General features: G+C 36.0%; 3 protein-coding genes and 1 pseudogene across 6 annotated transcripts; all 4 read left to right on the forward strand.

Moving 5' to 3' along the window:
• The first annotated feature begins 3,301 nt into the window (after positions 1–3,301).
• LOC112510404 (glucose-6-phosphate isomerase, cytosolic) lies at positions 3,302–18,523 on the forward strand. 2 transcript variants are annotated; one of them, XR_003068927.1, is made up of 24 exons: positions 3,302–3,463; positions 3,800–3,844; positions 3,975–4,051; positions 4,920–5,001; positions 5,139–5,186; positions 5,416–5,571; positions 5,658–5,754; positions 5,866–5,908; positions 11,584–11,651; positions 11,752–11,836; positions 12,450–12,498; positions 15,110–15,182; positions 15,304–15,364; positions 15,470–15,536; positions 15,652–15,708; positions 15,804–15,857; positions 15,935–16,063; positions 16,817–16,880; positions 16,971–17,044; positions 17,245–17,298; positions 17,373–17,441; positions 17,508–17,643; positions 17,837–17,944; positions 18,179–18,523. XR_003068927.1 is itself a non-coding variant. In XM_025115808.1 (24 exons), exons 2-24 carry the CDS (start codon positions 3,800–3,802, stop codon positions 18,227–18,229), a joined length of 1,701 nt encoding a protein of 566 aa, XP_024971576.1. In that variant the 5' UTR covers positions 3,302–3,463; the 3' UTR covers positions 18,230–18,523. The 2 variants fall into 2 exon arrangements, 1 of the variants encoding a protein (XP_024971576.1); XM_025115808.1 differs by having other exon boundaries at positions 17,554–17,643.
• Positions 18,524–33,783: 15,260 nt separating this feature from the next.
• On the forward strand, positions 33,784–44,486 carry LOC112509262. Of its 3 annotated transcripts, XM_025114120.1 has the most exons (11): positions 33,784–33,933; positions 36,130–36,218; positions 36,402–37,310; positions 37,382–37,499; positions 37,583–37,774; positions 38,104–38,892; positions 38,995–41,584; positions 43,113–43,288; positions 43,390–43,449; positions 43,599–43,997; positions 44,312–44,486. In XM_025114120.1, exons 1-10 carry the CDS (start codon positions 33,879–33,881, stop codon positions 43,967–43,969), a joined length of 5,349 nt encoding a protein of 1,782 aa, XP_024969888.1. In that variant the 5' UTR covers positions 33,784–33,878; the 3' UTR covers positions 43,970–43,997; positions 44,312–44,486. The 3 variants fall into 3 exon arrangements, with proteins under 3 accessions (XP_024969888.1, XP_024969887.1, XP_024969889.1); XM_025114119.1 differs by lacking the exon at positions 44,312–44,486 and having other exon boundaries at positions 43,599–44,268; XM_025114121.1 differs by lacking the exon at positions 44,312–44,486 and having other exon boundaries at positions 37,583–37,648; positions 43,599–44,268.
• A 3,239-nt stretch (positions 44,487–47,725) lies between these two features.
• On the forward strand, positions 47,726–49,538 carry LOC112509114 (annotated as a pseudogene).
• Positions 49,539–57,404: 7,866 nt separating this feature from the next.
• LOC112509115 lies at positions 57,405–57,971 on the forward strand. Its single transcript, XM_025113981.1, has one exon. It carries the CDS (start codon positions 57,405–57,407, stop codon positions 57,969–57,971), a length of 567 nt encoding a protein of 188 aa, XP_024969749.1.
• The last annotated feature ends 6,350 nt before the right edge of the window (positions 57,972–64,321 follow it).

Genomic DNA, 64,321 nt, shown 5'->3' on the forward strand with positions numbered 1-64,321 from the left:
TACAAACTGTTTAGTATTCTTGTAGACCCTTTGGGACCAACACTAGATGACACATACTAAAAGATATGCATGTCAATTATGCTTACGAGACACAAGTAAATATTATGCTAGCGTTGATGGCAATTCACAATTATATTAGAATGAATAGTAGTTTTGACGAAACATTTGACATGGCGCAAGAATCATACAACCCTCATATTGATGTTGATGTTGATGTTGAAGGATGTGGTAGCAATAATGAAGCACATGAAAACACAAGTTCACGTCGTAGGAGCGACGATCTATATATGAGTGCAGTAAAAGATATGATTGCAGGATATCTAATAGGTTGATCCAGATGAAAATTTATCATAAATGACGATCTATTTTTGTTATTGATATTTTGGTTATAAAAATATTACATTATAAATGATGATCTAATATTTTTTTGTTGCATAGATCTAATATTTTTGTTATAAATTATTAACGGTATTGGTATAAATTTATGTTATTCAAGTTAGTTTTTTTGTTGTAAACTATTTATGTTATTGATATAAATTTTTGTCAAAGATATTATTATAAATGATAAAAAATAAATTTTTACATGTTAAAAAATCAAATAAGTTAATAAGCAATCTCAAACACTCCCTATAAGTCAATAATATGGAAGAATACCCTTGGTCATTTTACATGTATAAGCAAAATTTGTCAAACACTAAAAACACTTATCAACTTATTGCGTTTTGATACCGCCATAAGCTAATCCAAACAGTTTTTACAACAACTTCGTTTGATACCACATAAGTTAATAAACACTTTTACAAAAAAAAACATAAATTGTTTTAAATAAGTAATCTTAAACACCCACTTAATCAATCACCCTTCCCATGACACAATCTCAAATTTAAAAATCTAATTGATACGTGTTGTAACGATCATTGCAAAAGTGTTTATCTGTAATGATTGTTTACGTTCTAAACCCATATGTTCTTATTTTGGGATGTTATACTATGACTACAAATTTGTCTTGATAAATTGAATCAGTAATCATCCTTAATGTCGTTAAATCCAAAACAGTTATCATGCAATAGAGACTTGTACTCCATATACAGTGTTTTACATTGATTTTGATTCACCCGTTTTAAGCTCCATTAAAGGCCTACTCTTGGGAACCTTGCGTCATTTTAAGATTCGTTCATTAGCTTGTCTATTTTTCTTTAATTCTTTCCTTCGTACACATTATGTTTATATTGATTGTTCTATGTATATATGCATCTGTATTTGTATGAGCGACTAACAAATCTGAAAGTGTGACCATATATTCTTCTTCACACTTTAAGAAATTACATGTGAAATATCTTAATGATGCGTCGAGCACTTTTACATTTACTTTATTGAAATACCAACCAATATTGACTTTGAATGAAGATTTTATTTATCAGAGCATAAAAAATCACTTTGTTGGTATTTGATACATCTTTGGTGTAATTTGATCATTCAGTACACTTTACTATGTCCTTGTATATTTGGTTTCATGTTCATGATTCATCATATATTGACATTCATGATATGTGTCGGCATAGAATTAGCGGCAACACAAAATGGAGATAATGGGGTCGTATCTGATGTTTTTTAGAGGACTAACAATCACAAAATTCGAATTACCTAACTTTAATTATATTTGTATAATTGTTGTCTAATACCATTTTTAGCTCCCGAGCGACAATGTTGGTGTCATGCACAACCCTGACCCTGAATATAGGCCATGGGGGCGACAACCCAAGGCAACTGAAATTACAAAGGCATAATGTACTCAAGCCCTTATGTACATGGGTAGGCTTAGTTTTGGGTCAAGTTATTGTTTTCAATTACTGCCCTAGACCAACTCATCTCTCTCTCAGCCTCATTTCACGCTACAAAGTGCGAACTCTCTCAATGGCTTACTACCTCTCTTCGTCTCTGGTGGAGTGGTGGTTCCACCTTATTTCACGCTCAGTCGCTGCTCTCTCAAGTCCCATTCTCAAAGTCTTGTATGCTACACTGCTATCTCGATTGGTAAATTTTTAAATTGTAAATCAATAATGGTTATGTTTTTGTAGATTAAGGATGTTTCCAAATTAGATTAGGTTTATTTGTGTATTGTCTAAATTAGGTTTGTTTATTTATTTCTTTAAGAATACTTAACAATGGACTGAAGATGGTCAAGATTTGAGATTAGAAATCGGCTCTGTAAGATTACTGGTAGAGTTAATTCTTCAACTTGTAAGTCCTACAATATTTCTGCTAATATTTATTTTAGTGGGTCCATATCAGAGTGATGATTGAACCTGTGACCAAATGGTCACCACAGATCCAAGGGCGATCCTGAGGTTTCTAATGCCCAGGGCGGAAGGGCCAAAAAGTGCTCTGACGCGGACTCTTTAAACAAACTATAAATGTTGTATGTGAGAGAGGGAGTCCTCTTTTTCTCACAAACTCCAACAACCTCTTTATCTTTATACTCTCTAACTTGAACTCTCTATATATCAAACTCTCGACCATTTCAGACATCGACAAACACAAAAAGAACACAGGTACAAGAATATTCACTGGAGTTCATAATCATCTGTTGTTTCAGCCTTCATTCATCTTCTCCTTTGATCTCATCATGGTTACGACGCACCATAAAGACTAACGAGTTTGAGGTTTGCTTAACAAGTGCTAGGTTAATAATCACTAGAGTTCATAATCACCATTGTAGTCTAAGAAATCTTCTTTTGTCTGATGACTAACATTGATAGCTCAAGGACCAACGCAATGGTTCATATCGTTTCGCCTTGATTCATTTGATTCCAATAAAGCCCCACCGTCGCCCCGTCCCGCCCCTTTTCCAGTCGTCTCCCTTCTCGTCAACCCACCATCACTATCTTCTATCTATTTTGTGGTTGTCTATCAACAACCACCTCCCCAACAACGATAACCGAACCAAACCATCCTAAACTGTTTTTCAACTTCATTTTTTACAGAAGTTTTAGATTTTATACTTCGACTGTTAATCTGTTATTAGTTTGTAATTTTACATCTTAAATGAAAAAATAATATTTCAATTATTTTATCCATATTTAATATAAATGATGTATGTAAAAATGAATTTACATGATTAAAAGGGTGTTTGAGATTGTTTATAAAAACTGTTTTTTTACTTATTTCAGTATGACACTGATAAACTATTTTTTTATAACTTTTACCGAAACACAATTTCCATGAAAAAAAGCAGAGGAAGAAAAGAGAAGATGATTAAAGGATGGTGGTGGTATTATTTTGACGCCGTCCATAGAAATAGAATGGTCTGATCCACGGCATATTCTTTCAATTCTTACCACCGCCACCTGTTTCTAATTTCTCATCGTACTTAGATACACTCTCTGCACAAACTCATCAGATTGCAAACATATTTTCCCCTTTTCACCATTGTTCTTCGCAACCCTTCTTCAATCATCTCCAGGTAATGCAATTCTTTCACTCATTTTCAGTTCTTGGATCTTTCCCTGGCTTTTCTTTTCAATTGTTTCCGAGTTAATCAAAGAAAAAGAAAAAGGCCCTTTCTCGTTCTTGGATAAATTTTTACATGGTTTGTTTACTAATCTGTTCTTTGATCGTCGAGAAATAAAATGGAAACCAAGCTTACATCAAACCAGTTTCGCAATCGTAATCTTAATCCTAATCGTTCTTGTATTTGTTTTTCATAAATCAGGACATTTTTAATTTTATCGGTTTGATAATCTTGGTCTCGGTTGCTTTGTGGTATTGATTTATTTATTTTGCTTGAAAATCGTTGCAGATGGCTACTCTAATCTCTGACACTGCACCATGGAAGGATTTGAAGGTGATTACCATTTACCTATTTACCTGACCATCATTTTGGTTCCTGCTTTTTATTTGAATAACTGCAGGTCTGTATCTCTATTCTCTAAGTCTAGTTGTAACTTGATGATATGAACCGTTGTTACTTGCAGGCTCATGTTGCGGAAATTGACAAGACTCATTTGCGTGATTTGATGACTGACACTGACCGATGCAAGTCGATGATGCTGTATGAGACTTTCAGCCTCTTATGAACTATAGTAACAAAAGTTCATTTCTCTTAGTTTTGTTGTTCCCTTCTCTTCCCTTTTATGGTTTCTCCTAAATATTGTGAAGGGCTTTCATCATCTTTAGTTTTAAATAACTCTACCTCCTTCTATATAGATAAGGCCTATGTGGTTTTCCTTAATTATTAATGTTCTTTATATCAAGAGGCCACATATAGAGATGTAGATAACTTTTCTTTGAATGTCTTTAAATAGTCCACCAGAACTTAGAGAAATGATACTCTCTCCATTCCAAAGTTTGAGTAGGGTTTGCCAAAAAAAGTTCGAAAAGAATTCAAATTTGATGTACAATGTTTGCTGAATACCCTGGAGTCTATAACTCAAAAGCATATGTATCATTAGCATCTATAAGTTTTGGGACATGGACTCTAAATTCGGAACTGCTTGATTATATAACTATTCTTTTTAAATGGCAAGGCAACCAACGCTCACGTCTCCCATGAGACATGAACCCACAACCAACTCCAAGGAGACTTGAGTCTATAACTAATTTGGGAACTTGTTTTTTTTAAACTCACTTTTTATTATCTTAAGATAAGGGTTTATAAGTTGAAAATTTTCTTTTCCCCACCAATTATGTGTTTGTTATTAGAGATGCACAAAAAGATTGGGCCTTATATGGAAGGGTTTTAATTCCTTTATCTTAAATTAAAGGGTTTTCATCTATTTTGAAGCAAAATGAAAGGTGAGCGTTCTTCTAATTTTGGTGGGAGGAGTATTTTCGCTTTCTTTATCTAGGTGGAAGGATGTATTTTCTTGTAGTGTTATGTTTGAGCTAAGACTGCTTCTTTGCCTTCGGGTTTTATGCAGTGAGTTTGATGGAATATTCCTGGATTACTCAAGACAGCGTACCACTGTTGATACGGTGTCTAAGCTCTTTACACTTGCTGAGGTGGGTTGGTCTTCTCTCTCTTTGGTTGAAATGATAAAAATATCGATATCATTGCACAAACTGAGTTATGATATGTGCCCACCAAAAAAGCAAAAAAGTACAGTATTTTCTGACCATCTTCTTATTTCCTAATGCAGGCAGCATGTCTCAAAGAAAAGATTAATAGTATGTTCAATGGGGAGCATGTAAGTGAAGTTATAAATTTTATTCAATAGTAACTCACTTGGAGTAACTTACTTTTTCTTTTGAAAAAAGAATTTCAAATAATAGTTGAATCAGGTCTCAATATTTTGCACAAGGTGCCAAGTTTTTCTTTAGTTAGTTTTGGGTTCATCTTTAAGCTAGCCTCTTTATGAAATCACAGAGCTGTAAACTCATATTGTAAACTTTTGCATTTTCTGGTCTGTACTTCAGATAAACAGCACGGAGAACAGGTCTGTGCTTCATGTTGCTCTCCGTGCTTCAAAAGATACAGTTATAAACAGTGATGGGAAGAATGTGGTACCTGATGTGTGGCAAGTTCTGGACAAAATTCGAGAATTCTCGGATAAAGTTCGCAACGGTTCCTGGGTAATCATTCATCTTAAATGCTGATCATTGTTCAATTTATTACTTGTGTAATGCTGTACTATTGAGTAACAAATAATCCTTGTTAGGTTGGAGCCACAGGGAAGGCATTGACAAATGTGATTGCTATTGGCATTGGTGGAAGCTTCCTTGGTCCATTGTTTGTGCACACCGCTCTTCAAACAGGTGAGTTTTCTTAACTCCATGTATTCAACCAGATATTTATCAATGTTCTTTCTGTATTGGCTTGTCTAGAATAAGAATGCTTATCATCTTATTCGTGTTGTGAACTTACAGATCCAGAGGCTAGTAAATCTGCAGGAGGTCGCCAGCTCCGCTTGTAAGTGTATATATTGTGTGCTTGACTGCTTGATCATGATGTAGTTATGTTCTAATCTTTATATGCTTGTTTCCTTCATTTTTGTCGTGTAGCCTTTCTAAATGCTTAATTAGTTGATGGCATTGTGTATTGGCAACAGCTTCAAAGCTTGTTAATCTTATGCATACCAAAATGGATTCCGTCTTCTTGTGAATTTTGTGTCATCACCATTTCACATATTTAGGACAGAGTCAACATAATATATTCATTGATATAAACACCTGCATGTCCTCTAATTTCAATTTGTTGAGAAGGAGGGGAGTCTGACGACTAGATATAATAATTAATAAAGTTTTTTAAAAGATGGGGAGCATATCAATTTCACCAAGATTTTGAATATACTTCGAATGTATTTTATACATCAATTTTCTTATGTATTATTACTCTTTATGTTCTGTTACAAGTGTCTTGATTTTGCTTCCTAGAGTTAAACAAATTCGTCCATTTTAACAACCAGTACAAACCAAACCAAACCCACCCAGTATGTCCCACTCAGAAGTAGGGTCTTGGTGGATGTATGCAGACCTGTCATGTACCAGAAAGACTATAGCAGTTAGTTTTCCGTGAAGACCCCAACTTGCTAAAAAGTGCTTGTAAAAAGATTTTGGTGAAATGGTGAAAAAGCGAGTGCTTCAAAAAGTTCATCAAAAAATAATTTAGAAGTTGAAAGGTAAGGAGGAGCTTGGGACCAAAAAGTAAAAAAAAAAATAGAGAATTTGGAAAGAAGAACCTAGACTAGTAAACCATCAACAGTAAAAAAAGGTTAAACAAGTAAGTAGGAACATATTGGAATAGTGTTACACACTAACATCCCTCTACCTGTGTTAAAGCTCTGATAACCTATTTATCGGCTCTCCAACCCCCTTCCATCTCACCTTCTACCCTTCCAATCTCTCCTCCCAACTAGTTTAGCTACATGCCCCTACATATAGTCTGCTATCCTAGTCCTGCCCTCCAAGAACTCTTATCAGAGGTCATGTCATTGGGCCATGTCTAAGGTCACCATATCCAACCTCAGCTGCTCATTTTACATTCTCCTTGACCTTGCCCTCCTCCTCAACCCTTCGACTGTCATGCTTTCTACTCTTCTCACTGGTGCTGACATTTGTCTCTTAAGAACCTGTCCAGACCCTCACAATCTCCTCTCTCCTCAATTTCTACGTGATAGGTGCAACTCCCAACTCTACCCAGAAGACCTTGTTTGGTATCCTGTCCAACATGGTTCGACCACAAGTCCACATGAACATCTTCATTTTAGCAACTTCCAACTTCTTCTCATGGTTTTCTGCTCCAGTGTTGCCCAACACTCCAAACTGTACAACATAGCTGGCAACTGATATATATATATATAGGGGTCATTCAAGGGAGAACCCAATATTTCGTGAGATCCCTGAGATCCAATCTAAATCACAAATCATATTTAGTCAATGGTTAATATAATAAATATGAGAATTATGACAAAATAATTAAAATTAAGGGCATTATGGGTATACTTCAAATCTCTCGCTCCTCTCCTCGCTCTGCTCTCTCCTTACTCCCACGAACCTTTCTCAATGTGACGCCATGATGAATATGTGAAGTGGGGATAACACATTGTGATCACTGGATCATTCAAGATACGGGTTTCAGAACATGGGATAACACATTGTGGTCACTCCACCGTAAACCCACTCGTTCAACATATGGAGTTTCAAGATATGGGATAACAGTAACACACCATGATCACTGTAACTCCACCGTAAACCCACTGTAAAACCACTAGACCAACACATGGGATAACACATTGTGATCACTGTAACTCCACCGTTGAACCACTTGATCAACACATGGGTTTCAAGATATGGGATAACACATTATGATCACTGTAAAAGCACTCGATCTACATACAGGTTTCAAGATATGGGACAACACATTGTGATAACACACTGTGATCAGGGTAACTCCACCATAAACCCACTCGATCAACATTTGGATTTCAAGATATGGGGAACATGCTGTGATAGCACACTCAATCAATCATGAAAACATCACACACTCGATCAATCAAGAAACCTTCACACACTATCATATACTCATATCCACTCTTCTTTCACCATTGCCTTCACCCACTTTTGAAGATCTAACCCACTTTGGTTGGCAAAATCTAAACCCATTGCAAAAAAGAACAAGAAGAAATAAGGAGATGTGTGTTTTGTCGGAAAACGAGATGGGTCCGGCGTGGGGGAGACGGGTGGAGAAGGTTGTTGGATTCGGTAAAAAAACCCATCTTCCTCCCAAAAAAAACCGTCCATTGAAGGACTTAATTGGGTGTATCAGCACTTACTGGATGTATGTATGAAAACGCTTTTTCTGCTCAACACTTTTGTTGATTAGCTAAGTAGCTAAGTGGGTGTGCTTTATGTCAGGTTTATGCTTATCACTCAAGCTTAAATTTTGATGTTCATGCTTATAATTACTGGTTTGAATGTGTTATGTAGCCAATATATGGGTAAACCCACTTTTGCTTAGCTCCACTTAGCACTTAACTTCTTGTCTCTATTATGTTTTCACTTTGAGCATGGATTCTTGAAAGTTTGGAGACAGTATTAGGTCTCACAAATATTCTTTAACTTGTTGATTTAATATGAATATGTATTAACAAATGTTGGTGCTGATGTTAGTCCTAAAATGGCAATAAATTGTTGTCCTTAAAAAGTTTATATGCCTGAAGTAAGGACACCTGTGAAATAATATGCAGCAAATGTAAGCTTGCAAATAAATGAGAATCTGAAGATGTATTTGTCTACAATTAAGATGGATTTTGTTGAGGGAAAAGAACCATAAAATCTTAACAATAATAAATAAATAAATGATTCACTAAATGAAAAGAAGTAAATAGGGTGGTAATGTTGCTTGAAAGACATGTAATATTCAGGCCTTGCATATAAAGCCTGTCGGATGCAGATAAGTATTTGTTTGCTATTAAAACAAGGAAAATGATATTGCAAATAACAACACGATTTTTTTTTCCAAGTGGTCTCTTACAAATCCCTGATAAGCATGGTAGCGTACAAGTGTCTAAATTTGAGCCTAATTTGCATGTTTACAACATCACTAGCTATTCATAATTAAATTTTAAGGCGATCATTGTATGCTTAAAGTATATTGTCCCATATGGTGTGATTCTGTCCGCCAATGTCTACTTGGTAAGAAAAATATTTACCCAAGTGCTTTCACAAAGAAATCAAGTGCAGATGATTTGGCTGCTGTTCTATATGTTGATCATTTCAATATGATTTTCGCTACCCATGAGAATTGAGAGTATCACATGTTGGTTATATGGAATAAATCTGAGATGAAAGATTTTGAGAAAACAAATTTCTGGTTTTGCATATAGATTAAGCACTACCTACCAACTTCAATTTATCATTCATATTAAATGGCATTTTAGAAACAATTACCTTGTAGGTGGGTAGTCATTGTCTTTTCCTCAATTTTATTGAATTAACTCACAGATTGAGACCACATGGACAAAACAGGTTTCAAACAGCACAACTTTGGATCATGATCACTTTCAAATAGTTAGTAAGATTTGGTATTAAATCAATATGCGTTGTACTTTAAATAGTAATTGTAAATGATAAATAAAGTTGAAGCTGACTGACATCATCATACCCACTGAATTAGCTATCTAGAAGTTAAGGTTAATTGGCAATGTTGTACTCCACTATCTCCACTATTCATAGACCAAAGGTGTTGGGGCCGAAAAACTCGTTTATCAGAAGATGCACCAAAGTCCAAACCAAATCAAACCGATTCCAGAACTCCCTCCCCATGCCCCACCCTCAACCTTACTAACTCCCTTCTTCCTCTCCCCACTAGGTCTACGTTCCTACAGTCACTCTATTACTCTAGTCTTACATCTCCAAGATGCACCAAAGTCCCATATACAAAATGATGCTATAAACCCACAACAACCAACAGTGGAATACAAATAGGATCCCAATGTGCTCAATATCCACAAACGAAGATAATAACAACACGTATGCAATGTAAAACAAATAAATGGGGCAATGATTTACGTTATGCTCTCGAATTTGGGGAGAAAAGAAAAGAAATGGAGGATAAGAAAGGGAAGGAAAAGAAATTTTATACTTGTTTTCTCGAGAGGGAAGGAAAAGAAAATTATTTTTCATGTTCTTGTACAGGAGAGCAAGAAAAGGAAATATATCATTTTTAAGAATATACTCTTTAAAAATATATCCTTTAAAATAAAAGGTTGGGTGGTTTTGTAATTTTAATAATCTTTTTAAAGGGGTTTTAATTTTATTTTCTTTCCTTCCTTTCCTCCCACATTTGGGAGGAAAGTTTTGGGAGAAAACTTATTATTATTTTCCTTCTGTTTCCATTCCTTTACCTTCTAAAAGAGTTTCGAGAACACGAGTTCTTTTTACTTCTTCCCCTTTCCTTTCCTTTCCTTTCCTTTCCTTTGTAATAAAGGTTTCGGAACACATCGTTAACGTGGTTACACTATAGTGTGCATCCACAGGTAGAGAAGGAGGTTTGTACTTTGATGACAAATCAAGATAACTACCAGAGCTCTTACCTTACAAAGATTAACTTGAAATAGAAAGCAAGATCACTGAATCTTCTAAAGTATTGTCTAAGCTTTTATCAAGAAGAGAAGGTTATGAAATAAACAAAATTTGACCTAGAAATCACATTAAATCTGCCATATGCCTGTATGCAACTTGAAGTTGCACATGCAGCCTGGTTTAAATCACGATATGTGTGTAGCATGCTACCTCAACTTGTACACTCCAAACTACGTGACTTCCCAAGTCGTGTGCAAGTCACTTTCAATGTACAGCAAGTTTCCCAATTTATGCACACGACTTCGCTTAGAAGTCGCCCAGGCTTGGCTATCACCATGAAATAACAGAAGGAATTGTGCATAGTTCTTGTAGTGATGATTCAATGAAGGTAATACCTTCCTCGGATCTATACCTTTTTTTTTATGATGTAACATGAAATGAGATGTTTTTATATGTTTTTCATGTTTTAGCGTAAACTACCTAATTAGTTGCAGAGGGAGAGAGATACAAGATAGTAGAGATAAAAGAAGTTACATTTCTCTTTAAAATTAGGTTCTCATTGAGCAAAATTGTACAGGTAAAGAACCAACGTAAACTTTTGCTGGTTAATTGTGAAAATCCAATGTAAACAAAAAATGTTCACACTGCATACTCACACGAGCATGCATATACCAATATTATTTTCTGATTTTGTATCTCGGCTCCCAAAAAGGCATGTTCCCCCTGCCATGAGGTTTATGCTGCAGCAATATTTTAGACTTGTGCCATGAAGTGTGTCTGCCTCTTAACTATCTTGCTGCAGTGCTGCCTCTAGTATCTATGTTGCCCTTCATTTGTCATGGAGCACACTCTACATGTTTTGGTCATGTTGTTTTATTAAAAATTACAATACAAGTGAAGAAATGATAGGATCTGTCTGATGAACTTGTCTTCATTTAGGAGTCATGTGGTTGGTAAGAAGCATGTCATATTATTGTCATCTAATGCATGTAATCATGATGCTTGTATTTAGACAATGATCTTGCTATGTCTTACTTCTTCCTCATATCTTGGTATTGGCAGTCTAGCAAATGTTGATCCAGTAGATGTTGCCAGAAATATTTCAGGCTTCGATCCTGAGACCACCTTAGGTGATATTATTATATTTGGCGTTGTTTTGTGTTTTATTTGATAGAATGAAACACTATATTTTGTTATATAATTAATTATATTTTCTTGTATTCAATACAGTTGTTGTAGTTTCGAAGACTTTTACTACAGCTGAGACCATGCTGAATGCACGGACGTTGAGGGAATGGATCTCATCTGCTTTGGGGTAAGTGCATCAGCCAATCAGTCATTTTTAGTTCTGAAGATGTTATACTGCTGCATATGCCAAATTCAAGTGACTGGGTGGTGTCACTTGTCAGCTTAAATGGCAACTGCAAAGTGCGATGTATGGCATGCAAGTCATATCTAGACATCGGTTTCTGATTATCAATAGATCTACCACTGCAACTCCCTTCCTTGGGCAGATGTGTAGATATTGAACCAAATGTTGGATGCCGCAAATAATTGTTGGAATCAGTTTGAGGTTGAGCAAACCCTCTGCTTGAAAAGACACAGCTTAATTGTGACAACTAATGAGATTTTACGTAGCATATGTGGGTATTGACTTCAGTAAGATATGAATATTTTTAATCTGATTAGTACACTATGCTTGTACTAATATTTGGGTCCAATATCAATGTGTCATTTTATAAATAAATTCTTTTATATGTTCTTCATGCTAAACAAAGTGGAGATTCATGTACCTGTAGGCAATCCATTCTGACTGATGTGATGTTAAAGTGTGATTGATTGAACTGTGTGTCTCTTGTCTTATCTCCTTTATGCATGTACTCTATTTTTTCTCATATAACTTAGTTGCATATGATTTGCTATTTCAGACCACAGGCTGTTTCAAAGCATATGGTTGCGGTTAGCACAAATCTCAAGGTTTGTTCCTTTCTATCTATTGGAACTGGATGAGTATTATACATCGTTGTGAAACTATTTTCTATGGTGTGTATCTATTTTCTATGGTAGCAACTGGTTTCCTTTCATTCTTCAAAACCAGCTTGAACTTGTACACTCTTATGGTTTGTATTGATCTCTTCGCAATTCTAGTTGTGTTTCCTGACCCCCTATATTCTAGTGTTAAGTAGCATCAGATCTTAGCAACTCCTTAATAGATGTGGAGCTTGTTCTCGGTTTTAGTAATATACTCAATACTGTCATATTAGGAACCAAACAACTATTGTTGGCATAAGTTTTTAGGGTGAGTTTTCTTTTCTTCCAGAAAGTAAGGTAAGGTGCAGAGTGGCAATCAAGATGGCAAGGGAAGGAACTATTTCTTTTGATTGTGAGGTAAGGTTCAAGTTGTATTCTCCTAGTATCACATGACAAATGGTTGTCATTTGGAGAGTCCTGTGATGGGGCAAATGATTAGGCACCGCTGGGACAAGTATATGATCATTTGAAACACAGTCTTCTCTGCTGGCCCCTGTATCCTAGTATCCATTAGCATCAAATTTGTAGCAAATCCTCAACGGATTGTGGAGCTTGCTCACATTTGTATTGTCTGCATTGCTTAAATATGTGGAATTAGACAATGTGTAGGTTTTCAGGAAGTAAGTTCTTTCAATCATGTGTTAGATTTCAAGTTGTATGCTCCTGGTAGTATTGTGTAATAGTGCTTCCCAATGGGAAGCTCCTGCATTAAGCTTGATGATTGAGTGGCTCGGAGTAGACACATAATCTCTGCTTGAGAATAGTTTAAAATTTGAAAGTTGTTTCTAGTTCAGTAGTAGATATATATATATTTTTTTTGTCTAAATCTGGTTTAAATGCAACTGATACTGCATTTAGTCAGCTTACACACATATGATTGTGTCATTATACTCATCACTTTGCTGTTGCAGATTATCAGTAAATAAAGAGTTAATATCTCCCCCCCCCCCCACGCGCGGCTAGCTTCAGTCACCGAGTGAATAAAAAATTGCTCCCTCACATTGGTGCCCTTGGAGTTGGAGGCGGGTTCCGTGTGGGGTCGGTTTGGGTTGCCATTTTACCCAAATATAAATAGGTCTTGACAAGCATTTCTTTGACGATGCGGCCTTTTCATGTCTATGAATCATGCTACTCCAGTTTTATTGACTAAAGAAATCATCTTACATGATTATTAGCTCTTTCGAAAGTACAGATACATCAGGCTAAGGTGATGTGAATTCATACCTGTGAAATCTTTTACATAGATAAAGGGGAAAATGCAACTCTCAAGCTAAGTTTGCCACTTGAAAAAGCTCCGGACCAGAGATATATGTGATACATATGCTCTGCGTATTCTGTCTAACACATACTTGCATGTATCCAGCCAAAGAGTGGCGTTGCCTGCAACCATTATTAGGATATACGAGTCTTCTTACATATGCTGCAAGAATAACTTGAATCGTAGACGTAATATTCACTTTAGCCAGTTTGAGGGAGAAGTGCAGTAATGTTGCTTTTGGGACTATATTAGAAAAATAAAGATCGACATATGCTCTTTGTGATATAGGGAGGGTATGATAGATGGTTTTGTGGTAGATTTTTTGAATAGTAGAGGTTTCTAAGAGTATGTGGATGGAGTAAATGTAGTTATGCATGTATGATCAAGTGATAAATGGTGTCAAATTGATGACTGTACGACGTGATTTTGCAAATGCAGTAGGTCTATATTAATGATAGGCTTTGTTGTGGATACATTCAGAAGAACATACAGGAGTTATGCTGTTTGAAGATTTTATCATCATGCAAATTGATGAGCTTGGATTTTTCTATCAAGTTAAAATCTATTGTAGCTATAGGTGGAGGGACTATTTGGCACTGTGAAGAAGCAGTTTGGAGTCTATAGGATTTAGATCAAGACTATGAGTTGCAGCATACTTTAATCAATGCAAAAAAATGTTAAATATATGTGAAGGTTATCCATTTGGAAGGTTCCTTTGTGTGAAGGTTTCTTCAGTGGGATTGTTAAGACCTGTGATGACAATTATTATTGGCGTTTTCTTTTTTACCTTTCCATCTATTTTTCCATATTTTACAGCAGTTAGCGAGCTGTAACTAAATCATTTACATGTGGAATCTAGCTAGTAATACTGCAAGAGGTTGTCCTTCATCCCCACCTTTAATCTTAAGATCCGTCATCCTTTTGTTTCATTGCTGAACACAAAAAATCCCACATCAGGTAATTAATATAAATACCAGGGAGGGAGATTTATGTCCCATTTTTTAAACTGACCTTCCATCTTCCTGATATGAAGCTGAAGATGAGTGGAGTATGTTAGTGGGTTTTGAGACATCAGAAACTCTTTTATTTCCCAATTAAATGAACAGATCATCTTTGTATTCAAGTTCCTGTCATGCTTATTAGTCATAAATTCTTCATTGATATTAATGTGTGGGCATTTATGTAATTGATGTTTAAGGTGCAATGAATTATTAGATAAGCTTTTAAAGATAGAATTATCATCATGCTGGTGAATCATCTGACTTCGCCATAGTTTTTACCCTTCATTGTTTGATGCAGCTTGTGGAGAAGTTTGGGATTGATCCTAATAATGCTTTTGCATTCTGGGACTGGGTAGGAGGTCGATACAGTGGTAAGATAGTCTGTTTGTTACTTCAATTTGTAAAGAAACAAAGAAGAGAGGGACCAAAAAACCCTATTTTTTGAACCTTTTATCTATATGATATGTGATTGGTCATTTTGATCCATTGCAGTTTGCAGTGCTGTTGGAGTGTTACCTTTATCTCTCCAATACGGTTTCTCAGTCATTGAGAAGTACATAACTATTATTTTTTGGGATCATTCAATTCTTTAATCCCACTTGATCAACTTCTTCTGTTCACTTTATTTTCAGTGACATGACTTTTCTCTTATTTGTAGGTTCCTGAAAGGTGCTAGGAGTATTGATCAGCATTTCCAGTCCACTCCTTTTGAGAATAATATACCTGTATGTGTGCATGATATGATGCCTTGGATGTGTTTTAGTTGTAGTCTTACATTCTTTTGTGCTTGTTTAACTTGCTAAATGTTCCCTTCATTGACATTATATGCAACTGTTTCAGGTTCTTTTAGGTCTGTTGAGCATATGGAATGTTTCTTTTCTTGGATATCCTGCGAGAGTGAGTTCTATTGTTTACAACACCTAAGTCACTTGATAGTGTTTCTTGGCACTCGATTATTGGTTGAATTCCTCCTTAAATATTATGTTCCCCAGGCTATCCTACCTTACACTCAAGCTCTTGAGAAGCTTGCTCCACACATTCAACAGGTATATTATTAGTTACTTGGTGGTGTCTTACCTATTTGAAAGCTTTTAGATGTCTGCATCTCAAATTTATTCTACAGGTTAGCATGGAGAGTAATGGGAAAGGAGTATCCATAGATGGTGTGCGTCTTCCTTTTGAAGCTGGTGAAATTGATTTTGGTGAACCAGGAACAAATGGCCAACATAGTTTTTACCAACTAATTCATCAGGTAAGTTGTATTGTGATTGCAATTCATTACCTTTGTGTAATCATTTTTATGTACAACAATCAGATAGTGTCGGGAAATAGTATCCCAAATTCTGTACACTTGACACATTTCACGTGCAGGAATCTTGTACTTTTTTTTAACATAGATAGAGTGCCCATTCAAGAGTTGTACGACATAGATTCTTCTCTCCATTGCATTAGAAATGTTGGACCTAACATGCATTTTCATTAAAGCGTTTGACCTTTAGCCAAATACCCTTCATGCTTACTAGATTACATCTACGTGCAAAAACGGAAGCTTTGCAATTGACGATCCAAAGTGAAAACTGTTGCAATTTGCATTGGATGGGAGAATTTGCTAGTTTTGATTGACTACCCTCTGGAGTGGCTATAAGTAAAAATCAGAAAGTGTACAGAACTCTTTTTTATAGAGTTATTTTAACTCGACGCGGAAGAGGCTCTATGTAGTTGACTAAAAATTATGGCCCAATGTTATGTTTCAGAAATGGAACTTATTGGTGGAAAGAGTACCTTCATAATCGTCATGTTTCCAGAAGAATATTGTGCTGTCATTTACCTATTACAATTATGGCTTTTCAGTTGTGTAACCCTAAACCCAAAGCCTAATAATCAAGAACTAGAAACTGTAACGTGGTTACTTTATGGTACCAATCTAGATTTTATCAGCCTTCTGCATATAGCTTCCTATCTGCTGAAAGCTCTATTTCTTTATCCTTTATTTTGGAGTTCTCAGGGGCGTGTTATTCCTTGCGACTTTATTGGTATTGTGAAGAGTCAGCAACCGGTCTACCTTAGAGGTAACATTCCCTTTTCCTCTCTACTAAGGTCATGTTTTCTTTTTTGTCCTTTGTCCCATATTCGCATATCATGTAAAATTTGTTTTGCAGATGAAGTGGTGAATAACCATGATGAGCTCATGTCCAACTTTTTTGCACAGCCTGATGCTCTTGCTTATGGGAAGGTAATCCAACTCTTTTCACCGTTATGCATCAAATCAAACTTCAGGCATAGCAGATTATGCCCCATGAGGAACATAATATAGTATTACAATGACTATGAACCTATAATGTGGCATATCATGGATTTGTTAGATCCACTGTGCAATTTCTTGGATATGATTGAATTTGATACACAACTTACATGATCTTCTCTTCGTTCCAGACCCCTGAACAATTGCAAAGTGAGAATGTTGCATCTCATCTTATTCCTCACAAGGTGATTTCCTTCATCATCCACATTCTTGTGCGTGCAATTGAAAGCTTGATTACTAATTTCATTTTCATCAACAGACCTTTTCTGGGAATAGGCCATCTCTTAGCCTTCTACTTCCATCATTGGATGCTTATAGAACTGGGCAGGTTTGACCATTTATAAACCTCTAGTTTTTGTTGCTCATTCTTCTAACTGTTTAATTTTTCATGTAGAAGTTAGCATATAGCATTACAAAATCCKTCTCTCTTGTCTATTCAGTTGCTAGCTATCTACGAGCACAGAATTGCTGTGGAGGGTTTCATTTGGGGCATCAATTCTTTCGATCAGTGGGGAGTTGAGTTAGGGAAGGTATGCATGAAAAAGAAAATATTTCTCCTCTTTTTTCCCCATAAAACAATATAGACTATTAAACAGATGAGTATAGCTAAGGGATTTATTGAATGTTTGGGTGGTTCACCATTACTTATTTTCTAAAGCTACCTTTTCCTACCATTCTCATAAACTTGTTGTAAGCGAGTTTCGGTGCTATGTTAAATTGCAGTCACTAGCATCCCATGTAAGAAAGCAGCTTCATGCATCCCGTAAGAAAGGAGAATCGGTTGAGGGCTTCAATTTCAGTACAACTAAGTTGCTAACAAGATATCTTGAGGTACAAAAATGCTCTTTTTCTGCACATGATTTTTGTTTTTGAAGTATATAATACGTTCGAACTCACAAACACTGCTCACCTTTGGTGACATTTGAAAGCCTCAGACCTTCAAGGAGGTTGAGCTCTACCACTAAGCCAAATACCATTGGGTCATAATTCCAATGTATATGAGATGCTATAAACCCAGTTTGGTGCTCAAATGTTATATGATTGTGGTATTTTTTGTGTTGGCAGGCTAGTGCAGACGTGCCTTCAGAACCCACAACTCTTCTGCCCAAGATATAACTACTACTTAACGGTGGTGAAGTTGTCTACAACTAAACCAACTGATAACACATCGATAGGACGCTTTATAATGTATGACGCCAACATTCTTGTCGTCCAGCGAGTTCTTTTGCATTTTGCTTTTTTTGTAACTGCATGACTCACATTGTACGAGCATAATTCTTGCCATTTTGAAGCGATCCAAAGTATCGGAATAATCGTCTTTCGTCTTTCTTTGTTGAATAAATAATATGCTAGTTGTGGGACATAAATTGGTGGTTGTTTCTCAAGATTGTTTGGTGGATCTCTTAATCACTTCCTTCCAATTTTGCTCAATGATTCAATATTAAAGATTGCTAGAAGTTCAAGAAAAACCTAAAAGTTGATCTTTGGTTTTGGACAGTTTAAAATTAGATTCCTTGCCCACCAACTGTTTGACAAAATGCTTCATCAACCTCAACAACTTTGTGGGTGATAGACCAGCCACTTCAGACTTACCATCAGAAGATATTACTCTTATTGGTCTTCTTGAGTTTGCATCAATGAGTTGTTGCTAAAACTTGTGTAGTAGTTGGCTGCCTGTCGTTTGGTTAAGGTTTGGACCTATGCATCTTATGCTTCCATTTGAATCTTACCAAGTGATAATAATCATGTCTCTTAGTGGTAAGACTTAAAAGTTTGTATGATTTTCATTTATTTTAAAAGTGATATCAACAATCAGAAGGCACTGATAATTCATGTGGTCTAGGCTCACGGTCTTGTAACCAACACATCGCTTATGGGATTCGAACTTGTAAGAAGAACGACCCTTAATTATTGACCCCGGAGATTGCCACCAAGCTAAACCCTTATGTAAATGGTATGTTGCATAGATGTTGTGAACTACTCTATATTTATGATGTCGATAATTTTAACAGTACTTTTTAACTCTGAAGTTGTATTATTCGTCAACTAAAACCATTTAATTAATGAACCATCTAAATTCGTGTTTTAAAACATACTCCTAAAAAACTATGGATTGTTTTATTATTATTATTATTATTATTATTATTATTATTATTATTATTATTATTATTATTATTATTATTATTATTGTTATAAATATATGATTAGTTATGAATGATTAGATAGTCCTATGCAGGTTCATCCATTATTTGGAGTTGAAGCTACCATCCATCCACCAAAGTCAACTAGATGCCTTGATACAACCAACACCACCCTCATCTTTCTTATTAACATATATTCCCCAACATTTCACCTTCATTTCCTCTTTTTGGTTTTTCAACAATGGTGCTTCCTCCTCCTCCCCTCTCCCTCCTTTGCATAATCTCGATCGTCACCCTCTACTTGATGATTTGCTATGCCGTTATCGGTTTCATAGCTAAGTCTGAAGTTCTTAGACTCGACTCGCATGAAGTTGACCGTAGCTTGGCCTCTGGGTTGTCGTTGGAAGAGTTGAAGAAGTTACAGAGTTTTAGCCGTAGGGCCCACCAAGGGTCCGAAGGACCGGTGAGTTGTGCTATTTGTTTGGATGATTTTCAAGATTTTGAGGTATGCAAAAGATTTCCAAGTTGCGAACATGAGTTTCATAGCCATTGTATTGACCGTTGGCTGGTTCATCGAAGAACGTGTCCGATTTGTAGGACAATGTTTGATCATCTTATTCATGTTGTTTAAGATTTTCTGTATGCATATATCTTCTTTCTTTATTTTGTTTTGGAAATACCGAAATACTATGATTCTTGAATTTTATTGAGATTTTTTGTGGTTGAACGACATGGAAATTGCAAAGGTTATGATCCATATCGTTTGTACTGTTTTATGTACTTCGAATTTAGTTGAGAAATAATATATTGGATAACTTCTCCAAATTTCAAGCGAAATCTATGCTAATTATGAAATGTTTTTCGTTTTGTTTCAATAACTTGATTGGTTTTTAATATTGAAATTTGGGTGCGGTGAGTTATTTTCTTAATTTGGTATATGTTTTGAAAGGTTTTATGCGGAGATATATGTGTCGGTGCAGTTAAAAAAAGGGTAGACTTCATTCTCTAGGTGTCCCTACCGAACTGGTCTTAATTATCATCATGAGAGAGGTAAATCACGGTGAGTGAGCAACAAACGTCCAAATTTGAACCTAAGACCTTCTGTATAGATGCCCACGATCTTAACCCTGAAGCAACATGCGGGGATTTAGGTGTGGTTGAAAATGTAGCCTTTGTAAGGGAGTAAATTGTTACAAGTTTTTACACAAATTTTCTAGTCAAAATCAGTTAAGTCATAAAATAAAATGACTTCATAATAAAAAAATGTGGTTGTATGACATGAATATTTAACGTTGGTTATCGAAATGTAACCGGTGATAACTGTATATTCCAAGCTTAGTTATCGAAATGTAACCGTGTGATAATTGTATATTCCAAGCTTAGTTTTCTTATTTAATCTCAGTGTATCTCATCCTAAGTGCATCCAAGGGTTTTGGATGAGGATCTCTTCTTACGCTTCTCACCGGGACTCAACCATATCATCATAAGGAAAACCGAACAATATTATGTTACAAAAATAATCCATGAACTCTCGAACCTGAATCATGGTATTTGATTTTAATTAGGGTAGAGCAAATATATGTATACATGCTACATTTTTCAAATTTTATTACCAAATAGATATTATCGAATATATTTAATTTATTAAAGTCCAACCACCATTATCCTAATTTATTAAAAAAAAGGTTATTTGCTTTTAAATATGATTCCAATTTTTTATTTCATTAAGAATATTTCGAGAAATAAATTGTACGAACTTACAACAAAACAAGTGAGATGTTATTAAAAACAAGAAAGGTATTCGCACAATGCAGTGAGATACATCTCGATTTTAATGTTTTATGTTTTTTTTGTCTCAGTCGATGTTATAATACGATTTTATATGATTTTAAGAAAACGATAATGTTTTTATTTTTAAATAAAATATAAATATGAAGACATCATAAAGAATTAAAAAAATTGATATTAGTATCAAACTGACTGTTTAAAATTTCTTTTTTTTATGTATTTCTTTAATTCATTTTTTTTTATTTTTTGTTTAATATTTTTTTATAGAGATAATAACTAAGTATTTTGTTATAATTCAATGATTATTTTAATTATATTTTAAATTTTTTATATTTAAAATGANATGTATTTCTTTAATTCATTTTTTTTTATTTTTTGTTTAATATTTTTTTATAGATATAATAATTAAGTATTTTGTTATAATTCAATGATTATCCTAATTATATTTTAAATTTTTTATATTTAAAATGAAGTGTTTATCCTCTCGATTATATTTATCTACAGTTAGTTACACGAATTCAAACATGAAACTTTAATAAGTTGTACTTACGCACAATTTACTTGTAATTTTGAATTTTAAGTAATATGCATCAATAAACATACTTCATGCATAAAAAATGATTTTTAAGAGTTTTCGTCAAATGCTTTATAATATAGTATAGATTAGAGTAAGTTACATTTTCTGTTTTTATTCCTTTTTCGTCTTATCGAAAATTGTCCCTAAACTTATTATTCTTAGCATGTCTCTCACGTTTGCATTTTTTTGGATTTTGTCTCCCTACTAACGACTGTTTATTTTTATCTATATGATGTGGAAATAGTTAATGACGTTATTTATTCAACCACCATAACATAATACAGTAAAATACTAAAAACGTCATTGTTCAATAAAAAACTGGATATAAATAACATTTTTGTATAAATTCATTCCACAAAGAATTGCGATACAAAACCTTATACCCTAAAATTAAAAACATGAATCAAACCTAAACCTTAGATCAAAATTAAAACCCTCTAAGTTGATTTGTTTGTCGTCGCATTTGTTGGCAGCTGCTTCTGTTTTGCATTGTCAGGTCGTGAATCTCTCCTTTCCCCTTCTTCCCTGAACGAAGAGCGGAGATGCTATGAAAACAAAGATGCTTGGCAGGAGCCAAAAATGGGAGACCGACCAATGTTGGTAGAAATTGCATCCATGAAGTTTAGTTACTGTTTTAGAAATATTGAGTATGTAATATTCAGTCAAAACTCAAAATAGTTCATATCCAAGGACTGTTGTCACGTCACTTAGCTTAGATTTCAGAGCCACAATATCGAAACTTTTTTAGATTAAGATTTCATCTTGTAGTAAACATTTAGGAAAATATTTTTTCTTGTAAAGACACCAACGGTTTAATGTTGAAACTTGGTCCAAGTTCACCTTCATTTGGTCATGATGGTGGGGAGTGTAGTGATGTCGTTGTGAAAAGATCCATGAGAGTGATGATATAGTGGTGTTCATCAAGGAAGAAGAACAGGGAGAGGGGAAGGATGCAATAAGATTTTGTCCCTAGCCGGTGGAAAGAGTTCGTTCATCACCCGTGGAGGGAGTGCTTCCGTTGTCAATGATGTTGTGTGTTTTTCTATGTGTGTTTATGTACCATACATATACAATATAATATTATATGATAATAGAATATAATATTTTTAATAGATTAAGAGATAAAAAGGTAAATTGACCGACATATACTTGAGTTAACTGAAGTTAACAAAAAAACATAGCGGTCGTTAATCAGATGAATGAAATCCGAAAAAAGGCAAACGTCAGAGATAATTTTTGGAATAAATGAAGTTTAGACACAATTTTTGTTAGAATATATAAAGTGTAGGGACGAAAAATGTAATTTATTAAGATAAAGCATGTTTCTGAATTATATCTTAGATTGAAAAGTTAACAAAGGTTTGTCAAAAGCAGATGTATCATCTTTCTTGACAAATCAAACCAAGGTTGCGTATAATGTTGCTCAAAACATAGAGAAGACGCTTAGAAGTTGACCTTTTACTTATGGCTTGAATAGCTCAACCAGGAGATGAATTTAACAACACATCAATTGTACCCTATCTTCAAAGTAGTAATCCTGGCCACGGAGGTTCAAATGCGGTGACTCCGGGCTATCTACAAAACAAGTGGTCGTCCTGGAATTAGTCGACTCGCATAGCAGGTTGGATATCCAGGTTAATAAAAAAAATAGTAATCCTATGGTTGAGTACCATGCCACTCTATTTGCATTGTTGCTTTCAATTGTGCCTTAGTGTTTTAGACCTACAAAATGTTGTCAGATATAGTTAGACGTACATAAATCAATAATACACTATTATAGTTATTCATAGAAGGATTTGGGCAATGAAAAATTACCATAATAAGTTTATATCCACTTTCTTTTAGGAAATGTGATCATTTTTATCATCAAACATTTCATACTGATATTACATTTATTCTTAATTAGTTGCTTTAAGCTGACATGATGTATTGTTTGTCATGTATTTCTTCATGATGTCTTAGTTTTGTGTTTGTGTATGCATATTTTATTCATAATCAGATGGCATGTGTATTTGACATGCACAAAAACATTAATCAATAACGAGCGCTTGTATGAGACTGTATGATATTAATATTTAATTATCAGTATATTTTTAACCAACAATTTGTTCAAAAAAAGAGTGGTTTATCCCCCTGGTCGACAGCTTTTTGAGTCTACAAAGTTGTTGGGTTTTTTAAACAGGGTGAGAGATATATGCCAAAAAAAATCCATGTGCACTCAAAGCTTGGGTTTCAATAATACAAGATGAGTGAATTGATAAGAGTGAATTTTGATAAGCTTGGAATCGAGTATGCAAGTGGAGGTAATGGGTTTGTGGCTACCAATGATTTCGACGAACAACCATTCGTTGTGTATATGAACAAACATGGACATTATGCCACTCTAAGGTTTTAAGGTTCAAGGAGTTCCAATTTATGGCTAAACCTCCTATCAATATTCTGAAGTGCAACACCGACGCGACAACTTTTGAGGACAACTCGTTTGTAGGACAAGCGTCTATCTTTTGGGATGCTAACGAACATGTGGATGCTCAAGCATCTATTCTAGTTGGTATGCCGCTTGTCAAGCATTGTGAGGCCCTTTCTATGGTAGAAGCAATATCGCGGGCAAAAGAACTTGGATTCCAGAAAGTGACTTTTGAGTCGGATGCAAGCCTCGAAGAAGATTCAGTGATATTATTTCAAGATGTCGTATGCTTCTCCACTGACATGAATCCTACACCGTCAGTTTCACAAGCAAACAAGCTAAAGGGGTTGCTCATGCGCTTCCCTAGGCATCTCGTTATACCTCTTGTCCCACTTCCCACTTTGAATAACGAGGTTTCTTTCTCATTCTATGGACATTGTTTGCCCTTTGGAAGTTCGTTAGTATAAGTTTCCACCTTTTTTAAGAAAAAACTATTGGATAGATTAACGAAGGCCAAGCAAACAAAAACAATATGATTCCATTCTTCAAAGGCGGAAGAAAAACGTCATATTTTAATAATTTAGAAAAGAATAAGAGTGTTAAATTTGGGTGAATATATCAAAGCTTGTTATCGAAGCATCATATGGGAACATCCATTGCCCAACATCCTAGTTTGCATTGTCTAAAACGAACCAAATACCCCTTAAGAATTTCATACCATCAATACAAAAATATACCTACATTTAATATAAAATATATTATAGCACCGCCTATAATCAACAAATTTAATACGTCGTTTATGCTGGAAAATATTCACTACAAGAGGTGGAACAATTTCATTAATAATAAAATAAACTTCGAAAATGTAAAGAACATGTTTTTGTCAACCTCAGAAATGAGAAATGGAGGAAAATGTTGAGGCATGTAACGAACACAGCATCCATAAATACATATTTGTACCATTTTCTCTGCTAGAGATCTGTGAATGTGTACCTCATAAGAAACAACACAAATAATCCTAGCAAAACAAATGAATTATCATGATGAAAACAACCGTGCCTTCTCGTTTCTCTATATTATAGAAAAGCACGATAAAAATGAAGCGGAAAAAGCTTTCTAGAAACCGTATCACATAAAAACCATGTATCTGAAAAAGAACTAAGACTCTTCATATGATGGGGAGGGACTAGGAAATAATGATATTTGAATTTAAAAATTCAATTAAGGAACTTAATGACAATTTGTCTAAAAATATGACAATTTAAGTATAAATGAACAATACAATTAATTACTTTAACCTTTCAATTTCTATTCACATTTGATTTCAAACACCTTTTCCTTTGCACACATGAATTAATTAGAAAATACGACGATTAGTGAAATTGACGCAAGATTAAAAACGGGACGAACCCAAAAGTTTGCCTATCCACTCAAAACTGAAAATTGTTTAATTCAATATATCAAAACTTAAAACACATCTCTAAAGCTTTACAGTTGATCCTATTTGTGATTTAAACCTAATTCTACTCTAAACTGGAAACTAAATAAGAATTCTAAATCGATCCTAGAAAAACATCTAAAATATAAATAGTAATTTGTAACACCCTAAATTGATCCTAGGAAAACATTTAAAATCAGAATTTCTTAGGGTTTGAGCTCATTTACTCCCTCTCCTATATCTCTCTCTTCATTAGAAGCCATTTGTCACTATAGGACGATTTTGAAGGAGCAGTTAGAAGCATTCAACTTCAAGCTCAATGTTATGAGCTAGAGATTCAAAGTCTTCCTCATCATCTCATCATTTTAGTTGGTTTCTAGGCTTTCTTCAAAACCTAACTTGTGAGTTCATCCTAACCTTTTAAACTTTATACGTGTCAAAATGCTTCATCTTAGTCTCCTAAAACCTTCCTTTGATGTATTTTACTTATTTCTGTATTTTGACTAATTTTGAGTATATTAGAAGATTTTTTTTTGGGAGGGGGGGGTTAACCTTTTTGTTAGTAAATGTAAGATCTTCAAATATGTGTCATAAAAATGTGTTTGAGGAACATAAATGTCATTATGGGACTTGATCTACATGTTTTATGTTCATCCTTGATTTTGTACATACTTGAATGTATTTCATGGAAATGGGTATGCTTTGGAAAAAGAAGTATCATCTTTTGTAGTTCAAGATCATTTTTGAACTTTTGGAAAAGATGATAAATGTGATATTGTGCTCGAGTAAGAAAATGGTTTATTGGAAGTTATGATAACCTTGTCCTGTTAGGTAAATGTTGTATTAGAACGATTTTATGAGGACAATTGAATGATGAAAACTATATGTATGATTATAGTTAGTCATTTTAAAGGTGTGACATTTGTTAGATTGTAATGCAATGGATCAATAGGCATAATAGTTGATTTTTATTTAAAATGGGATGGTCTTCCTGTTTGTAACTATAAATATGCATTAGGTCTTCAGAGGCATTATAGTACGGACTCTTGGCGCCGGATATTGGACGTTTACCATATGGTATAATTTCTAGCAAATGAGTATAACTAAGATCATCGGAGGCCTTGAACTATAGATCACAGTTGGTTAAATTTATTAGCCATTGATCCTTTGTGTGAACTCTACAACATGGAATTATGGTCTACTTTTGTGTTTTGCCACTACCCATGGAAATCAGGTCTCCCCCATCATCATAAGATGCGTTTTGGACCTTATGGTCCTTATTTGAAATATATAAATATAATTGGGTTTTAAATCCAGCTTGTAAACTTTTACTGTATTGATTTTTTTTTTGCATTATTTATAAACTATTTGGACTCACTAGGTGACGGACGCCGAGTCGACCAAATAATAAGTTCCAACTATTGGCCGATTACAACCAAAATTGTAATAGCAGTAAGTTGGGTTAAATCACAGGGACTCGGTTTAACTTATTATTGCTAAAGAATTCAAGTACAAGAACGATTAGTTAAAGTAAATACGAATAGGGGGGTTGGATTTGATTAACTAGACTAAACATGTGATTAAAAACTAATTGAAAATGATGAATTTAAAACCCAACATTAGTTTACTTACAATTAAGATGTTCGTACCTATTGAAAAGTGCAGTTGAAAACCGGTGGGTCACATCATACTTGAAAAATGCCCCTATCACCTTGTTGCAAAAGTGTGTTCCACGATCACTGATGATGGCCCTTGGGGTCCCAAACCTAGCGAAAATATATGATCTAAGAAAAGCTGAAACAGTACAAGCATCGTCAGTTTTGGTGGCTTTGGCTTCCACCATTTGGAAACATAATCGACACATAATAAAATATAGGTGAAGCCGGAAGAGACGAGAAATAGTCCCATAAAATCAATCCCCCACACATTGAATATTTCACAAACCAAAATTGGGTTTTAGGGCATTTGATTACGGGGCCCTATGTTCCCCGTCTTTTGGCACTTATCACAGCTTCTACAAAACAATTATGCATCTTTAAAATTAGAAGGCCAAAATAGTCCGCAATCTAGGACTTTATGGACCGTATGCTTTGGACCAAAATGCCCCCCACAAGCATAGTCATGACAAAACCGAAACATACCTTATACTTTGTGTTGGGGGATACATCGTCTGATTGATCAGAGTAATGTTTCCAAAAGTAAGGGTCATACCAGACATAAAACTTAGTATGACTTCTAATTCTATCTTTTTCAGTTCTATTCAATGTACCTAGCAAGGTGTTTGTAACTAAATAGTTCATAATATCAGCGTACCAAGGTGTGGTCTCTTGAATAGTTAGAAGATTCTCATCCGAAAACTCATCCTTCAATGTAGAAGGATCTTCACCATTTAGCAATCGACTCAAATGATTAGCTACTAGGTTCTCCGATCCGCTCTTGTCTCGAATTTAGAGGTTAAATTCTTGCAAAAGCAACATTCAGCGAATAGGACGTGGTTTGGAGTCCTTTTTCATCAAATATTTAAGAGTTGCATGATCAGAAAAAATTATCACTTTAGTTCTAAGTAGATATGAACGAAACTTTTCTAAAACAAATATTATGGCTAAAAGCTCTTTCTCAGTCGTTGAATAGTTGCTTTGGGCACTATCCAACGTGCAAGAAGCATAATATATAACATATGGGTCCTTACCGAACTTTTGTCCCAAAACAGCCCCGACCGCATAATTACTCATGTTGCACATTATCTCAAAAGGGAGATTCTAATTTGGGAGCTGAATAATTGGGGCAGAAGTTAACTTATCTTTCAGCTCATTGAACGCCTTCTTGCACGTTCCATCAAAGTGGAAGTCCATGTTCTTTTGTAAAAGACAACATAGTGGTTGGGTGATCTTCGAGAAGTCCTTGATGAACCTCCAATAGAACCCTGCATGACCAAGGAAAGACCGAACTTCCCTAACACAAGTAGGGTAAGGCAAAGTTTTAATGACATCTATTTTAGATTTATTTACCTCTATACGCTTCTTTGAGACAATATGACCCAAGATAAGACCATGACTAACCATAAAATGACATTTTTCATAATTTTAAACAAGGTTAGTCTCTATACACCGTTTTAGAATCTTGGTCAAATTGCTCAAACAATCCTTAAATGAATTACCATAAACAGTAAAATCATCCATAAACACCTCAATTATACTCTCTACATACTCGGAAAAGATACTTACCATGCATCGTTGAAAAGTAGTGGGTGCATTACAAAGGCCAAAAAGCATACGCCTATAGGCAAACGTACCGAATGGACATGCAAAAGTAGTATTTTTCTGGTCCTTTGGTGCCACTGGGATTTGATGAAAACCTGAATATCCATCGAGGCAACAGTAGTGAGATTTTCCTGCTAACCGTTCCAACATTTGGTCGACGAAGGGGAGTGGAAAATGATCTTTTCTGGTAGAAGAGTTCAACCTTCTATAGTCGATACATACTCGCCATCCATTTTGGACTCGAGTAGGCACCGACTCACCTTCAATGTTTCTAACCACAGTCAAACCCGTCTTTTTAGGCACTACCTGAACGGGACTTACCCATTGGCTATCAGATATTGAATAAATAATACTTGCATCAAGAAATTTGAGAATCTCCTTTTTCACTACCTCCATCATCGGTGGGTTGAAGGCGACGCTGGGCTTCTCTAAAAGGCTTGTAGTCGTCCTCCAATAAGATCTTGTGCTTACAAATCGAGGGGCTCAACCCTTTGATATCGGCTATCGTCCAACCAATCGCCTCCTTGTGCTCCTCAAGCACACTCACCAACCTTTGTTCTTCATCGGTTGATAGCTCAGTAGAAATGATCACTGGTAAAGTGTTGTCTAGGCCTAGAAAGGCATACTTCAAATGGCTCGGTAATTTCCTCAACTCAAATACAGGGGCCTGGACAATCGAAGGGAACAACTTTGCGTAAGAAAACAATTTAACATTTGATACCTCAAACTTCTTGTGCTGGTCAGATTCCATAGCTGAGACCGTCTCCTTGAGCTCAGGCCCCAACTCATATTATTTCATCAATAGATTAATTATTTTTGCATCTAGGTGCCTTATGATTGCAATCTACAACAAATCACAATTAGTCAAATCATAATAAGTCATGAGTAATAGGAGCCAAAACATCAACAAAATTAACAGAGGACACATCACTAGGATATCTTATGGCATCATATATGTTAAACTTGATTATCTAACCATCAAAGTCCATAGTTAATGTACCATCATGAACATGAATCTTAGTCTTTGGTGTTTTCAAAAATGGTCTTCCCAATAATATCAAAGGTGATTTGGAGGTATTATGTTCCTCCATATCTATGACATAAAAATCGACCGGGAAGACCAACTCATTGACTTGAACTAATACATCCTCAAGGACTCCCTTGGGATACACATTGGACCTATCGGCGAGTTGTATAACAACTCTCGTTCTCTTAAGAGGTCCCACATTCAGTGATGAGTAAATTGAGTAAGGAATAACGTTTATAGACACCCCTAGATCTAGCATGGCTTTATCAATCAAAACATTTTCTAATTTACAAGGAATAGTAAACATACCTAGGTCCTTGCACTTAGGGGGCATCTTGTCTCCTTAAAGGACGGTGGAGACGTTCTCGCCCATGCTCACCTTCTCATTCCCAATCAACTTCCTCTTGCTTGTACACAATTCCTTCAAAAACTTGGCATATCGAAGTACTCTTTTAATAGCATCTAGAAGTGGAATATTTACCTCAACTCGACGAAAAGTTTCCATGATCTCCTTATCTTCTTGATCCTTTTTTGATTGCTGAAATCTCTTCGGAAACGGTGGTTGGATGATCACTTCGGGTGTTGCACCTTTGTCTAGAACAATCTTTCCTTCAACTTTCTCCTCACTTGGTTTGGCCCCCACAATCTCGGACTCTTTTTCTTCTTTCCTCTCGCTCTTTTTCACCTTGGGATCGGGATTTGGTACCATCCTATTTCTCAAAGTAATATCACTAACATTAGCTTTCAGGTTAGTCTCAGTTTGGGATGGTAACTTACCTTGATTCTCAATGCGATTAAGCAAAATCACCATTTGTTCGATTTGAGACTCAAAATTCTTGTGTTGGGCCGCTAGATTTTGATTTTGGGCCACCAAGTTTTGGATGTTTGCCCTTGTTTCCTGTTGAAATTGTTGAGTGTTAGTAGCAAAAGATTTAACAATATCTTCCAAAGACATACTTGAACTGCTTGAAGCTTGGTTGTTAAGCGAAAATTGGGCCTTTTGTTGGAAAGGTTGTTGGAATTGCCTTTGTAGTAACTACTGAGGAGGTCTTTGAGCTCCCAAATTTGAATTGTAGAACCTTTGATGGGGTTGTTGGACCTGAAAGCCTCCAATAGCATTAACATCATCAGGTGTAACCAGGACATCTTCTTGCAATTGTGGACAAGCGTCTGTTGGATGGTTCACCTCCTTGCAGATGCCACATGCCTTTACATGTTCTTTTCCCACCACCAACAACTTAACAAGGTTAGTCAAATCATATAGTTTACTTTCAACAATAGCGACATTTACCTCATTTGCCCTTTAGGGCTCTCTCCTCATATCACCTCGAACACTAAAATGCTGAGAATGCTAAACCATAGTGGTGGTTAAGGCCCTTACTTGAGTTGGGGTTTTATTGAAGATTACCCCTCCATTCGAGGCATTTATCCTTTTTCTCTCCATAGGAAGGAGACCCTCATAAAAGTATTGCAAAAGAAGCTGCTTAGAAATCCATGTTGTGGTCAACCAACTGTAGATAAACATAATCAAATACATGATAAACATCATTTTAAATATAAAAAATCTAAAATATAATTAAGATAATCATTGAGTTCAAATAGAATACTTAATTAATATCTTAAATAATATTTTATTAAACCAAAAATAAATTAGTTTGTTTTTAAAATTCAATTAAATTATAATAAAAAATCGAATTAAAGAAATTACACAGAAAAAAAAATTTTAAATAGTTAATTTGATACTAATATCGTTTATTTTTATCAAAAATTTATGATATTTTCAAATTTATATTTCATTCAAGAATAAAAATATTTTATTTTTCTCAAAACCACATAAAATTGCATTATAACATTGATAGACCAAAATATAAAACGAAACATTGAAAATTAAGATGTATCTCGCTGCATTGCGCGAGTACCCTTCTAATTTGATTAAATACACTTATAAGTTGACTAAATTACATTTTATATTTATTTAATAAATAATATAATTATCTCAAACATGTGGCTAATATTGGATCTCACGAATCTCATAAGTTTTAAGGGGCGTTTGGTTCATAGAATGGAATTCGATGGAATTGGAATTCATCAAATGAATTTGACTTTGAGGGAATGAAATGGAATCTGATAGAATTTGACCATGCCTTGTGATTGCGTTTGGTTGCATGAAATTGGAATGAAATTCTAAACGGAATTGGATTAGGAAAGGAATTGAAATCCTAGCAAATTGCCATGGAATTGTAAAATCTGTGATTGAAGGAATCGACTGGAATTGAAAGGATTCCATAGTCTTATTCAATGAACCAAACACTTTATTTGAAATTTGGTCAAAAGATTGGATATTCCAATTCCTTTCAATTCTCATAATCCAAACAACCCCTTAGGTTCTCATTAGGTTCTCATTTGATTAATTTCATATATATATATCAAATAATAGAAAACAAAATATATGTATTTATATACTTTGTTTAATTAATTTTTTTAAAACTGAGGTAAATAATGGGTTGTGAAACTTAATCTATTCGTATGAAATGGATGATATAAGTTTTCTAAAACTACTTTAAACTTTCATTTTCATTTACTTAACCAAAAGGTAATAAGAGTTTCCAAAAATATTCAGATTTTTTAATTATCTAAACTTGACCTTATCTTTATTATTATTTTGAGAATAAATTATACTTTTAGTCCATGTGGTTGCCATCATTATCAACTATCATCTTTGTTTTAAACTAATTACGGTTTTGATCATTGTGGTTGCTATTTTGTTTCATATTTGGTCCTCAAAACAAATTTTAGTTAAAAATATTTGTTAACTGAGGGGCATTTTGATCTTTTTAAGATTTCATTGATTTTCAATTAGTAAATTAAACACATAAATAAATAAATATATTATTATTATTATTATTATTATATTAATACAAATATACATATATAGACAAGAAACCTTATAGGCCCAATTCACACGACTATTCTGCCCTTGCCCCCTTTCTCACCGCCCTTCTCCCATATTCATATAAATGCTCTGACAACCTCCTTATGCTACGAAGACCTCCCTAGCCACCTACGTTTTTCCTGAAACGGACCACAACGCAACGACTAGGACTCGTGTCGGAGGACTTTTGAGCGTGAGCTACCACTCATGCAGCGACAAGGACCCGCAACTCTCGAAGAGGCCACCAACCACCCGAATTCGAAAATCAACGAACGCCACCACCGAATCACCATCAGTAAACCCTTCTACATTTGCATGCTTTGAAGACCTCCCCTTTCCCCTCTCAACTAGAGAGTCCACTAGAGAATGCGACCGGAGAGTTTGTCGGACTATGAAGGCATTGAGGGATGGTGGGTTTGGGGTTGCATCAATAGGTTGTACATATGCTTTAAACATCTGTGTATTGAAATTTATTTTTAAAAATTAGAAAAAGACGATAAATCTAACAAAACAAAAAGATTAAAGATGAAAAACAGTAAAAAGAGACAAAAATGTCTACTACTTAATGGATTTTTTTTAACAAAGTTAGTTAGATGGATTAAGGGGATGTTTGGCAATTACTGAATGGTTCGGTGCAAAATGATTAAGTGATCCGAATGATTAAGATACTTTCATGATATAGTGCAAAATAAAATATAATTGTTCGGTAATTGTTTACAATGAAATTAGGACGCTGAATGGTTAAAGAGACACATGATACAAAATCATTCAGAGGGTTTTATAACCATTAAGATGCTGACTTTTTTTTTGCAAATAAGATTCATCTCTTAACGATTCAGAAGTTGTCTCTTAATGGAATTATTAAGAGGTAACCAAACAACCCTTAAATCCAAAACAAAATGATGACCAAATGGACTGAAAATAAAACAAAATAACAACCATAATGATCAAAATTGTAATCAGTTTAAGAAAAAGAACGAGAGTTGACAATGAATGAGAACCAGATGTACCAAAAGTGTAATTTAGTCTTATTATTATATAAAATTTGTATTTTATGTAGACTCCGTTTGCCCTTAATCCCATTGCTATATTTCCCCCGCATTCGTGTCTATCTCGCTTACACCTTCCTATACGCAGTCAAAAAACCCTTCCTTTCTTTGGCGTCTCCGAGCTATCAATCTCTCTCCGATCATCAATGGCCGGCAAGACCGACTTTGATTCTTCCCTCCATAACTCTCAGATCTCCAGAGGTGATTCAATTGACTTTTCGCTTCCGATTACCGGCTAATTCATCTTTAATTTATTCATAATTTCCTCAACTTTGTGGCTTCTTTTCTTAAAACCCTATCTTTCTTGTACAGATTTCAGGGGTTTCTGTATGGGATGAATGTATCTATGTTGAATGCATTTGTTTTTGTTTTCTATGACTGGTTTTTGAACCGCTGAATGTTTGGGATAAGAAATGCGACGGGAATTTATCCTCTTTCTTACGTTTTTCTTTCGTTTTTCAGTTTATGTACTCATTCGTGAACGAAATGTTTTCGAAATTTTATCCTATTGACGATTTGCGCCTACTGTGGCAGTTTTAGGGTTTTGAAACAAACACAAGCTGGAATAATTTATTTTGAAGTTAATTCATTTATCTCGAGTCTATATATCGAGAGCGACAGCAGCTAGTGCTTTATTTGTATTTTCCCTTTTATCATCACTTTGATTCCAGGAGTGAGGTTTCGATTCCGGATACATTTATCATTTTTACACGTTTGCTCACATATTCTGCACTTAATTTATCAGTTTTGCGCTTCTCATGGGCTTTTTTGTATTCGGAAAAAAGGACCTATATGGGGTCATCTGGCAATTTAGGGTCTCTTGTGATCCTGTATCGGGCATGATCTTTATCACTTCATGCTTTATTTATCATCTCATCTCAGCGTTGAGAGCTTGTTTGGTTTGGTTTGGTTTTTCTTGCTAATGAAACAGAGGTGTATTTAGAAAGAATTCACATTTAAAAACTTGATTCTGCTGTTTGTTGCATTTTGATTTTTCACAGAGAGTTGTTTTTACAAATCAGGTACTTGTAGGAATTTGATCCACACCCAGTGTTAAGTTGAGCAAATGAAGTCATGATATGGCTGATCACTTTAGATGTAGGGTTACTTGAAGATCACATTACATTACATGTGTGTTCCATTGCTTGGTCATCTTTGTCTTGTAGTGGTTAAATTGCACTAGTATCATATTTTTTTGTAGAATAGAGGTTATTTTCTCATTTAACTTGGGGATGTTGGATGGACCTATCAGATGAACTATTTAGAAGTCATCTGCTTTGGTAATTCATATCGTTTACCAAACGCTTACCTGCAGTGGCGTATCTATAAACTCAGGTCACTGCAGGTCTGACTTAGGAGTGTCGAAAATTTTTCAAACCGAATAGCCCACCTGAACCAAAATGGTTTCCGGTTATTTGGTTTTCGGGTTAAACGGTTCAGCTTCAGTTATTCTTTTGCTATAACAATTAAACCCAATAAGAAATTGTACCATAATTTTATATATTTTATAACTAGAAGTTGGTTTTAGGCTTTGAGCATATAACACAATTAACGTATCATAAACCATTTTATACTAAACTAAAATAACAGGATCTTGAGAATTGAGATGTACTTAATAATACAAAAAGAACTAGATATTGAGATGCCTAATCTTGAAATGGATTTAACAAAACAATAGACAAAATATTGAAATGAATTTATTTCTTTTTGTTTTGGTAGAAAAAAAATCAATGTATGGGGTCTTATAAAAATTGAATGGGTTCTCTAAGCATAAAACTAAGTAATTTATTGAGGATAAAAAAGTTTTCCAAGTTGAATCTAGTATTTTTTTTGACTGGGGTCAAAGAGACCCCATTGACTTATATCCGCTGCTGCTTACCCGGGTAAGCACTTAAAAGTCACATTGCCTTACCGGATGTTTATGGCAAGGACCAAGAATATTACACGGTAAGAGCGAAGGCAAGGACCAAGAGTCTTACTCAGTAAGTGAGGGCGAAGATTCTTGCCACGGTTAGCGCTTACCGGGTAAATTGTTGCATATGATACCATTTTGGTGGACTAAAATCTTACCCGGTAAGTAAGTGATAGCATAGAATTTTGTCGGTAAGCACTTATTCGGGTAAGCGTTTGGTAAACGGCCCCTTAATGTTGTAAATTTCTTGGCTTATTTATTCTCTTTCACTTGGAGATAGTTTACTACCTCTGGCTTCATTGTACTCTAGTCAGCAAACACCTGCTAGGGACATGTGAACTCGGTGAAGTTGTTTTATGTCTTGTATCTGTTAATGTTATTATAAACCTTTTGAGTCGGTGGTTAATCTGTTCATGAGTGATTATTATTGTATTTGAACTTTTGTGTAGATGAACTCATTGTTCTTTGGATGTTTACTTGTGTAGATGTCCAAGGGTCTGATGGTTCGATTCCATTGTCACCACAGTGGCTTCTGTCGAAACCCGGGGAGAATAAGATGGGAACCATAACCGCGGTGTGTGACAACGCACCTTCTTGTACTTAATTTTTTACCTTTCTAGTTTTGTTTGGAGAATAGTTTGCAAATTTTTTCTCTTCTCTGGTGACGTGTTGCTCCTTTTAGCGCTTTGCTTAGTTGAAGTTTGAACTGTAAAATCTCATGATTGCTTCATTTTTCTGTTATATGTTTTTGGTGCAGGAGGTCCCCACGAGTCCATCTCCAACATTTGGCAATCGTTTGGAGTTCATGAAATCACCTGGAATTGATGACCATGTCCATGATACCCAGAAGAAGAAGGATGTGTTTAGGCCTTCTGTGCTTGATAGCCGCGAGCGCTGGCGTGATGAAGAAAGAGATACAAATACTTTTGTTCGCAAGGATAGGTGGAGGGAGGGTAATAAAGAGCTTGAGGACAGCCGAAAGGTGGATAGGTGGGCAGATAACTCGTCTGGAAGGAACTACGGAGAGTCACGCCGTGCACCATCTGAAAGGTGGGCTGATTTGGGGAATAAGGAGGCAAACCATGATCAGCGCCGTGAGAGTAAATGGAACACACGTTGGGGCCCTGATGACAAGGAAACTGATGGCATGCGTGACAAGTGGACAGAGTCTGGAAAAGATCATGAAATCCCTCATGACAAAGGGTTATCACATCCGATTCATTATGCAAAGGATGAGCGGGAGGGTGACCATCCTCGCCCATGGAGATCCAACTCTGCCCTCAACCGTGGAAGAGTTGAGCCACCTCATTACCAAAGCCCAAGTTCAAACAAGCAGACTCCTATGTTTGTGCATGGTCGGGGACGTGGGGAAAATCCTAATTCAACATTTTCCCTTGGTCGTGGAAGGGGTGTCCCTGGAGGGAGCCCTATGAATAATAGTTCCACCCATTTGCAGTCCTTAGGATCCTTTTCTGACTTGGGTGACAGACGCCAAGATGAGACTTCTCCTACGAGATATAGCAGGACAAAGTTGCTTGATGTGTACAGGACAACTGATATGAAAGCCAGTGGAACAATGTTAGATGGTTCCATGCTAGTGTCTTCACTTACGCAGGAGGAAGCACTGGAGCCTCTTGCACTTATTTCACCTACCCCTGAAGAATTGGTAACCTAAAATCTAGTTGCTCCCTCTTAAAATTCTTAAAGAGTAAATTCTAATATGTTTCTCTTTTGCAGTTTATATTGAAGGGGATTGACAAAGGGGACATCTTAAGTAGTGGTGCTCCTCAAATTACTAAAGATGGATCATTTGGGCTCAACATGGTTGATGTGCAGTCTAGAAGAACCAAGCCTGGTACCGAGAATTTTCATCACAGTTATGTGAATATAATAGTGCATTCATGTTATGATTGTTGTTGAATGTGGCTTTTTGAGCAGGGAGTAGGGAAGATCTACCACTTGCTTCTGACAATTATAAAGATGATACTGCTGACAGTTTCAAAGGTAATTATTCTGATTATTTCGAGGGCTTGCATCATGAGAAGCAGGTGCACTTGTATGAGACCAATTTCAAAGCTGATGTGGTAGAAGATCGCCAGTCATTTATTGATTACAAAGCAAAATCTGAAGGTATATCTTTTAGCGATGCATTTGATTTTGATTCATATCACAAACAATTAGATCAAAGCTGCTGGGTGACATGGTTTCTACAATTGCATAAAATTCTAAATAATAAAATTTGGTGGTTCAAAAAATGGCGTGTGCTTCTACTTCTACAATCTTCCACCAGAAGAGAGACACAGAGAGAGAGAAAGGGAGAGAGAGAGAAAAGGAGAGAAATTATGGCTGTATGTAGGGCTTCCTACTTCTAATTGATTGTATTGTTGTTTTGACTATATGGTCATTTTCAGAGGCTTGAAATTGTGAAACAATGAACATAAGTCATTTTCTGTTTGCAGCAATAGGAGATGGCGGTTTTCATGCAAGGAATGATGACACAGGAAATACTAGAGAATCAAGAGTGCAAGGAACATCAGGTCACCCTGGGGCAACATGGCGATCATTATCCATTGGACAACATGCACAACCAAACTCGCTTGACTTGAGGGACATGTCCACTGACATCAGGTCAAGAGCCTCTGAGGTAGGCTGGTCACAGCCACAGAAGGATACAACCAATGAATGGAGTAGCAGTTTAACAAGTCCATCATATGTCAAAGATGGACTAAAATGGAAAGTGAATGAGAATCCAGTTATTAAAAGGCAACCACCTGGAATTATAGACAGGGAACAAGAAACAAGGTTGCTTTCTCAGCCATCACCTGAAGACCTTGTTCTTTTTTACAAAGATCCTCAGGGTGCAATTCAAGGTCCTTTTACTGGCAGTGATATCATTGGATGGTTTGAGGCTGGATACTTTGGGATAGATCTGTTAGTGCGTCTTGCAAATGCACCACAGGACTCGCCATTTGCTACACTTGGTGATGTTATGCCTCACCTGCATGCAAAGGCCAGGCCACCACCTGGATTTAGTGCTGCAAAACAAAGTGAAATCAACGATGAATCCAGTATGCCCAATTTCATAAGTAGTAGTAAGGTTCAACCAGGCTTGGGTGAGAAGGCCATGATGAAAAACGACCCTAGATTTCAACATGGCTCGACTAAAGAGGCTGAGAATAGGTTTATTGAGTCCCTGATGTCCAGTAACATAAGTGGTGGTCCACTGGAGAAGTTTGGTCTTTCTGAAGGTTGTCTTGATGTTGATTTGGATTTTGAAATATGTGATAATGCTTTTGACAAATCTTCGATTTTGCTATTTTGTTTTATGACTGAATTTGTTTGCTTTACAGGCATGCAGGGATATTTTGGGAACTCTAGCTCAATTCCATCTGTAGGAACAGAGAGTGGGGATAACCTGTACCAATTGGCCAAGCTGATGCAGCTTGAAAGGCAAAAATCTTTGTCTAATCCTTACTCTCTTTGGACTGGGAGGGATGCTGCTATTGGCTCTAAATCCGATATTCTTCAGGAGCCTACCATTCCACAATCAAACATATTATCAGCTGTTGCCGAGAATCTTCGTCAGCAACCTCTACCCCCAAATGCGCCAAACCCTGAATTCATGTCCATCCTACAAGGTTTATCTGATAGATCTACCTCTGCCATGAGCAGTGGAGTTAGTAGCTGGTCAAATTTTCCTGTTCAAGGGTTGGACCCACGTCAGGATAAACTAGAGATGCTTCATGGTAAGCATTTCCCTCTTCAGACAGCCTTTGCAGTCCAGCAAAGGTTGCAAGCACAGAATCTGCCTTCACTATCAAATTTACGCACCCAAGGTTTCGATAATCTTTCTGGTCCACTAACCGCAGAAAAGCTTCTTTCTTCTGGCCTCCCTCAAGATCAAATTTTAAGTTTATTGCAGCAGCAACATATGTCACAGATAAAACCTCAAGCTCCCATACCTACGCAACAGCTGTCGGTATTGGATGAGTACTTGTTGCTAAAGCAGCAGCAACAAAAACAGGAGCAGCTGCAGCAGCAGCAGCAGCAGATAATGCGGCAGCAACTGCTCTCCCATGTGCTCACAGAGCAACATTCTCTGCAACGTTTTGGCGAGCAGTCTTGTGGACCAATGCTGTCGCCCGGGTTGCCTGTTGGGAACTCTTCAGTAGATCATGGATTTTCCTCACATGAGATGTTGCAGATGGGATTACAGAATCAAGTTCCTAATATGCAGGATGTCAACACTACTAACATTGCTCATATGCCTGCAATTGTTACTCCAGTCGACAATCCTTGTGCCGGTTCTGAAGATTCTATACATTTACCCCATCAATTGTTGGGGAATACAACGCAACAAAAGGGTGAGGTTGCTACCGTTCCGGAACGAGGTGATGAGATTGGTCACCAGAAGGAACCTGATGTCCAGGATCAGGCAGTGAAGATTGATTTGAGAACAGATGAAAATCTTAAATTAGCTACTTCTAATGCTGCTTTAATTTCTGAGCCTGCAGACCAGTCTAAAAAATCTTTGGTTATTCCTTCTGTGGGAGCTGTTGATAATGATGTTTTAGGGTCTGCACGTCTTGATAATTTGGAGGTGCTGCCAGTTGGTGTCATTGAGGTGGCAAAGGTTCAGAGCAAACCATCTAATGAAACCTATGGTCTGAAAGAAGCAAAAGATGTTGAAGTTCGTGAGGTTAAAAAATCCACTGAGAAGAAGTTGAAGAAACATAAGTCGTCCAAGGCACAATCCTCTGATGTGGCCAAGGCAGTATCTAAATCACAGCAGACAAAGCAATCCGAAGCTGAAGCGACCAAGATCAATGAGGTTGAACCCAAACTGGTAGCATCTTCAGTAGAAGTTGGAGAGAGCAAACCTAGTGTAGTCACAGAAGATCATGCAAGTATGCTTGGTGATGTCAGCCAAATCTTGGTGAAGCAGAATGAAGTTGGACAGGCAGGATCCATGCCACAAGATAACACACAAGTTTATACTGGTCAACGAGCATGGAAGCCTGCTCCTGGCTTTAAGCCGAAGTCATTGTTAGAAATTCAGCAGGAAGAGCAGCGAAGGGCTCAGGCCCAGTCACAAGCTCAGGCAGAGATTACTGTTTCTGATATTTCAACATCTCTAGGGTCAATGAATATATCCACCCCTTGGGCTGGTGTTGTTGGCAATCCGGACCACAAGTTTGTGGAAAATAAGAAAGATTGGACCAGTTCTGACTTACGAGTTGCAGAGAGTTCCCAAAATCAGAAGAGCAGGAGCCAGTTGCATGATCTTTTGGCTGGAGAAGTGCCTGTGAAATCAAGTGAAAAGAATTCTGCAACTTCGGACAATATCTTTCATTTGCCTACACCGGTAAGTTCTCAGTCAGATTCAATTGAGGAAGGTAATTTTATTGAGGCTAAAGAAACAAAAAAGAGTCGGAAAAAATCTGCAAAGGCTAAGGCTGCAGGAGCGAAGGTTTCTGTGTCTGCTGCTGCTGAGATGCCTGTCAATTCAAGTCCAAATGAGAAAGGCAAACATTCACGTCAGGTGCTACAGGAGAAAGATATATTACCAGCTGTCCCTTCTAGTCCTTCACTGGGAGATTTTGTGGTCTGGAAAGGGGAGGCTGCGACTCCTTCGCCTGCTCCGGCTTGGTCCACTGATCCTGGAAAGTTGGCAAGACACACCTCATTGAGGGACATTCTTAAGGAACAAGAGAAAAAGGTGTCTTCTGGGCAGCATCAAATACCAATGCCCACTCAAAAATCTACATCTGCTCAGTCCAATCGTGGTAATGGGCCTTCATGGTCATCTTCTGCATCATCTCCTGCCAAGGCTGCATCTCCCATCCAAATTATATCACACGGTTCTTCTCAGTCACGAAACAAAGTTGATGATGATCTGTTTTGGGGTCCAGTAGATCATACAAAGCAAGAAGCAAAACGGTATGTTATTCTATCCCCCACTTTATAACATTTTCTATATGTTCATGCCTGTTTCACTTATGGATGATTACATTAACTTCCTCTAGTATCAGGTTTAGCTGTACCCTCAAAATTATGCATATGAATACCTGCATAGCATGTTGTAAGCCATGATAAAGAAGGGCATGTTGAGGCCGCATGAGTCATGAGCTAGTGATTGTGTATGTGTAGCTACTAGAGGAAAAAGAATAAAACAAATATTATATCTAAAAGGGAAAGAGGTAAAGATTTATTGTGGGATCATTCATTCGATCATGCTAGTAGCAATGGAGTATTATGGCTAGTTCTCCTAAAATTTGTCATTTTCTGTCACTGATCATTTTTTTTCCTGATGTAGAGAGGAATTATTGCATTTTTGATTATTCTACTTGCAGTTTTATACTTGTATCTGCTTGCTCATTTATCGTCACAGATTTTTTTTTTATTGGGAGTTAACTATTATTGTTAATCATTGTAGACCAGACTGTTCAGTTTTTCTATTACATATTTTTATTTCTCCTTTGTGTTCTTGATTATTTGGTTTGATGGTGAAATTAACAAGTTTATTAGTTTTTCAACTTTCAGGATACTTGCTGCTTTACATCTTATGAATCTCATGTTGATCTTACTTGTTTTAAGTGGACAACTATATTTACTATAAATTCTTGTAGTTATCAAGTATATCGTTCTTGACTAACCTTACTTGAACCTGCATGCTCATTACAAAGTTGTGTATTTTGTACTATAACTTCCAGAACCTATCTCCTGCATGGTTTGCAACGTGGAAAGAGTGTTTCGATAGTTAATAAAAGCTGAGACCAAATATATGGAGTTGTGTTTATTTGATGAATGTTTAATCAAATTTCTGTATGTTTTAACTAAATTTTCAGATTTTCTGAAGAACTTCATATTGACCTTCCTTGTTTTAAAGATTTTTACGTTGAAGTCCACTAGTTGCCAAGTATATTTCATTATGAAGTTGTATATATGCAATGACATCCATTTCGCATCTCTGTGGTGGCTGAAAAGAGTGTGTTGAGAGGAACTTTTAAGCTCAAAAAGAATGGATGGAGTCTTGCTCTTCTGATGAATGTTCTCAATCAAATTTCCAGATGTTTTGTGTATATTAGTTTCGTATGCTTTTGTCATGAATTATGCATTGGTCTCGTCATGTTCAACTTTCTATCAGGCTATCAGCAGTAGGTTATAGATGTCAATCTCTATCACTTGTCATCAAGTGCTTTTCATCAGAAACACCTAGACAGACAGACTTATGATGATTTAGTTACTAGAGAATGTTCTATATCTTTTCATGTGATTGCATGCCATCATTAGAACACCAGTTAGTTTTGCCTTAAGAATTCTTGGTTTTGTGTTGATAACAAGTATGTCAGTTTAATTTGGGCAACTGTTCCGTGAAGCATAATGCAGGCCTATATCTTTAATTTTATGGTGTCTGTGTTTTTGTTGCTGCACTTCAATCATTTGTGAACATTTTTTATGCTTCCAGGTCAGATTTTCCTCAACTTGCAAATCAAGGCAGTTGGGCTAAGAGCACTATGGGAAAAGGAATTTCTGGTGGGTCTATAAGCCGGCAGAAGTCTGTTGGTGGCAGATCAGCTGAAGCACCCCTTTCCTCGTCTCCTGCTTTGAAAGGGAAAAGAGACGTGCTGGCTAAACATTCAGGTAAAATTGACTTGACTTGACTTGAGATAATGCTGCCAGCCAGCCCAGCCAAGCCAAGCCATACCAAGCTTGCATATAATTATGTACTTGTGATTTTTCAGAAGCTATGGACTTCAGAGATTGGTGCAAGAGTGAATGTGTGAGGCTTCTAGGAACAAAAGGTATTGCAGAATTTGAAATTGTAGCTCTACCATGAAGTTTTGAAATATTCTTCGAATTTGATTCACAACTTGCATGTATTGCATAATGATGCTTTTACTGGAAAATTAGAGAGTTTTTGAGTAAATAATTGGTATTTTGTTTTTGTCAGATACAAGTTTTCTGGAGTTCTGCTTAAGGCAATCTAGATCAGAAGCAGAGGTACTGCTGAAGGAGAATCTTGGGTCTTATGACCCCGACCATGAATTCATTGAGAAATTCCTCAACTACAAAGATTTTCTACCGACAGATGTCCTGGAGATTGCGTTTCTGAGTGGGAATGACGAAAAGGTGGTGAGTGGAGATGTGAATGATGGATTTTGGGATCCGGAGAGTAAAAGAGTGGCGGCAGATGGCGGTTCGGCCAAGGGAGGAGGGAAGAAGAAAGGAAAGAAAGGGAAGAAGGTGAGCCCAGCAGTATTAGGTTTCAATGTGGTGAGCAACAGGATTATGATGGGAGAGATTGATACTGTGGAAGACTGACCAAGTTATAAGGACTCTTTAAGGTAAGGTAAGGGTTGCTTTGTTTTGTTTTGTTTTGTTTTGTTTTGTTTTTTTATTTTATCTTTTTATAATTGTAGTTGTAAATACTTTTGTCCCAAAAGAGAGAGAGGGAGATAGAGAGAGAGATAAAGAAAGAGAGGGATGTGTGTACATGATGATATTAATTTTGAAGTTTAGGGTTTTGTTGGGTGGTTATAGGAGCTATAATACAATTAAAAAACTGCTCCACCAATTTTGTGCTATTACTAGTGAAGAATCCATATCCTACTTTCTTACTTTATTTCTACCTTTCATTCTTGCATGTATCATTAACTGGTTTAGCTTCCCTGGGGCCGCAGCGCAACAAGACTTTTCACGAGCTCTAAGATTTCTGAGTTCGATTTCACGAGTCTTGAGATTTTTGGTTTCGATTTCAAAATGAAGGGTGATGGTCGGCAATGTTTCAGATCTTAGATGAAGGATGGTGATGTGTGGGGTAGGGGAACCGAAGACGAATGTGGGTATCCTCCCGCCGGAGATGGAGTCGTTCGAGGTTAACACACAATCTAATAATCTAAACCAATACTAGGTGAAGAAGTTAGTGTCACCATGAAATTCAAAAGAATTCTATTCAATATGTGACACTATGGATCTTTAAAAGTAGTATCTACAAAAATGTCCCTAATGGCAATCAAACCTTGGGAGCCGCATTACCAAGAGATCCTAATATTCTTGTCATTTAAGTAAAAGTTTTAGACTTGATGACTTATGAGTTCAAACAAATCTGTAAGTAAAGTTAGAATCATGAAATCGGGAATGTAAAGCTTAAACAAGTAAAGAGTTCAAGGAATTTCAACAAGAAGACAATAAAATCAATAACACATCTCGCGATGACGAGGGAGACCCGATTACCATTGATTGTGGCGGAACACAAAAGTGGGTCACGAATCCATGTTATAGAGCTTCTATCATGGGACATTGGTCATCGAGTTCAACCACTCACAGTCTTTAGTCCAATGAACTAAGATATGTTCCTTTGTGTAACACTTTAAAAATGGGACAACAAAAATTTCCAACTAAACCGGAAATGTGATATTAAAATAGCAAGATGCAAGCCTACCCAAAAGGGGAAACTTAAATACGCATGTTAAATTACAATCTGTAACAATTGGTCATGAGGATAATAACCTCCTAATCTAATTTTTTTAAAAGAAATAAGATTACATTTGAGTGTCACCTAAACCACCAAAATAATGTCAATAGTTGGTGTCTCAAAAATATCCCCTAAACTCTCTCTCTTACGAATCAATCAAATCTTCTTGGCGACTACGCCACTAGAACCTGAGATACATGCTGACACCAAAACAAGTGTGAGGCCAAAAAGTCTAGTGAGCATGAACAATAAGTAGGCAGTTGTAATATAATTAGTTAGAAATCGTTTGTAAGACAGTACAACATTTAGGTGGAATCAATGGGGAGATCCATATCCATTGAGAGTGACAAGAACACAAAAGTATGTTACTCAAACAACGTTGTCGCATAACACTTCAAGACTTATAGTCTAAGTGTCCTAATGACTACTTAACAAGTTTTACCTTAAGAGCCGGTTTTCCTTATTCTATTTTTGCGAATTCCACCTCAAGACTCGGCACACTTAGTGTCTACCCCAAAGGTAACACCTCAAGCGGCGGAGGTCTTAGTGTCTACCCCTAAAGTAACAACTCAAGACTCAACCCTCCTAGTACCTACTTGGAAAGTTTCATCCAACATATAACTCAATGAAATATCCAACTAATCCACATTTAGATAACCTTTCATCTATTAAGCCACATGAGTTATTAAATACCATCATAAGATAATTCAAGCTCATAAGACTAATATTTATAGACAAAGTCCCAATCTTTGGTCAAAATCCCAACAAGTACGATTTTCGACATAAATATCAAGGTGATGAATCAAAATTCATACAAACTATCGCATTAGACATTTAGTTCACAAAGATTCATTAATATGACCACAATATGAAGATTTGCCCCAAAATGCTCTAAACTTCATCAAAATATGAACATAAGATCAAATCACCAAATAGTTGTACAATATTTGAAATTAAAGCTTGTAATAACATCAAGGAACACGACATCATTGTGACTGTTACAGTTACAGATGTAAGGGGTCGGGTGGTTTATTTGGCCTCCGCCTAGTTATGTATCTAGTTTTACAAATCATTTAAAACTCATCTGCTAGGTTTTTAGAGAAAACCTAGAAAATCAAGCAATACTCTAGAAATGGAGGTTATGAACTTGAATCTTGACCCTAGCTTGAGATCTTGACTTGAAAACCCTTAAATACTTGAAAGGATTCGTTTGGGTCTAGAAGGAAAACCCTAGCAACATTGATGAAGGAGAAAGGAGGAAGATAAGAGGAGTAAATGTAACAATAAGCTAAAAATCGGCATTTATGGTGATCTGGGCATGCCTGGCGATTGTGACATGGGCACTTTTGCAAGTGCTATCGCTCGGATTGTATCGAGAGATCCCCCATGCTAGCGATCTTGACATCTATTTTGCCCAGGTGTCACTATTGCTGGGCACAATATCCTCGTTTGTATAGAAAGTTTTCCTCCCAAAGCACCCTCTAGAGTCCCTTGTCTTGCTCAACATGCTAATCTAGTGCAACCCCACTACCTACCAAATACCTTATTTTTGATAAACAAAGGATGAAACAACCATAACTATAAAGCTTAGGAATTTTACTTACTTTTAAATTTTTCGGGCGTTACTATTTGCTAGAATGGAATCACTATGGGTCACACGGTCATTGAGTTCAACCACCCACAGTCTATAGTTCAAGTTCCCGGTGATTCAACGCCCGTATCTGCTACATGTCTCATCTTACATACATAAAAAGAAGCAGAGTTTGGTCCCAACTGAGGAAATACCAAACCAGAATAATGACAAACTATTAGATGATTTTGATGACGTCATACTAAGCTAAGATTTTAGGTAACATCCGTCTCTCTCATCTCTCTCATACATAGACATACTTACATATAGAAGTACACACTTGCAATGCACCCGGAATCCACAACTTGATTTTACACTACACACGGCCTCTACACTTGGACTCGAGAAATTCCAGTGAAACTACTGTATTGAATGCAGGTGATGAACTTGTTCAGGAATAACAGAGACTCGAGAGATGATAATCGATTTTTTCACATATATTTATATCTAAACATGCATCCTTATGTTTTATTTTGGGATTTTAGATCCAAAGCTCAAGGGCCTTTGGACTCGATCCACACTCATGAGAACAAACAGAGACACGAACGACATTCATTACGGCTAGTCGCTAGAAAACCCACCGAGGACACTGCCTTCTATCAGCAAAGGTAAAAAAAATGGAAAAGGAGGGATACAACAAACCATAAATGTGGTGGTTCGAAAGGAGTTAAGGGATAAAGCTTGTACGCAAATAACAAGGTGGTTTTATGATGCCGATATTCCTTTTAATGCCACTACTTATGATAGCTTTAGCGTAATGATTGAAGCTATTGGCCAATTTGGCCCTGGAATGAAACCACCAAGCATGTATGAGCTAAGAGTCCCTTTACTCAACCAAGAAGTAAAAATCGTTGAAGAAGAAGTAAAGGAACATAAAAGGGAATGGGCCCAAAAAGGTTGCTCTATTTTATCGGATGGATGACAAGATTCGGTTGTCCAAAAAGACATAATTAACTTTATGGTGAACTCTCCAATGGGTTCCATATTTGTGAAGTCTATGGATGTTTCCGATGTCTCTAAAGACGCAAATTTGTTGTTTGGGATTATTGATAAAATGGTGGATGATGTTCGAAAAGAAAATGTAGTCCAAGTGATCACCGATAATGCATCCGCTTACGTTAAAGCGGGTAAGAGTTACTATTTTAGTCTATTCCTAATTATATATTAATAATATTATATATGTAATAATAATATGTATTGTCACCTAATATTTTTATTTTAAACTTGAAAGGGAAGATGCTAGAAGCTACGAGAAAACATCTTTATTGGACTCCATGTGCTGCCCATTGCATAGATCTTATGTTAGAGGATATTGGGAAACAAATTCCTCGCATGAAAAGTTGTTTGAAGAAGGCAATGTTCGCTAATGGATACATATACAATTTTGTTGGTTTAGTGAACTTGATGCGGAAGTTCACGAATCAAAGGAACTTGCATAGGCCCGCAATTACAAGATTTGCTACATCTTTTATCACTCTTCAATTTCACAATCAAAAGAATAACTTGAGAAAGATGATTACTTCTCAAGAATGGATGGATAGCAAATGGTTAAGTGAACAGAAGGGAAATATGTTGCACACCTACATCTTATAAGAGACATTTTGGAGGAATATTGTGTATGCTCTCAAGTTGACGGGCCCTCTTGTTAGTTTTCTTAGGTTAGTTGACGGGGAAAGAAAGCCGGTCATGGGTTATATTTATGAAGCCATGGATAGGGATAAGGAGGCTATTGCTAAAAGCTTTCCCAATCAAGAGGACCTTTACAAGAAAACTTTTGAAATAATTGATCATCGGTGGGAATGTCAACTCCATCGACCATTGCATGCCGCATGCCATTACCTAAACCAGTCTACTTTTTATGATAATGCACACAGGATTATAAGTTGTGAAGAAGTCATGGAAGGTTTACATTCTTGTATTTAAAGGTTGGCTCCAAGTCCTCAAGTAGAAGACCTAATCTTAAGAGAATTAGGCAAGTATCAAAATGCGGCAGGGCTATTTGGTAGAAATGCGGCTATTAGGAAAAGGAAGACAATGGCACCAGGTAATCATCTTAAATTGCAAATATATTTTTATACTTGCACACTATTGATATTTTACTTTTTAAATATTTGTTCCTTATAGCGGAGTGGTGGACAAAATTTGGATCTTCATCTCCCAACTTGCAAAAGTTCGTTATATGAGTTCTTAGTCTTACTTGTAGTGCTACAAGTTGCGAGAGAAATTGGGGTGTGTTTCAACATGTAAGTGTCGTACATGATGTTATAAATTCGTTATTTGATTTTAAATATATGAACTAATATCTAATTCAACTTTTGACAGCTTCACATCAAGAAGCGGAATAGGTTAGCACAAGAAAGATTGAATGACATGGTCTATGTGAAATTCAGTCATGCCTTTCAACATCGATATAAAAAAGAGGGAAGTAGTGATCCTATCATTCTAGAAGACATAGATGAAAGTAATGAGTGGTTGATGGGAGGATGGACATTGATGATGAAGATGATGATTTGGTGTTTATTGATGATGATCTTACGTGGGATGACGTAGGTAGAGCTTCCGAGGCGTATGAGACTCCTCATTTCACTAGAGCATCAAGAGGGAGCCGGAGAGTAAATGATGATGGGTCGGGTCCATCAAGAACTAGAAGTGCTAGAGGAAAAGGACATTCTCTTCAGGATGAAGATGATGAAGTTGAGGTGGAAGCAAATATTGGAGGATTTCATAATGATGAGAGAGATGAACCCGTGTTGGAGTTTGATGATGCTGATCTTAAGGAGTATTAGTTGGTCACTTAGTCATTTAGTTTAGGGATTGGGGACTATTAGACATTTACATGTGTTCTTCACGATAGTAGTTTGTGTGTTCTGTTATTCCGATTCACGAACTTTTTAAGATTCTAATGCCACTTTTTGAACTAATTTATGTTATAAATGAAGTATTTTGATAGGCAAGTATTTTTAAGGTAGAAATTGATATGCAAAATTAATTTATAAGTATTTGTTGAATATCGGGCACATCACGTGCGTGATGCGAGCGCATCACGTGCGTGATGTGAGCGCATCAGCATCACGCGTCAGCTTCCGGGACCCTTACCGCGTCGCGCTTTTTAAAACCAAGGTCATATTACTTTTGTTGCGTTTCAAACTGCCAAACCCACTATCGTCATTTGAAGGTTGGACGACCGACCTAGGCCACAGCTAAAGTCGCACTTAGGATCGCCGACGATGGAGTTTTAGGGACCAAACTTGTGCTTTATGAATTTCTTCCTAAAAGAGGTATAAAACCTCAATTAGAATTTTCATTTGGGGGGCGGTTTATGGAATATTGCAAGCAAAAAAGGACAACTTGGAGAAAAGCTACTTCTTAGGTAAACTTTCAAATTTTGCATTTGTAACTCAAATTTAGTCATGTATGGCTAAATCCTTTCGCTCCAACATCGAGTTACTTCGATTTTGATAGTTGGTTACTTTGAGCTCTCATTGTAATCGTTGGGGACAAGTTTATTTGCATGATGTCTAACTTCAATGTCATTTTCATTTGAACATCTAATTGTTAGTCAAAACATAGATACGTAACCGTCTTAGAACTTTGATAAAGTAACAATTGATTTCATTTAGTCTGAATAGAGTCTCAGGAGTAATTCTACCAATCTTGCATTCAAATCCTTAATAAGTCGAGCCTACAAGCCTATGGCTTTGAGTTGGTGTGTTTCTAATTCGATAAAGCTAATCACACTTGAGAATTCGAGAGCTTATTCAATTTCTCATTTATGATTAAGATCCGATTGAATAACTTATTTTAAACTGTGTAAATCTAAGAAAAAATAGAGGATGTTAGAGTTTGTTAAGGACCATAATAAACTTGGGTTTGTTCTACAAGTTTTTCACTTCTGGATTCAGTGACACGTACTCGCATCTCAATCAAGATCGAACTAACGATGGATTTTTAATTGATCGGTTTAACTAGTTATTATTGTATGCTTAGTTTAGTTATTGAACCTAAACCCTGCCTTTCGTATTTACCTTTAAGCTTTCGTTCATCTTGTGCTTGAATAATCTAGTCGTAATATGTAACTAAGGGGTTGTTTACTAAATGTTTACTTGGAAAGTGCTTACTGGATAAATTTCTTCATTGGATGAACATCACAAGGGCCAAGAATTTTACCGGGTAAGAATGATGAGAAGGATGGAGAGTCTTACCCGGTAAGTGAAGATGACGACTCTTACCCAGGTAAGCGCTTACCCGGTTAATGTTGAATTTAGAATTTAATAAATAAATAAAAAAGTAAAGTTCACTTTTGGTCCCTAAACTTTGTCTCTTTCAATGGTTTTCGTCCCTCAATTTCATTTTAACATATTTGTCCTTCATATTTGACACCTCACAACAGTTTTGGTCCTTCCCTCTAATGACCATTAACTTTTTCCGTTGAATCCAATTAAATGAAGGGTATTTCAGTCGTTTTAAACATTTGCATTATTTTATATTAAAATTGAAATTATGTATATACATATTAATAGAAAATCAAAGACCAAGGGCCAAAATTGTAGTTTTTCCCGCTCATCTTCTCCGGCAAAGACCCAATCTCCGGCCAATGACGAAACTATTTCACCCTCTGCCTCTTTGATCTCACTTTTCTCTCTCTATTTCATGAAGTCTCACATATCATTGTTTTCTTTCCCAACATCATAACATCAAATCATAAACCCTTTAGCCAAATTCAATCTTTTTTGAACAATGGTTGGCAGAGGCCTCTGTAATGGAGAAGAAGGCCTTCAGTAGGAAGTGGTGCCAAGGACTTCATTGAGAAAAACCCACCTCTAAAAAACTACCACCATCAACAACCGTATCTGGTTTGGATCATAGAGGAAAAAAAACCCACCTTCATCATCTTTATCCCATCTCCCCCTCCCCTCAACGTCGTGACACAACCAGTGTCTCAATCCCCATAAGCGTCCATTCTCCGGTGAAGCCCCTCAAACTTCCACCCCTTTCTTCTTCTTTCTCAAGATACACAGTCTCCGATGAAACGTTGGTGACCCCCTTTCTGCCCACATCAACAAGAAATCTTCGAGTCTTGAGAAGATTAATTTTCACAATAGAAGCATAGTCTCACAGCCAACAACCTAGAGGGGGGAAAAATGGGTTAAGTCACCGATGGAGAGGAGGGAGGTAGGTGTTGACCTGAAACAGACAACAGAGGGGGAGGGGTGGTCGGAGTTGCTGTGAAGGGTTCATCGACGACAAACCGGGGTGGGCGTCGGAGGTCATCGACGACAAAGTGAGCGTTGTATTTTCCACTATGTGCCTCTCTCCCTCTCTCTCTCTCTCACACACACACACACACATATATATATATACACACACACACCCACGAGTTAATTACATAGCATGTCCAATAATTTGATGGTTTTTATAAACATAAGAAAAACAAAAATAATGTTTAGAAGGACTAAGATATCCCTCATTTAATTAGATCTAACGAAAAAAAGTCATAGTCGTTAGAGGGAGGGATGAAAACCATTTTGAGATGTCAAACATGAAAGACAAATTTGTTAGTATAAAGTTGAGAGACGAAAAACATTAAAAATGACAAACATTAGGGACCACAAAATAAACTTTACTCTAAATAAAAACATAACATCAATATTAGCCAATGATTAAATAATTTGTATATTTTATAGGGCTAGACTAATCGTATCCTCTAGATTGTCAAATAAACCCCTACCTAGTAATTTTATTTCTACACATATTAATATCAAATTTCACTTTTTACATTACCAATACATGGATCAACCTGATTTTAACATTAAAAAGATACAAATAACAATCCTTTTTATAACAAAAATCAAGCATGACATAACACTAAAAATTTTCTTAATAAGAAATTATTCTCTACACATTCAGTAATCATTACCATACCATAATTCATAATTAAAAATCATGTATCACTTAAAAATCACAGAATTACAGTGGAACAATATTATTTATATTTTTATATCAGAATTAAGTCAATTTATTCATTGGGAATGTAAAAAGTAAGTATTCATATTAATGTGTGTATGAAAATAATTCATAGGTACAGTCATATGGATGCATTTAGCGATACAAACAGGGTGCATTTAACACACTCCATAAAGTATTGGATGGTCGAATAATCACAAAAGAAATCACAACAAATACACATTTATATTTAATGACTAGTTTAATCGAATGTTTCAAGTTTTTTGAGTAAAGAAAACCTTATTAATATATTCTCGGAAGTCGTATTCAGTTTTGGTATTCTTATAGGATATAGGATAGTTTCCTTGATCTTTAAAAAAAGTTATACGCCTAGAAAAACTTGAATTACACCACCTCCAAACTATCAAAATGTTCTGCTTTAATGATATGATTGGCTTATTCACACAACTCTTTTAGACTGTTTACTTGCGACTTATACACATGAAAGGTGACTTAATCGGACAAATAGAGATATGTTACATTGTCCTAATTCAGCCAAATAGACATAAAAAATCCAAATAGAGAATAAACATTCATTTTAAATATATAAAATCTAAAATATAATTAAAATAATATTGAGTTCTAACAAAATGCTTAATTATTATTTTTATAAAAARTTATATTATTAAACCATAAATAAATTATTTTATTATTAAATATAAATTAAATCATAATAAAAAATAGAATTAAAAAAGTTGCATCAAAACAATGAAAACTACTAAATAGTTAATTTGATACTAATTTTGATTTATTTTTCAAGTTTAATTATACTATTTTCAAATTTAAATTTTATTCAAAAATAAAAACATTATCTTTTTTCAAAAGCACATAAATCGTATTATATTGATAAAAACAAAAAGTAAAAAATAAACATTAAAATCAAGATTTACCCCCCTATATTACACAAATATTGTTAGAATTAGTTATTATTTTCTGTTTGTTAGTTTTAAATAGTTAATCTATTTAGTTTCCTTCTTGTATATATAGCTTTTTCCCCTTTTCTTTTCAATATACATAAAATACAGAATTCCTTTCTTTTTTTCTTTTTCTCCCAATTTCTCTCTACTCTCTACTCTCGTCTATCATGGTATCAGAGCTCTACAATCCAATCTGACTTTCTTCTCATTTTTCATTCTTCAATTTCAGTTTCTTCTTCTTCAGATTTGTTCTCGCTACTTTCTTTTTCGTTAGTCCCAATATGACTGATAAACAGACAGATAACGCAAATAAGAACATGAATGCTTCTGCTTATTCGAATCCTTTGTTTCTGAGTCAGAGCAATAATCCTGGAACGATGCTGGTTAGGAAGATCTTCGATGGAAAGAGTTTTGGAGCTTGGAAGCGTGCGATGTCTCTAGCACTTTCTGTCAAGAACAAATTAGGTTTTGTGAATGGGAGAACGAAGAAACCTGCAGAAGATGATCCTACTTATGATGATTGGGAGAGATGCAATTCCATTGTTATTACATAGATTCTCAATGCGATGACTAAAGAAATCTCTGAAGGATTGATATATTACACAACAACAAGCGCTATTTGGAAACAGTTGCACCATATGTTCGAACAATCAATCTGGTTATTGTTTTTCAATTGTAGAAAGAATTGAATCAAATAGCTCAAGGAACTGATTCGATTACCACATATTACTCCAGATTTAAACGAATTTGGGATGAATTTGCAACAATTGATGATTTACCTGATTGCACATGTACTGCAAGAGAAACTTGGATAAAACGCATGGAAAGGCAGCAGTTAGTGCAATATCTTTTTGGTTTAAATGATAGTTACATACAAGTTAGAGGTAATATTCTTCATGAAAAACCTACTCCTAATATTGCTGATGCTTATGCGACATTGATTCAAGAAGAACAACAAAGAAAAGTTACTGCCCCTGTGAAGTTGAATGCTGAAGGAATGGCAATGCTAGCTAATAAATATTATTTTGCACGGGAAAAGGTATTCATGAATGCTGAAACGAAAAGAAACTTTGTTTGTAATTACTGTAAGAAGAAAGGTCATATTAAGGCAGAATGTTATAGATTGATCGGTTTTCCAAAAAGTTTCATGTTTAATAATCCAAGGAGATCTTCTTCCTCTATTAATGTTGTTGAAGGTGTAACACTCTAAAATAAGGGTATTTGAAATAAGTGATATATTGAAGATTAATTATATTTTAACTAATTGAATTAAAATAATAATAATAATAATATATAAATATCTAATGGAATGTTTTTTGGAAATGCTATTCAAGTTTCAAAAAAAAACGTGGGAAGTGATTTTAATGAGAATCAAATAAATTTATTAATTGGTGAAAAAAATTGAGAGTAATGGTTTGGAAAGGTGGCAAGATTTATGGTATGAAGGAGGAATATATATATATATATATATAACCTTCCTTTTTTCAATTGAAAGAGTGTATATATATATATATGTATATGTATTCAGGCTATTCAATAAAGCTTCAAGCCAAGTGAAAAGAAAAAAAAGAAGGGGAACTTGGGAAGGACGAGACTACGAATCGAGGGTGGGAATTCGAGTTCGTAAGCGTTCAATCATCGATAATGTAATACTTTATGTTTAAGATAACATCTTATTTTTATGTAAAAACTTCTTACCGTCTTGATTGGCGGGGTTACTTGGTTGCAATGGCGGCCTAAAGGTTACCGATTAATAGTCATCGCCTTGAACGGCGACGGTTAAACCGACGGTGGTTTAAACCCGATGTCGTATCGTTTTTAGCCTCGATTGAACTATAAAACAAATGTGAGACTCCTTATAATTCTTGATTTAATATTACACTAGTGATTTGAGATTTATATATGTGTTTATCAAGCCGATTAGTTGATCGGGTAATAGATAATTTTCCGATTCAAAATAGAGAACGTAAGGTTAAAAAAAAATCGGAGTCTTAACAATTTGAAACCATGAACAAGGGGTTGTACAATTTGTCGAATACGACAATGTATCGGTCTAGCAAAAAGGTGGTTTAAAATTAATTTAAATTGAATAAATAGATTAAAGTGTTGAAAAAAGATTGATGGCTATCGAAATGCTTTAAATCACTTTACGGAGTTTACATGGCTATAAAGGGTAAATTAATCGACGTTAATGGACTTTCATAATAGGAATAAATTGTTGTATTTGTAGTTATAATAGTTGGCGCAATTTAATTAGGAGTTGGAAATATTATAAAATGTCAAATTGACGTTATAGGACGTTGTAAAACTTAAAGCTTGGGGTTTAACAATATTCGACGTAGGTTAATCGAATTGACTAAGTGGTAACTTCAAAAGTCACTAGGTTTGATCTTATTAACATAGTTTTGACTTTTGGGTCGATTTTTGAAGAAAACCTAGTCATTAATTGATTATTATGGTTTAATAATTAAAGGTTATTAGTTAGGGAGATCATTCGACAATCTACACAGTCAGGTGAGTATTCATGAGATTTTAACTGAGATGCATGCTTATGTATAAATTATTTGAGCATTACGATATTTTTTATGTACATGTTTATGGGTTTATTACATGTATATGAATTATTATTGTGGGTTGCATGCTATATGTTTACATGTTTTTAAACATTAATTAGCATGTTATAAAAGAGTTAATATTTTTGTCAGGTATGGGAAGGGATCAAAAGTCATAAGGGATGACACATCCTAAGGATGGGTGACCGGACAAGGGATAGCCGTGTAACCAGGGAAGTGCCGATGACGCTAACATCTTAACCCGACGGAAAATTAAGAGATATCATTATTATTTCAAAAGGGTTTGAAACAAATGTGCATGTTATTTTATTTGGGTTATTGTTTATTTTATGCATGATGAGATATGTATGATTGTGCATTAAAACCATGAACTCACCGAGCTTTATAAAGATGACTATTAGTATGCATCTCAGGAGCTGGGTGTTCAAGAACGGGAAAAGGTAAAGGTTCTGCGTAGGAAATAGAACTATTATCCGAGTTATATATTATAAAATCCTTAGTATTTTAATTGAATTTATATGTAATGTAACCGATATGGGATGTGTTAGTTTTGAGATATTAATTACGATTAAATTATTGTAAGACTTCCGCTGCAATAAGGCTTTATTAGTCACTAGATTTTTGATTTTTTGTTATTATTATATTTTATTATGTGGAACCTTGTATTTGAAATGAAGGTGTTACAAGTTGGTATCAGAGCCATTAGTTTAAGAGAAATAGGTATTAAACTTGTGAGGTGTTTAGTATCACTATATATGTTACAATTAAGTTTGTTTTATTAATGTGTGACTTAGTGTTTTCCTTGTGGTTTTGTAGGAAGATGGTGCACACTATACACACTAGGTCTGTTAATCGTGGGAGAGGACGTGGGGGTAAAACTGTAGGACGGAGGGTACCATTCGGACTAGGCCCGCATTGTGAGAGTATTGATAGTCGTCACACCAGTATGGCTCCCAGTTGGAACCGCATACCCAGGGGTGACAATCCAACATCTCTAGGGAGTAACCTAACTCAGGGTTCATTTCAAGGGACACCTGTGGTAGCGCAGCCTCCCACATGCACCAACTTGGAGGAAAGGATAGAATCTCTGTAAAGAGAGAAAACTGAGTTGTGGAATAAGTTGGTCTACCTCAAGTGGGACAATGATAGGGCTAGGGGAATGATCGAAAACCTACAACGGGCACAAATAAGGCTGATAACAGAAAAGGCTAGGTTTGCTATTTATCAGGGGGCAACTGAGCAAAGAAAGATAGATCGATTTAAGGATGGCCTAAGGATAGAGATAAAGCAGTATGTGGATATGGTTAAACCAACCACGTTTGTTCAAGCTGTGGAAATGGCGACTGTTGCGATGGAAAATAACATCAAGGCAACTAGGGAGAGAAGGGAGGTCAAAAGGAAATGGGAAGCATCAAGTAAATTGACAAAGAAATCCAAGGGGGAGATGACAGATATGAAGGCACGAAATGGAGAGTTCACAATTTCTCAGTGCACCAAATGCAATCGAAGACATAAGGGTGAATGTTGGGCAGCAAAAGTGACATGTTTTCGATGCGGAAAACTCGGGCACACATCAAGGGAGTGTACTGAAAGCAAACTTTGCTATGATTGTGGGGAATCAGGTCATATACGGTCTGAATGTCCTAAAATCCAAAAGGGGACCATAAGCAATGTTAGAGTTTCAGGTAACGGGTCAGGAAGAGGGGGGAAAGAAGGAACTACCTAAAGGACCAGAACGAGCATACAACATGACTTTGGAGGAGGCTAGGGAGTCTCCTGACGTCGTATCGGGTATGTTTCTTGTAAACAATGTTTATGCTCATGTACTGTTTGATTCGGGTGCAAATGGTAGTTTCGTCTCTTCTACTTTCCGCCACTATTTGAATAAGGATGCTTGTAGACTAGGRAAGAGCTATACTGTAGAAACCGCTGACGGCAGTCAAGTTAAAATAGATGAAATAGTTTATGGGTGCACGATCTGTATAGATGGTAGAGAATTGTGTGTTAGGTTAATGCCTATGTGTTTAGGAGGTTTTGATGTGGTTCTAGGAATGGACTGGTTATCCGAAAACCAAGCACAAATAGTGTGCCACCAAAAAGATGATCAAAATTCAAACCCTCGAAGGGCAAACAATTCATGTGTATGGCGATCGTAGGAAGTGTGGTACAAGGATCATCACAAAACTAAAAGCGAGAAGGTGCCTTCAGAAAGGGTGCACTGCTTATATAGTGTATGCGGTCGACGCTAAGTTAGAAAAGGGAACGATACAAGGGGTACCAGTGGTGAACGAGTATCCAGAAGTTTTCCCGGATGAACTACCAGGACTACCACCAGAACGTCAAGTTGAGTTTCGTATTGACTTAGTGTCAGGTGTGGCTCCTGTTGCACGAGCACCTTATCGGTTATCCCCAACAGAGATGCAAGAGTTGATGAAACAACTTCCAGAGTTGTTAAACAAAGGATTTATCAGACCAAGTTCATCGCCATGGGGAGCGCCAATCCTATTTGTAAAGAAGAAAGATGGCTCAATGCGAATGTGCACTGATTATCACGAGCTTAACAAGCTCACGATCAAGAATAGATACCTGTTGCCAAGAATTGATGACTTATTTGATCAGTTACAAGGAGCTAGCCACTTCTCGAAGATTGATTTAAGATCAGGTTACCACCAGTTGAAAGTCCGAGAAGAAGATGTGCCAAAAACTGCTTTTAGAACTCGATATGGTCATTACAAGTTTATAGTAATGCCCTTTGGACTGACATGCTCCAGCAGCATTCATGGACCTGATGAATAGAGTATGTAGGCTGTATCTGGACAAGTTTGTCATCGTCTTCATCGACGACATTCTTATTTATTCGAAAAGAGAAAAAGAACATGAAAAACATTTAAGAACTATTCTAGAACTACTGATAAGAGAGAAGTTGTATGCCAAATTCTCGAAATGTGAATTCTGGTTGCGAGAAGTGCAACTCGGAAGGAATTAAGGTGGATCCGGCAAAGATAGAGACCGTCATGGATTGGGAGTGCCAAAATCTGCATCCAAAATTTGAAGTTTTCTGAGTCTAGCAGGCTATTACCGAAGGTTTATCAAGGACTTTTCCAAAATAGCAATGCCTATGACCAATTTGACAAAGAAGTCAATTAAGTTTGATTGGGGAGAAAAACAAGAAGAAGCTTTCCGAACCCTCAAGACCAAGTTGAGTAGCGCGCCAGTCCTTGCCTTACCGGAAGAAACAGAAGACTTTGTTGTTTATAGTAACGCCTCTAAGATGGGTCTGGGTTGTGTATTGATGCAACGAGGCAAGGTTATTGCTTATGCATCACGACAATTAAAGGAGAACGAGAAGAAGTACCCAACCCATGATATGGAATTAGGTGCAGTAGTATACGCGCTGAAGATTTGGCGACAATACTTGTATGGTACAAAATGTATGATATATTCGGATCATAAGAGCCTGAAATATCTTTTTGATCAGAAGGAACTGAATATGAGGCAAAGAATATGGATGTAACTCCTCAAGGATTACGATTGTGAAATCCAGTACCATCCCGGCAAAGCAAACGTAGTGGCCGACGCTTTAAGTAGGAAGGAAATGGTCGAGCCTATTCGAGTGCGGGGCATGTGGATGAGCATAAAGGTAGATATGGTAGATCAAATACGAGATGCTCAAAAGGAAGCCTTGATTGAAGCAAACATTAAGAAGGAAAGGATGGTTGGGCAAATTAAGTCACTGACCGTCGGGTCAGATTGAATACACAGATTTGGGAATCGAGTGTGGATTCCTAACTTAGGTGATTTGAGAGGCAAGGTACTAGATGAGACACATAAGTCTAAGTACACTATGCACTCGAGTAGCGATAAAATGTACAAGAATTTGAAGGAGAGCTACTGGTGGCCGGGTATGAAGAAGTCAGTAGCTGGGTATGTGGAGAAGTGTTTGACTTGCCTACAAGTGAAGATAGAACACTAGAAAACATCAAAAATGTTACAACAAATGGAAATACCAGTGTGGAAGTGGGATATAATAACAGTAGACTTTGTTACCAAGCTACCAAAGACGATGAAAGGACATGATGCAATCTGGGTGATTGTTGATCGATTGACGAAGTCCGCTCACTTCCTACCGATCAGTGAAAAATATACATCAGAGAAGTTCGCTCAACTATATGTCAATGAGATTGTGTCAAGGCATGGTGTGCCGATATCAATTGTCTCAGACAGGGATGCCAAATTTACATCTAGATTTTGGTCAAGCTTCCAACAAGATATGGGACTCGATTGAATTTAAGCACCGCCTACCACCCACAAACTGATGGTCAAAGTGAAGGACGATATAAACACTTGAAGATATGATAAGGGCATGCACTATCGATTTTGGGGGTAGTTGGGACAACCACTTACCATTAATAGAGTTCGCATACAACAATAGTTATCATTTGAGCATTAAGAAAGCACCTTTCGAAGCCCTACACGGTTGAAAGTGCAGAACACCTATGTGTTGGGCGGACATCGAAGAAAGGTTGAGGATCGCGCAAGACAGACAGAGTTAGTTCAACAAACGTCAGATAAGATAGCACAAATCCGAGAAAGGTTGAGGATCGTACAAGACAGACAGAAAAGCTATGCGGATAAAAGGCGTGGGCCTCTAGAGTTTCAAGTTATGGATCCAGTGATGTTAAAAATATCACCATGGAAGGGAGTAGTTCGTTTTGGTAAACGTAGAAAGCTAAGTCCAAGATATGTTGGACCATTCAAGATCATAGGATGGGTGGGGGCAGTGGCATATCGTTTGAAGTTGCCTGAAGAATTACAAGGGATTCATGACACATTCCATGTGTCAAATTTAAGGAAATACTTAGCTGACGAATCAGCGACTCTAGCATTAAAGATGTGAAGATCAATCAAAAATTGGGTTACATCGAAGAACCAATTTAAGTCTTGGATAGAAAGACAAAGAGGTTAGGAAACAAGACCATTCCATTGGTCCTTGTAAAGTGGAAATTTCACAAGGGGTCAGAGATGACGTGGGAACTGGAGAGGGATATAAGAGCCAAGTACCCACATCTGTTCAACGATGAGTGATTTCGGGGACGAAATTCTATTTTTAGGAGGGGAGAGTTGTAACACTCTAAAATAAGGTATTTGAAATAAGTGATATATTGAAGATTAATTATATTTTAACTAATTGAATTAAAAACAATAATAATATAAAAATATCTAATGGAACGTTTTTTGGGAAATGCCATTCAAATTTCAAAAAAAAACGTGGGAAGTGATTTTAATGAGAATCAAATAAATTTATTAATTGGTGAAAAAATTTGAGAGTAATGGTTTGGAAAGGTGGCAAGATTTATGGTATGAAGGAAGAATATATATATTCTCTCTATATATATAACCTTCCTTTTTTTTCAATTGAGAGAGTATATATATATATATATATATATATATATATATATATATGTATGTATTCAATCTATTCTATAAAGTTTCAAGCCAAGTGAAAAGAAAAAAAAAGGGAACTTGGGAAGGACGAGACTACGAATCGAGGGTGGGAATTCGAGTTCGTAAGCGTTCAAGCATCGATAAGGTAATACTTTATGTTTAAGATAACATCTTATTTTTATGTAAAAACTTCTTAACGACTTGATTGGCGGGGTTACTTGGTTGCAATGGCGGCCTAAAGGTTACCGATTAATAGTCATCGCCTTGAACGGCGACGGTTAAAGCGACGGTGGTTTAAACCCGATGTCGTATCGTTTTTAGCCTCGATTGAACTATAAAACAAATGTGAGACTCCTTATAATTCTTGATTTAATATTACACTAGTGATTTGAGATTTATATACATGTTTATCAAGCCGATTTGTTGATCGGGTAATAGATAATTTTCTGATTCAAAATAGAGAACGTACGGTAAAAAATAATAATATTCGGAGTCTTAACGATTTGAAACCATGAACAAGGGGTTGTACAATTTGTCGAATACGACAATGCATCGGTCTAGCAAAAAGGTGGTTTAAAATTAATTTAAATTGAATAAATAGATTAAAGTGTTGCAAAAGGATTGATGACTATCGAAATGCTTTAAATCACTTTACGGAGTTTACATGGCTATAAAGGGTAAATTAATTGACGTTAATGGACTTTCATAATAGGAATAAAGTGTCGTATTTGTAGTTATAATAGTTGGCGCAATTTAATTAGGAGTTGGAAATATTATAAAATGTCAAATTGACGTTATAGAACGTTGTAAAACTTAAAGCTTGGGGTTTAACAATATTTGACATAGGTTAATCGAATTGACTAAATGGTAACTTCAAAAGTCACTAGGTTTGATCTTATTAACATAGTTTTGATTTTTGGGTCGATTTTTGAAGAAAACCTAGTCATTAATTGACTATTATGGTTTAATAATTGTAGATTATTAGTCAGGAAGATCATTCCACAATCTACACAGTCAGGTGAGTATTCATGAGACTTTAACTGGGATGCATGCTTATGTACAAATTATTTAAGCATTATGATATTTTTTATATACATATTTATGGGTTTATTACATGTATATGAATTATTATTGTGGGTTGCATGCTATATGTTTACATGTTTTTTAAAGATTAATTAGCATGTTATAAAAGAATTAATATTTTTGTCGGGTATGAGGAGGGGTCAAAAGTCATAAGGGATTATACATCCTAGGGATGGGTGACCGGACAAGAGATAGCCGTGTAACTCGGGGAAGTGCCGATGACGCTAAGATCTTAACCCGACGGAAAATTAAGAGATCTCATTATTATTTCAAAAGGGTTTGAAACAAATGTGCATGTTATTTTATTTGGGGTATTGTTTATTTTATGCATGATGAGATATGTATGATTGTGCATAAAAACCATAAACTCACCGAGCTTTATAAAGATGACTATTAGTATGCATCTTAGGAGCTGAGTGTTCAAGAACGGAAAAGGGCAAAAGTTTTGCGTAGGAAATAGAACTATTATTCGAGTTATGAATTATAAAATCGTTGGTATTTTAATTGAATTTATATGTAATGTAACCCGATATGCGATGGGTTAGTTTTGAGATATTAATTACGATTAAATTATTGTAAGACTTCCGCTGCAATAAAGCTTTATTAGCCACAAGATTTTTGATTTTTTTATTATTATTATATTTTATTACGTGACATTTAGACCTTAACTTTTCAAAATGTGACATGCCCAACCCTTGACTGAAAAGGTGGGTTATGATGGTACAAAAGGTGATGGCATGTACCTTGTACTCTCTTGTGTACTACCTTGAGACTTCTTCTTTGACCTTTTCCTTCACCCTTCTCCTTTCTTTCTTTTTAAAACAATCAGGCGCCAAACCTTTCTCAAACACCACCAAAAACAATCTTTTTCAAGAGAAATTTAAAAATAAAGCTCAACCAACTTTTCCTCATTTCACAAATCTGCAGGCCTGGAATGCTACAACATTTTGAGCAGTTCACCATCTTTTATCCAAAATCACACTAAACCTTCTCAAGTTAAAAACACAAATAACCTATGAAATTAAACTTATTTACAAACAAAGGTGGACTTTTAAGAAGTCCAAGGGGGATTTTGAGATTTTTAGCAAGAGGTAGCACAACTCTCAGAGTGTTGTTCTGAGACTGCTGCCGAATTATGGTATACTTGTTGGTCCCGTAAGGGTCTACAAGAATAGAAACAGTTTGTAGAAGGGGGGGTGAATACAAACACAGTATTTTCAAATTTAAAATATATATTGATAGAGAATATCAATACAGATTTTACAAGACTGTTTGCGGAAAGATAAGATAAAGAAAACATATCTAAACAATCTTTGGTTACACTCAGATCTTTAGCAAATACAAGAAAAGAGATTGCTAAAAGGAAGATCTTTTACTTAAGCTAGAMGATGCTTGAAGTAAGAAGAGGATAGCAGAGAGATGCGCGCACTCTGCATGGAGAAGAAACAMTTYTATTTATACCCARYGYATTAAATGAACATTTAATGCAGTAAGGTAGGGTTTAGAGTGTGTGTCAAGCCTTAAGAGGAAAGCTTGTCCTTTGCTACA

Source organism: Cynara cardunculus (assembly GCF_001531365.2).
Source record: "Cynara cardunculus var. scolymus isolate 2C chromosome LG 3, CcrdV1, whole genome shotgun sequence".
NCBI classification, from domain to species: domain Eukaryota; kingdom Viridiplantae; phylum Streptophyta; class Magnoliopsida; order Asterales; family Asteraceae; genus Cynara; species Cynara cardunculus.

Coding starts and splice junctions, on each gene's coding strand:
- LOC112510404 (XM_025115808.1), top strand. CDS start 3,800: ATGGCTACTCTAATCTCTGACACTGCACCATGGAAGGATTTGAAG. Junction 5,187..5,415: donor GTATGTTCAATGGGGAGCAT/GTAAGTGAAGTT, acceptor TCTGTACTTCAG/ATAAACAGCACGGAGAACAG. Junction 15,858..15,934: donor TTGCTCCACACATTCAACAG/GTATATTATTAG, acceptor TTTATTCTACAG/GTTAGCATGGAGAGTAATGG.
- LOC112509115 (XM_025113981.1), top strand. CDS start 57,405: ATGATCGAAAACCTACAACGGGCACAAATAAGGCTGATAACAGAAAAG.
- LOC112509262 (XM_025114120.1), top strand. CDS start 33,879: ATGGCCGGCAAGACCGACTTTGATTCTTCCCTCCATAACTCTCAGATC. Junction 37,775..38,103: donor TTACAAAGCAAAATCTGAAG/GTATATCTTTTA, acceptor TTCTGTTTGCAG/CAATAGGAGATGGCGGTTTT. Junction 38,893..38,994: donor GAAGTTTGGTCTTTCTGAAG/GTTGTCTTGATG, acceptor TTTGCTTTACAG/GCATGCAGGGATATTTTGGG.